Source organism: Muntiacus reevesi, chromosome 3 (genome assembly GCF_963930625.1).
Source record: "Muntiacus reevesi chromosome 3, mMunRee1.1, whole genome shotgun sequence".
Taxonomy (NCBI): domain Eukaryota; kingdom Metazoa; phylum Chordata; class Mammalia; order Artiodactyla; family Cervidae; genus Muntiacus; species Muntiacus reevesi.
The window spans coordinates 217,084,872-217,156,960 of NC_089251.1; positions in this window are offsets into that span (position 1 = coordinate 217,084,872).

A 72,089-nucleotide genomic window follows, 5' to 3' on the forward strand; every position below is an offset into this window, starting at 1 on the left:
GGCACGCTGCACTCTATGGGTTTGCAAAGAGTAGGACACAACTGAGTGAACAGCAACAATAATCGCTCTAGAGTCCAAAGACATTTTGCCTCCTTTAATTGAAACTTTCACAACAAACTTTTTCTTCCTTCATCACTGATTCCATAGTACTCGACTCAAACCTCCCCAAAGATCTTATTGTATTTCACATTAGTACAGTAGCTACCGGATGCTGAGCTTATGGAAGGCAGAGGGTTCTGTCTTAGACTTCACATTAGATATGACAAGGAATTTTTACTGGGAAAAGTCAAATTTTCTATAAAGAATTTTACATTACTTTTGGAAAGAGAGGGGAAAAAGAAAAACCAAAGCAATTCTGGTATTTTTTGTTTTATTATCAGAATGATAAATAGCTTTATTTAGTTAATCACCAAAATAAAGCTAAGCTTTCCCATGCTTAAAATAAAATACTCTGAATAGCAAAGATTATACCATATAAAGCTAAAGCATCCATGAAAACTAAAACTCAAATTTGAGAGAGATTCAATGTTATCCTCCAGAGTCTCTTAAAGACTATACTGAAAATTACACTTTTACAAAAGCTGGCTATACAATTGTAACTTAGCCAAATGCTTTAACAATAGTTTTTTTTAATGATAATTCCTTTAGGAATATAATTATTGTAAGTGTAAGATAAAGTGAAACAGCATTTTAAGTCCTTGCTTAAAAAGAGTACAAAATAATTTGGATTATGCACACTTAGAGAGGAAGGGAAGGTAGATCAGAAAGGGTCAAAACTGGTAGTTTCATTTTGGCAAGGAAATATATCTCCTTCGCAAGATTTGTGGTTGATTGAAAAATAAACCTTATCATACACAATAAAATTATAATTCATTGTCTCATTTATCGATGCTAAGTCCATCCTTAAAAATCTGTCCAGGCCTGTATCAGAAAGTCAGATAGTAATGAAGAGTATCCATATTTCAACAATGATAATGTGGTTTTTAACTAATAATTTTCATTGTCATGTTGAGTCATTACTGATAATTTAAAAATTTAATCTCTCTTGCTAAATACATATTTCCACCCACACATCATGTATATAAGAACATCATGTTCCTATATAAATGTATCATTTTATCATATGACTCAACCTGGAGCTCTGTTATCACTGAAGAGAAGACGCATTAAGAGAGACTAATCAAATTATTGAATAACAGCCCAGTGGTAGACTGAATAAGGTACCCCAAACATGCTCACATCCTAATTTCCAGAACCTCTTAATGTGTCACCTCACTTTGTAAGGTGACAAAGCAAGGTGACATGTGACAGATATGATTAAAGATCTTGAGGTGGGGAGACTGTCCTGAATTATCCAGGTGAACTCAATGTAGCAACAAGAGTACTTATAAGGGGCAAGTCAGGAGAGAGGACGAGACCACAGAAGCAGAAGCTGGAGTGAACTGTGTGTCTGTGCATGCTAAGTCACCTCAGTCGTGTCCGACTCTTTGCTACCCACCCTGTGGGTTGTAGCCCCAGGCTCCTCTGTTCATAGGATTCCCCAGGCAAGAACTAATACTGGAGTGGGTTGCCATGCCCTGAGGGAGCAGTCATGAGCCAAGGAATGTAGGCACCACTACAAGCTGGAAAAAGTAAGGAAGTGTATTCTCACCTAAAGCTTCCAAAGTAACTCAGTCCTTGGACCCTGTGTAGAGCTTTGACTTCAAGAACTGAAAGATAATAAACTTGTGTTGCTGTAAAGCCAGTAAGTTTGTGGCAATCTGTTACAACAGCAAGAGGAAACTAATATCAGACCACAGTTCACCTCACAGTTCAGATATTACTTACGTAAACCTGATGAAATTAGTATGAAACAAACAAACCACCAGCTATTTTACCACTAATTTAAAGGCTGTTTCAGTGGCTCAGATGGTAAAGCATCTCTCTACAATGCGGGAGACCCAGGTTCAATCCCCGGGTTGGGTAGATCTCCTGGAGAAGGAAATGGCAACCCACTCTATTATTCGTGCCTGGAAAATCCCATAGACAGAGGAACCTAGTAAGCTACATACAGTCCATGGGGTGGCAAAGAGTCAGATATGGCTGAGCGACTTCACTTTCACTTTCTTCTAAAATGCTTTCTGTTAGTTTCAACACTGTTTAAATAAAACACATTTTTTTCTTGATGTCGAATGACAGTCAAAATAAATCTGCACAGGACTAAGGCTAGTAATAATGACTAGAAATACATGACAAGATTTTATAAAAATCACTATAAATGCTCACATAAATGATATACCTGATTGGGAAATATATGAACTGGAGAGCGTGGTGTGCATGGGTGTATATATAAGTTTTTATTCTCATTAGACGAGAAAGTACAAAAATATAATATCTTTCTATTATGAGAAAATTGTACTTAATTGTATATTTGTATGCTATCTATTGGCTACTAAATTAGTAATCATTCTATGCCTTATTAAGCACCAAGTGCTTTTGGTGCTGCAAATGGCAATTCATACTTACAAGGACATCTTATATAAAACCAAGACAAAATTGAAAATTTTAAGAAGTACATTATCCCCAGGAAGTAGCTTTGCTCATTTATCATTTCGATCATAATGAACAAATAAGAAGTATCTCTGTAAACATTTCAAATTAAATTTGACATTTAATTTTCAAAGACAAAGTTTTGGTTTTTTTTTTTTTTTTTTTTTTTGATCATTTAATGTTGGTTGCCTCCTCATTTTTTTCAGGCAGTGATCTGGAAATTGTAAAGCACTTCAGTATAGACTCATTTGGAACTGCTTCTTTACCAAGAAACAGCAAAAACTACCCAGAGTAAAAACCTTGTTCTTTATTTAGCAAGAGGCATAGGATATATTTTTCAGTTGAAGAAAACTGGTACAATCAACATGGTTGAGTCAAATTTTTATTATCATTGGCTAACACTTTGCAGTTCAGAATTATTTTCTGAAATTTCAATAGAAATGCTCTATTTCCTTTTTACCTTCCCTTTCTCAAAAGCCCACTGAAATGAATCTGCAGAGTTATTTCATATACTATATTTTTAAGGAGGGAAACAGTTTTGACAGTTCTCCTTCATAAATGCAAAAGAAAAAAAAAAAAACCTAAATTATTGACATTTCCCTGCAAGTTCTATTCTCTGAATCCTGTATGATTCTCATCCAATCTCCCAGGGGGTACCAAAACTCACATTTTTTTTTTTTCTCATCTCTAGGCTTAGTGAGATATGTAGCAGATGGTTAGGCTTTGGCTCTTTCAGGGATGATGCAATATCTCCTATTCCTTATGCTTTTTCTTTTTTCTTTCTTTTTTTTTTTTTTTTTTAACTATTTAGGGCTCTTCAAAGCCTACAATTTTGTTTCTCTCAAAATCCATATTTTGACTTTTACATGTATTTTTCAATAAAAAATTCTTGTTCTATATTTTAAAAGACTTTAAACTTATTGATTTAATGAATGTCCATTTACCAAAAGAGACCTTGAGAACATAACAATGGAGACAACAGTATTTCTACCCACACATTGCTGACAGTGTAGACAAAAATAGATATTTACAATAACGTGTGGTAGGTGCTAATAGAGTTGTAACTAGAATGTTGAAAGAGCAATTCCTGATATGGGCAACTGGGGTTAGGGGCTAAGATGAGGAGTGGGCATGCAGAAGATATTTTTAGCTGCCTACCTGGTAGTTACTTTTCCCATGTGTGAAAATCCCACTTCCTACTATCAAGACAGGGAAGGCCATATGTTTGCATTCCCAGTCATTCTTGTAGCTAGGATATGGACATGGGCCCCGTTGTTGGCTAATGAAACTAAGGCATCAAGTGTGCTTATAGTACTACAAATAGAAGTTTGTAGGAAGAGTTCTCTTACATTGCTTTAGGTTGTGAGCATTTGAAATCTCGAACAGCCATAGCCGTTTTGAAAGCATGAGGATATTTAAGACTGAAGGTCAACATACTGAGAATGGCAAAGTGGAAAGACACACACTACTTGCATTTCCAGTCGTATCATTGGTCTACCCTGAAGTGTGAAGTGAAGTGAAAGCTGCTCTGTAATGTCCGACTCTTTGTGACCCCGTGGACAGTAGCCCTCCAGGCTCTTCTACCCATGGGATTTCCCAAGCAAGAACACTGGGGTGGGTTGCTGTTTTCTTCTCCGGGTCTACCCCGAGGTGCCCCTCGAACCCAGCCTGCTAATCTCTAGATATTTTGTTATGTTACACAATTAATATCATTACTTAGCCATGGAATACTGGACTTCCCTGATATCTCAGGCAGTAAAGAATCTGCTTGCAATGCAGGAGACTGGGGTTCAATCCTTGGGTCAGGAAGATCCCCTGGAGAAGGGAATGGCAATCCACTCCAGTATTCTTGCCAGGAGAATTCCACGGACAGAGGAGCCTGGTGGGTTACAGTCCATGGGGTTGTGAAAGAGTTGGATATGATTGAGCAGCTAACACACACACATACTGGGTAACTTCACTACAATTCAGAAAGAACTGATACAAATATGAGGGAAATTTTCCAGAAAAGGTAATTTTTAATCATTTTAATAAATGAATATGAAATTGCCAAGCTGCCAAGAAGGAGAATGTCACTACAAACAAAAGAAAGATCACATAGGGAAATACTGAATATCAACATAATACCAAGTGACTAACAGAGCTGGAGCTTAGTTTATGTGTCAAAAAATAGGCTGGAAAATAGACTGAATATTTACAGTTTAGTTTAAATATAGTCAATATTTTAATATGCTTTTCACAGCCATTTAGTAAGACTTCTTACTGTGCTAAGTTGCTAGATTTTGAAAACACATTTTTTATGGAAGATAATTAAACAATACTATAACTGATAATAGTTATTGAATGTTCACTCTATGCCACATGCTAAATTAAACACTTTATGCATTTCTCTTAATACTCACCGAAAATCTACTGTTTGCATCTTGCAAATCAGATATGAGGCTATTTGGAAAACTAAATGACTAATATCATCCAACCAGAAAGTGGGCACAGTCAAGACCAAAGACACTCATCTATTGACCCAAAGCCTTCTGTCATAACCACTAGAGGAATTGTTTTTGTTTTTCAATTTAGGGATCACTGGCATTTTGAGAACAATAATTTTTTATTCGGAGTATATTTATCACTATTGATCTCTAGGCATTAAATACTAGCAGTGCCTTTAGACATCTTAACAACTCACCAAGACATCCCACATAAAAATGTGTATTTGATACAGATGTTGGACTAAAGAAACCTACTTGCAAATCATATAAGCAGTTATTTTATTCATATTACTTTAAGTTACTGAGACATTGCTCCAAACTTATACTTCCAAAACAGGTCTCAATGTTTTCTTCTCAAGTCTTTCCCACCTATTGAATGTTAACTAAAAGTCTGTGTGTTTGAGTCTCAGATCTATATAGGTAGCAACTGCCCCTGGAAGAAGTGAAACTTTCCTCATCATTTATTTACAGCATTGTGAATTAAAGACAAAAGGAAGATATTTGTAGAAATGGGAGCAATCATGAAAGTATACTGCTGATGAAAATATTGAATATTAACACAAAGGAGTTTGGAAGCACCATAGGTAAACATCCTTTATGACACTGTGAAGAACTTCCTACCCTGATATTCTCCAGAATCAAAGGCATGGAGTAAATAAATTTTCTAGCTCCTTCAATTTTACCTTCACAATCAAACAAACATTTAAAAAGTATGAAAGTCCTCCAAGTGGAAAAACAAAAAGGATAGTGAGATAGTGGTTTTCATAGAATAGTTATTATTTTGTATATATAAAATCGAAACCCCAAACTATCAAATGAGAAGAGTGTCTTTATTAGTTAATACAAGAGGACAGAGGTCTTAGTTAGGTGGGCTTGTTTATTTAGATAATTGTGAAATATGAATAAAAGTTCAATGGGTGTCATAAACATCACTATAAGTAACAAAGCTAGTTAAGTACTTCTCTACAGAAGACACATGTCATGAGAATTTAAATTAATCCTTGTGAAAGTAATCATTACTATATCAAAGAAAAGGTCTAATGGAACATTTTATGTTAATAAGAATTGGAAAAGGGAGCCATGGAAGCCTAAGTGAATATAAATTAAGCTGCATAATGTTTTTAGGAAGAAATATAAATGCACACATTTTTCTAACATTATACCAGTGCTTGTGATCTTTCTACAATTAAGAAATTTGCAAAATTAAATATCAAAATACATATTAAGTCATGTTAGATTATCTATTAGAGTGTTCTTATTTCAAATAGCTTAAGTTTGGTAATATTTTAACTGCACTTTAATTAAAATGTAAGAAAATGGAGGATAGTAAAAAAGGAAAAAAGAACTGAAATTCGTCACCTTTAGGAAATAACCACTATTGTAAACATTTCTGTAGACTTTTGCATATAGAAAAAATACATATAAATTGTTGGGATTATTTTAAGTACTTAACATATTTCTCTGTGCCTTACCGCTTTTTATTCAAAATATTCTGTGATAAAGCTTCATTTTGGTAATTCTAATTCCATGTAATGAATATAATAAGGACATGACAGACTATATACAAATTTTCCATAGTTTTTTAAGTTTTAGAAATTGGGAACTAGTTTGATGTTCAAAAGTTGTAGGTAAAATTAAAGTTGCAATAAACAACTCTGTAGGTAATCTTTGGTTACCTGTTTTACTTTTAAGATGCAATTTAATGATTAAAAGTGAGATTTTGCAAAACAATTTATTTTTAGAGCTTTTGATGTACTTAAACAAGTTGCCCTCCAATATAATGTCAAAATGTAAACCCCAAACTTCTTTTTATCCCACATCCTAAGCTACACTTGTTAGTATTTTTCATATGTTGACCCAAGAGCTAATATCATTTTAAATACTTGTGTTCCTATTTTCTTCGTATTTTCTGACTAATTTCAGGAACATTTTAGTTAAGGTCACCCAGGGATGACAGGAAGCTTGGAAAAACTTATGAGGCCTGAATATCCTGGTACTCACTACCCAATTAATCCATGTGTTAGAAAATTAGGTTCAGTGTGACCTCATTCTGGCAGTGTATTTTTGATATGCATTTTAAGTATCTTCTGTGAAGGCTACTCCAGAGTAGCCTTGAGGGAGAATTAACTACAACCAGTCATGTCTGACTCTTTCTGACCCCATGGACTGACAGCCCATGGAATTCTCCATGACGGAATACTGGAGTGGGTAGCCTATCCCTTCTCCAGTGGATATTCCCGACCCAGGAATCAAACCAGGGTCTCCTACGTTGCAGGTGGATTCTTCACCAACTGAGCTATGAAGGAAGCCTCTAACTACATACGCAGTAATTAAAGTTCCTTCGTTTAACAATCACTGTGTTGAATAATCTTCCTCTCTTGCCTTTTTGATAACTACAGGGCTGGAATTCAAGAGAGTTGATGTTAATGGAAGACCACCACCTTCAACAGAGGATGGAACATTATATAGCCAATATCTGGTATTGTTTGGGTTTCAATACTGATAGAGAACTAAAGGAGTGTTTCTTTCATTTAATACTTCAAAATTTATACTGCACCAAAATTAATGTGTTTAAATTATAATCTAATTCAAAGAAGGGAAGCACAGCAAATTCTGACATATCCTAAAGCTAGAATCTACTTTAATATTCATCATAGTTTCTTTAAAAATACGCATATTCACCCATTGCTTAAAAATATATTTCTATATATATGATTTATGTATATTTATGTATCTTTGTGATATATTATAAAAGTATGCATAAGTATATTTTTATGTAGAAAAGTAACATGAAAGTTATGTCATCTTATCAGGAGAAAGGCGTTCTACTTTCTTCTTCAGTTACAGACAACTCAGTGTCAAAAAATTTAGCCATTTCAACCTTTTAATTTGTAGGTTTTGGATTTTCAGTCTTCTAATCTGCATGTTTACATTTTTTCTCCTCGGAGTTTGGTAAGGCATGAAAACCATTCCTAAAAATCTTCTTAGGATTAACAAAGATCCATGTTTTATTCCCATTCAGTTCAGTTCAGAGATATGTCAAATCTGGATATCACTTGTGAACTGAAGTATCTTTACTTTTTGAAGAGTAGATAAGTATATTTTAAAAGCCTACTGGCTTGTGATCAAAGATCAATCTGGATCAATAACAGAAATCTGTGTTCTATCAAAAAAAAGGAAAGATAATGAGCCTTCTGAATGGATTCATGAAACAACATCCAAATATGTGATGCCCATAGGTACATCTTTTGAGAAATTAGTAGCAGATGATCGGGGAAGTAAAACTGTAAGCAAACATGAGAGAAAAATAAAATTTTAGGGATTTTGTGTTTTGATTGATATTACTTATGAATAAGTTGTAGTTTCTAAAAATTTACAGTGGCTATCTTTCACTATGATTAAATAACCTCTTTGAAGTACTGTAAATGTTTAAACTACATTAAAATATTGATATTACTTATGAATAAGTTGTAGTTTCTAAAAATTTACAGTGGCTATCTTTCACTATGATTAAATAACCTCTTTGAAGTACTGTAAATGTTTAAACTACATTAAAATATACTTAGAAAAAATATTAGTCATAATAAAAAGTTAACATTTAGATAATAAATGCCCAAGAAAAAAATAAACATGTAACTGCCATTTCCTATTTCTGTTACATCTTTGACATTTCCAATCTACTGTGTTATATTTAAAGAAGACTAATTAGTTTCAATTCTTGCAATTTAAATCTTGGTGTTTTAATACAATATCTCATTATGTTTTAATTATATACCTTACTAATTGTTATTCATTATATACATTTATGCTCTTGTTTCCCAAGGATATTTATCATTTCTTTCATCTGAAACTATAAACATAGTTATGTAAATATCATTATGTATCTTAGACTTTATTCAATAAATGCTTAATTAATTATGAAGAAAGTTTGTTTTAAAAACTTTACTGAGGAAAAACATCTATATCTCAATATTTAAATGGTAGCAGTGCTGTATATCAATTTAAAAATCTGAAAGTTTTAAACATTTAAATAAAAGAAATTTTAATTTCTTCATTATCAGCTAGATTATTTAGTACATACTAGAGAGCGCAACCTAACTGTAAAATTTTACCCAACATAAAAAAAATACCAGAAGAAACTAAGGTGTAGAGAACAAATGTCAGGGAAATGGAGGTATCTCTAAAGATTGGAGGAAAGATTCAGCAACTAGTACTTCCAAGGCATCAATCTCATTGCCTGTGTGCTAAGTCACTTCAGTCGTGTCCAACTATCTGCGACCCTATGGACTGTCGCCTCCAGACTTCTCTGTCCATGGGATTCTCCATGCAAGAATACTGGAGTGAGCTGTGATGCCCTCCTCCAGGGGGTCTTCCCAACCCAGGAATCGAACCTGCATCTCTTAAGTCTCCTGCATTGGTAGGACAGCTCTTTACCACTCGGGCCACCTGGGAGACCCATCAAGTCTCAGTATGCCTGCCAAAATCATGACATCCTTTGAAGAAGTTTCAAATTTCTACCTCTTTCCAAGTGGGCCCTTTATCAAATGATGGTATCTATTTTTACATACTCCTTTTTTTCTACTCATATCTGATTGCACCAGTGTTAAGGACCTAATACCAGACAGCCAATGAAGTGGTCTAATATAAAAATTCTGCCCAATATGGATGACAGTAAATAACGTGAGAAATATAGCATTCTTTCCTGTGGTTAATAAGGATAGATTTGGGATTAAGGGTAAAAGCATGACCCAGTTATTTGTTAACTGTATTACTTTGGTCTAGTCGTTAAACTTCATTCCATTTTATTTCCCTAAAATGGGAATTTGGAAAGTAATAACGAGTGTATAAAATCTATGTGAAAGGCTAAAAGGAATAATGTATATGAAGCACCTAATATTATCACCTGGCAAAAGTAGATAGCAACAATATGTTATCTATTATTATTATTAACACTGATATAGTAGTAGATACAGAATGATGCTTCTGCCCTCCAATTACTTTCTGTTCTCCACCCTGAATAGGCAGTCTAGACATTCGTGTATTCCCATCAAATCTAATTTTACAATTGTTCCTGGATACTTATAAGGCCTAACTTCAAACATGTGATCTTGATTACTCTTCTTTTCATATGTACTTGAGTTAACTTGAGTGAGCAAAACTCTCTCTTGTTCTAAAAAGTGTATAAGACATAATAGGAAAAAGATTTTAAGGATGAGATTTACCAAAAAAAAAATGCACCCCTCCTCCTATTCTGTTTCTACCAGCAGTTTTTGTTCCTTAGCTTCTAACTTAAACATGGAAGTTAATTTGTGGATATTTAAAAGTTTTTCTTGGGCTTTCTATGTGGTGCCAGTGGTAAAGAACCCATCTCCCAAAGCAGGAGACATAAGATATGGAGGTTTGATTCTTGGGCCAGGAAGATCCCCTGGAGGAGGGCACAGCAACACATTCCAGTGTTCTTATCTGGAGAATTCCATGGATAGAGACGGGCAGGCTACAGTCCATAGGGTCACAAAGAGTCAGACACAACTGAAGCGACTTAGCATGCTCACAAATGTTTTCTTAACATGCAGATATTTGAAGTAGATAAATTATAGTGGATTATTGTGTTGAATGTTTTAGTATTGTAACGGATGAATTACAAGTTAGAGATCTGTGGACTATGAAACAATAAGAAATGTAAATTAGTTCCCAAAAGTTCTGAACACCAGGTATTTTCTCTCAGTTGTTTTATGTCATGTGTTCTCTACCTTCCGAAGAGAGATTTGGGTTATATCCATGTTCAGTTCTGGGTCATTCTCTCTTTCACTTAGTTGATCGTATTTTCAACAAACTCTTAAACATTTTGATGAAATTATTTTTGATGCATACATATATCATTTATTATATCTAAAGAAAATACTCAAGAATTCTACTCAATTTGATTTCAAGTACTTTCTATAACTGCAAAGATTTAGCATAAGAGAACAAGGGAAAGAGAATGTATAACTTGAAGAGGTTTGGGGTTAGGGACAAATGTTCGGAAATCTGTTTGAATGGCCTATCATAAACAGAATAAAAGTGATGCTACTTTCCACAGTGGAAGGAAAGTACTGAGCAATCACATGCAAGAAATACTAAAAGTCAAAATTCTAAGCCAAAATCTGCATTTTACTTCATTAATATCTCATCTGTTTAATATTATTTCTTGTTTTTGTTTAGTCACGCAGTCATGGCTGACTCCTTTGCAACCCCACAGAGGTTTTTGCAACTGTGCCAGACCCCTCTTCCGTAGGATTCCCCAGAAAAGACTACTGGAGTGAGCTGCCATTTCCTTCTCCAAGGTGCTTCCTGACCCAGGGATCAAACCCACTCTTCTGCACTGGCCAAGAGATCTTTATCACTGAGCCACCAGGGAAGTGGATTTAACATTATATTGTATGCTTAATTGGTGAACTATAAGTGCTGTTTCTCTGAGGAAAATTTTGCAGCCTTGGAAATTTCCCCATACCTAACCTGAGTACTTATAGAAGAAAACAGAATAAAAATACTGATTTTAATAACAGGAGTCACTTGTAGCAGACATTTAAAGTGCTGGTAGCCTGCATTCATTTCCTTCCCTCATTTCTGCAATTTCTGACCTTACCACCTCCCATCTTTCTTGTTTACTGTCGTGAAAAAATATTTATTATTTCAGAGATTTTAAAGTAAATGAATTGACTAAATATATCTATACCCCAGAACAGACAAAACAACATTTATTTTCTCAGCATATCACCCAACTCAGACCACATGCTAAGATTCTTATAAATGTACACAGTACATAAAGCATTTTATCTTCTCCTTAAAAAAAAAAAAAAAATTGTCTATTTCATCTACTTGCAGTGAAGAATAACACAGCTAGCTGTGTTTCTCTTACCTTACTCCTACCAGTGTCTGAAATAGCTTCTTTAGCGGGACAATCTATAATTTGAGTGTAGATAACACCTGCACAAGTGATTCATTAGTTTAAATAGAGATAAAACATGTGAACTCAGTGGATTTTTACATTGATATAAATTTTAAATCAAGTTGGATACATACCATTCCTCAAAAGTTTGGTGTAACTGAGAAGAAAAAAGGAAAGCTGGGTAACTTAGGGCTTTGGACACAGGGCTCCAGCCTCAGCTTGATGCTTTCTTCATGGCTTTGGTCATGATTTTCCTCTTCTAGAAAGCCAAATATTAGCTAATAGCATCTTTAAAATCATCCTAGTGATCTTATATTTGAATACTGTGTTATGCAGAAATAATACACTGGATAAATGAATAGTAAATCTTTGACTCTTCTCTTTTGAAATTCTTCCTATTGAAAACTTAGCAAATTTGCTTCATTTAAATACACTAACTTCATTACTTAATATCCTTATATTGTTTTTTAGAAATTGACTTCTACCTTTTTTATTTCACAACTTGCTCCAAGTTTTTCTTGCTAATTTCTAAAGATTCATTTGAACATTCAAAGACTGAAAAATAGTCATCATCTTTTATATTCAGAATAATCTGACAAAATAAATTATACCTCATTAAGTGAACTAGTAATAATATGATAAAGGTTCCTAATTAAATTTTAGTATATTTATTGCAGAATATTTTGAGACATTAGTTTTGGAAATAACAAGATGTTATATCCTGCAGTGACTTTCTCAAAGCATCTAATACACATTAAATACACATCTAGTTTGTATATGTGTGTGTGTGTGTGTGTGTGTGTGTGTGTGTGTGTATACACACATGGAATTCTCCAGGCCAGAATACTGGGGTGGGTAGTCTTTCTTTTCTCCAGGGAATATTCCCAACCCAGGGATCAAACCCAGGTCTCCTGCATTGCAGGGAGATTCTTCACTGTATGAGCGACACACACACACACACACACACACACACACACACACACACACACACACACACACACACACACACACACACACACACACAGAGTCATTTGAAGTCCCTTGCGGCTCAGACTCTAAGGAATCTCCCTGGATCAGGGAGATCCCCTGGAGGAGGACATGGAAACCCACTCCAGGATTCTTGCCTGGAGAATCCCCGTGACAGAGGAGCTTGCCGGGGCTATAGTCCATGGGGTTGCAAAGAGTTGGACACAACTGAGTGACTAAGCATATAGTCATTTGCCTGTACCAGATTTCCCCCCTCTTTTAGACCATAACTAAGGTTTCTGAATCTTCTAAGATGAAACCATTCATGATGGCATGTAACAAGTCCATTTATTTTTATATATACACCTTTGTTATATCCCCATGATTATAAACTGCTTTAAAAATGTTTATAGAGACTTCTTCTCAGAGAATATTTTCTAGTCAGCAATCTAAATCTACTTCAGCTCCTCAAAAATGGCAAAGGGAATTTTTTGGGGGGCTGGGGGAAATTTTTGAGAAGAGGCAATACACTGAACCACTTGCATCATGGAAATCCATACTGCCCTAAAAGGAACAATTAACAAAGTTGTTTGGGGGCTCTACATTAGACATACCTGGAATGTGGGTTACACAAAAGCAATTTCTGGTTACAAGTTAGGATCTCTGGAGGGAGGGTGCCCAAATCAGAATTTTATAAAACTCCTCAGACAATCTTTAGGATTATGAAATTTTAAGCACCCAGAGTGTCTGTCTTTGTTTGTCAATTCTGAGTCATATCTTTATGGAAGTCAGGCCTATAATTTGAAGGGTTTCTCATCTTCATTATATACTAAGCAAACTATCACATGTCTTACAGTGAATACTAGATCGTCAATTTGGAACAAGTGTATCTCTTGTTACTGTGAAGTTCCAAATGATCTAATATGCCCAATCATGCTCCTGAATAAACTGTCAGGCTTTCGCCATTGATTCACCTTCCACTTATTAAGAAAATGGGTATTTATTTTAAATGTGAAAGAAATAACAACACCTTACAAATTTTAAAAAGCTGACAATACATAAAAATTAATCCAAAACTAACATGATGTTTTTATTCATTGACTGACATAGCTCTATAATACCTTTCCTTCTACGGTTTTAAGCTACAGATACATGAATCATCTTTTCAATTATAGTTTCTACAGAGAGAATAAAAAGTTAATCCAATCTTTTCTCATGAGTATGTGATCAAATTTTCATTATCATTATTAGCTTAGAAAAGTTTCTTTCAATTTTATTACTTATTGAAAGTGTTGTGGAAATGGATATCAGTTTGGGGGACATCTCTCTATAGCTTTTTCTTATATATGAGCAGCAAGATTTGGAAGAGTTTTCCATAGTCTAATTTCTTGCTTATTGCTCATTACCCACCTACTTCAGATGCCATTAAGCATATTCATATTGTGACAAGACCACTGGTCTTGCGCCTATGGACCATGATGGTGGCTATGCCATCACAGCGAGTAAAAGCCAATCATACATTAGAGTGGCTACAGATAACTGCACATAAAAGTGACTGAATCATATAAATTATCTTACTAAACACAAATTAAGTATATTACATATGCAATTCTCTCAAATCAGACTCCAAAAATGTCTACAGTCATTCCTGTGCTTATTCTCATCTCTAATTTCACCTTTCTCAGTAGTAAGCACCACAATTCACCCATCTGCTCAAATTGTGTTTTCCAAGTATTAACTATATCTATTTGGTTTGATTTTATGAGACAGAACAAGAAAAAACAATTCTTGGTACTATTTTTAGGCACAGACCTGGGGCTATGTTTAAACCTCTGCTCCTCAAACAACTCACCTGTACAATGAGTCATTAAATTATGGTAATTTTATTTCCTATTTAGCCCTAGTATCTTATCCCTTCTTCCATTCCAGTTGGCATGTCCATAGTCTGTCAAGAGCATCTCCTTCCTAGAGCCCCATAGCAGCCTCCTCCTGCATTAAGCTTTGTCCCCCGCTCCAACTCATTCTCGAGACTGTTCTCTTCATTAGAATGTACATTTGGTCATTTAAAATCCCTGCTTAGTTTCTCCAAACACTTAGAATGAAGTTTTTGCCCAACATTAGTAAACACAGTGCAAAAGATCTTCAGAATTGAATCCACAATTTTTCCCTTTCTCCTGTAAACCCAGGGATCTAGCCAGAGCTGAATGACTTTGGTCTTTCACTACAGTGTGTATTTTCCTGCCTCAGTGTCTTGATAGATTCTGAACCATTGCTTAGTCCACTCTTCTCTTTTCACCTGTTTCTTATACTGGGTCTATCTTACATCTCAATTTACAAGTCAGATGTTATAGGAGATATGACTCCTGTACTTTTCACTGGAACTTTGATTTTTCTGTTCTCATGATATTTGTCATATTTTACTCTCACACTTTGTTCAGTTGCCTACCTTTGCCCCTAGATCAGAAGCCTAATTGAAACTAGAAGCAATGCCTTGCTCATTATTTTCTGCCACATATATTAAACCCAATAAGTATTTATTAGAATAAGCAAAGAAACTGAAATAAATAAAAATATTTGGAATCAAACACAGGAGGAATTTTTATGGTATTAGTAAAGTTATTTAAATGGCCCATAAATTTTCCAATGTATAAATCAGGAATGATGATATACACCTCATGGATATGTTGTGAAAATTATTAATATTACATATAAATCATGAACAGTCCATGGCATGTGCACTGGAAGCACTCAAAAATGGAGTATACTATCATTAATTAAGTTTTTATCTCTTCACATTAACTTTGAAGTTTATTTTTTGGCATATTCACTTTGGCTAGCTGAAAATACTATCAATTGTTTCATTGGTAAAACCACTGATCAAGAAATCCTAATTCTTCTCATTTTTTTATCTTGGTTCAATTAATTTCTATGCTGTAAATATTGGTCAATGGACACTCCAATGGGACACTCCAATGAACACACAATAGGAAAGTGTCATTTTACATTACACTGTGATATTCTTTTATCATTCTCATATGCTTTTATGTTCTTGACCAGGGTTTTCCTCTGTATATTATTTTTACAAGAAACAACAGCCTCTGATGAGGGCACTATTAGAATGATTATCTCTCAAAAAATCCTTTTTCTCTGGTTCATTTTTTTTTTCTTAAAGAATGAATCCATTTTCACAATTACATATTTTCCTCTTTTAATAAAATTCTGCCAGCTGAAACTGACACAGAGAATTGACCATTTGGTGGGCAATCACTATTTTCTCTCTCTCTCTGTCTCTCACACACACACACACACAATTAGAGTGAACAAAATGAATCACATAAAAAAATGAGTGAGTAGGCAAATAACAATAGTATATGAATTGAGGTAAGTGGACTGCAACAAAATCATTCACAAAAATACCTATTTTTCTTATCCAAGTTGTCTTTCTGTGAGCTTGAAAAGATTGTGCTGTTCTGGTAAATTGAAATTACTGTGCTGACTATTTTGACAATGCAATCAAATGGTTCAGTCATTCTGTGATCACTAGCTTCTCTGCAGAATCACAGTCACAGGGACATCTAATGCTGTAAAAAATAATTCTCAATATAATTTTCAAAAATCTACTTGTTGTAAATAATAAAAGAGATATAAGTTGTATTTCAAATATGAGAACTTGTTTTCACATGTAGTCTTTATGAAACCTAACCAAATGTATATAGGGAACATGGTATATGTGCACAGCTTCAACTGTTCATTCAAATTAAGTCTTTTTCATTTGTATTATGAAAATGAATTGAACCATATATTTTTAAAGAAAAGTTTACCTTTCATTTCACACTTCGGTGAAAAAATACTACTCTTTTTGCATTATCTCAAAGTTCTCCCACAAATTCTATGCGTTGAACTTTATTATAAATACTATTTTGAAAACAGGCAATATCACTCTCCCTAAAAAGAACCAAGACATTCTGAATAAAAAGCAAGATGCACACACTAAGATACCTAAAATTATAGGTTCACAAATAAAGTTTCTTGATTATTTTTTTCTTATGTAATTATCTCTAAGTCAAACAAAGTTGTGCTACTCAGTAAAATGATAATAATCTAATAAATATGCAATTTCTTTCTCTATATTCAATCCTGCAACAGCACATATATTTTTACTCTTTAAAAGTCTCTAATTTTTTGATAAATTATAAAGTTTATTGTTTTGAACACTGCCCCTACCACTTAAATTTAGGAGAACAAAGTTTGTTTTTGTTACTTAGAGTATGTTATTAGTTTTGTGTCTGCTTTTTATTATAGCACTTTTACCACCAATGTAGGAAATGAAGGTACTATTAATGTATTCTGGGGCCTCAAGAAAAAGTAATTTCAAGGCAATATGAATTTTATAGGAAAAAGTCTCACCCAATATACTTCAGAGTATAATAGTTACAGAGTGAAAAGAATAATATATTTATCAATTAATAAACATGCATATAACTTTTTAGAGTCAAATTCTGTCCTAGTCTCACACAAACATGAAAAACCTTAAGACAACAATAATTTAGCAATAAAATTAATCATAAATGAAAAATAGCAATGCACATTTTGGAGAGCAAGCCATTTGACCAGAAAATGACACTAGCATACCTCTGACACCTAGTACATGACAAGCATTCAATAAATGATCGCTGAAGAAATAGATGGAGTTTTTTAAACAGATGTGTGTGCCAAGGGCTAAGGAGATAGAAAGAGAAGTATCTTTCCCTTTTCTTCAGGACTAGAGAAAAGTGGAATAAAATAAAGAAAGACTCAAAAGAGAAACTCTTTGATCTGGCTTGAAAGGTAGATATGGATTTCCCAGGCATAGAAGGGGATGATGAAAGAGGTAAAGTTTACCACTTGAAGAGTTTTAGGAAGGTAAGGGCATTTCAGGAAGAAGAAATAATTTAAATAAAAGGCATACTATTGAGAATAACATGCTCAACTGTTTTGGACTTCATTGTTAGACATTTCCCTGGTTGTTTTTTGGGGCTTACCTGGTAGCTCAGATGGTAAAGTGTCTATCTGCAATGAGGGAGACCTGGGTTCAATCCCTGGGTCTGGAAGATCCCCTGGAGAAGGAAATGGCAACCCACTCAAGTACTCTTGCCTGGAAAATTCCATGGATGGAGGAGCCTGGTGGGCTACAGTCTATGGAATCACAAAGAGTCGGATACGACTGAGCAACTTCACTGTGTTCATTGTGTGTTAGAGGTTTGCCACTGAGTGGTTTAAAGAATGTTTTAAACATTGTTCTAAAAAGGAAGCATCTTTTTTTGTTTGTTTGTTTTTGTTTTTTTTTTGGTTTGTTTTTTGTTGTTGTTGTTGTTGTGGCTTTTTTTTATTTTTTAGTTGGAGGCTAGTTACTTCACAACATTTCAGTGGGTTTTGTCATACATTGACATGAATCAGCCATAGAGTTACACGTATTCCCCATCCCGATCAGGTCTGCCTACCACAAACAATAAACCTGGCCTTTTGGACTTTGCAAAAAAAAAAAAAAAAAAGAAGAAGCATCTCATTATGTGACAGAAGGAGAACTTTGTCAGCAGTTTGATGAATGACTCAGAGATGGAAAATCTTGAGGAAAGTAGGCAAATTAATTAATGAGATAATACAACACTTTCCACCCCAGAAGACCCAGGTCATTTCCTGGGTCAGGAAGATCACCCGGAGAAGAGAATAGCTACCCTCTCCAGCATTCTTGCCTGGAGAATTCCATAGACAGAGGAGCCTGGCAGGCTACAGTCTGTATGCTTAGCCACTCAGTCATGTTCCACTCTATGATCCCATGGACTGTAGCCCTCCATGATCCTCTGCCCATGGGATTCTCCAGGTAAGACTATTGGAGTGGGTTGCCATGCCCTGCTCAGACTACAGTCTATGGGGTTGCAAAGAGTCTCATACCACTAAGCAATTAACACTTTCAGTTTCACAATGCCTTCTCAGCCATATAGCTAAGAGGGCCTAAACTTGGATAATAAAAAAAGGAAGAAGAGATGGAAGTAAAATTGCCATTTCAGAGGTGAAATGGATGGCATTAAATGGATCAGTGTGAAAACACTGCAGGAAACGATGTTGCACCTGGTTCTCCTGAGTGGATACACCATTCAATGAAGTAGATGGGGGGGGGAGTGGAAATCAGTGGGAAAGATAAGCTCTGTTTCAAGAATATGAGATTGAAGGGGGGAATATGAGATTGAAGGGGATAATGTGAGATTTAGGGTGAAATGTTCAAAAGCTGTTAGAAATGTGATTCTTCGATAAAGGTGGGAAGTTGGAGCCATCATGTTGGTTCATAGTGTCCAATTACATAAGGGTTGGAAGGAGAGGAAACTGCACAGTTAGAAAGAAAGTAACTGGGGAACTTTGAAGTGATTTTGACAAAACAAGAAAAATCTCATTTACAGTAGCCCAAGGAAGTTAAGATGATAAAAAACAATGGTGAACTGACATTTTCCAGAATAAAGGGGAAAACTCCAAGTGAATGAGAAAATAAGAGTTGAAATTGGAGTAGAGGTATAGCTGTTTATTTGTCATATTTGCTGTTTTTCAATGAATATAAACATGGGGAAAACTGTAAACTGAGGAAACAAAGCCAAGGATGTATAAAGATTAGTAGATAGCTTAAGAGGAAGATCATCATGGAGTTAATATGTTTAAAAAAAAATCACAGAGAAAAACATAGAAATCATTGAAAGGATAATTTATGAGATCTTTTTTTCAAAGACAAATGAATATCTAGATAATGTAAAGTATGATTAATAATGATAGAGTAGAAGAAAACTGAAAAAATTCATATTTGATTAATTATTTTCTTTGTAGACTAAAGGTAAATTGGGATGGAGGGTTTGAAAAGAGTGGTAAAAGTTTGACACAGCTCTTGTTCAAAATATCTCTGGAAAATGACAGCCATAAAATGGCATTAAAAATCTTACTTCTTGATTCATTGATAGCATTTGTTCACCCAATTGAATTAATATTTTTCAGACAGAGTTCAGTAAACTCTAACAACTTTACGTTTTGAACTATATCATTGCCCTATTGGGCTGATTTCTAACAAAATATTTATTTCTTCCTCGTTATTTCTTCTTCCTTTTACATGGCTGTGAGAATTATTGATCTTCGCCTATCATAGAACACATTATTATAATAGTAAATATATAATTTTTCATATAATCCCTCAAAGAATGTTGATATTGGTTGACTCTGCTTGGCATGGACAGTAGGCATCAGAAAATCTGTTTAGATTTGGCCCCTACATTTACTTTTTCTGCATCTTTCAGTTACCTTAAATTGTTTGGTCATTTTTAGAAATTGTAGGAATAATATCTAATGAAAGGATCATCTGGGCTAAAGAGTGTAGTTAAACATAAAAGCCAATGCATAAGTCCTACCTATACACACTTGTAGATTTTCTCTTTGCAGATGGTTTTTGGCAATGTGACTTTTGCTGGGACAAAGTTACTACTATACCATCCTGTAGTGTTCACTGAGGCCTCAACCCTTTCCATCTGCTGGAGAGTCTATCATGCCCTGTTCCTTTCTTTTCTGTTCAACACAGAATTAGCTAGATTTGAAGAACTGAGGAAACCAAAATATACCAAAACTGGTTTACTTTAGGAAAGCTACTAGGTGAAGGTGAGAACAGATTGAGAAGCTGAATGAAGGAGGGCAAAAATGAAAAGGTTGGTAGTATGAGAATGGGGAAGAGGAACAGGAAACAGTTTTTAGTAACTGCCACTCTGTGGAAATTGTTAGAAAAAAGATAAGATATTTAATACCATTTGTTCTCTTTTGTGGAATGAATTCCCTTCAACTGCTTTGCAAAGGATTCCAGTACAGATGTAATTTCTTTTTTTAATACTTAAAAAAAATTAGTTTGGCTATTGCTTTGAATGAAACATGAGGAGATCATGTTGTCAGGTTATCACTTTAGTCCAGTAACAAAAATATTCTTTATCTGATGGCCTACATGATAGATCTAACCATGTTCATATTAAATGTGGGCAGTAGAATATCAGGAAATTTAAAACAATATTTATACATAAACTGAGCTGGTGAGAAACACAAGTACTAATTTTCCTAAATTAAATGGTCTCTATGACTCTAAAGCACCATCTTTCTCTATGTTTCTTAATAGACATGTTTGGATAAATCATATAAATTAGTTTAAATTAATTCCTCTATCTGCCTCTTAGCTCCAATCCTAACACCCAAAAAAAAAAGACTTTCTCAAATGTCCATCAATAAAATTCCCATGGATTCTATGAAAAATATTCACCCAAATGAAGACATTTTGAAAGGGAGGGAGAGTGGCATTTAATACATGATTCAAAAAATTATTTTTCTATAAAGCAACTATAATAAAAGATACAAGTCAGTAAATATTTGTCTATAAAGCAACTACCAACAAAAGATACATGAGTAAGTGAAAGAGTATAACAGAGGACTTACTAAATGGAGAAGAAAGTCTCTCCATTCAGTTCCATAAATAACCAGTTCATTTCTTATTATTTACCATCATATTTTATTTAAATAAACAGATTTTAAAAATCAAATTTAGTATAGTATTAAAAGATATTGAAATGCATTAAAAAACAAAAATGTATATTTTTATCATGTTAAAATGTATATTATATGGCTAAAAAATGGTAGGTAGCATTATATATGTGTATAAGGGTACACATTTAAAGCATTTGATAATAATAACATATATTATATATAAACATATGTTCATTCCTTAGTTGAAAAGTTAACATCTAAATGACTCTATTTAGACTAGAAAATTATGTATTGGTGGTTTAGTCACCAAGTTTTGTCCCACTCTTTAGACCCCATGGACTGTAGCCTGCCAGGGTCCTCTGTCCATAGGATTTTCCAGGCAAGAATACTGGAGTGGGTTGCCATTTCTTTCTCCAGAAAGTTATGAATACATTTTAATAACAGATTCAAATGTTGAATACATAATAGATAAATCAAAATAATGGATAACTGGCTTGACATGGTATCCTTCAGGATAAATATAATAAAATAAAATGAATCCTATTTATATGCTGAGACATTTGCATAATGAATATTTGTGTAATTAGGGACAGAACCCACTGTATTAAATTACCTTTTGAGAACCTAGAGGCATCGTGAATTGAGATGATTATAAAGGGTTAAGTTAAAATAGTATAGCAATTATTCTATAAAATTATATTGATGTAATTTACCATTTATTAGGATGATTAAATGTAGTGAGACAGACATAGAGAACACACTTATGGACAAGGGAAGTAAAGGGGGAGGAAAGAGAGGGTGGGATGTATGGAGAGAGAAATATGGAAACTTACATTACTGTTCATAAAATAGATAGCCAATGGGAGTTTGCAGCATGACTCAGGGAACACGGGCTCTGTAACAACCTAGAGGAGTGGGAAGGGGAAGAAGGTGGGAGGGGGATTCAAGAGGGAGGGGACATATGTGTACCTATGGCTGATTTATGTTGATGTTTGGCAGAAACAACACAATTCTCTAGAGCAATTATCCTTCAATTAAAAAAATAAATTAATTAAAAAATTAAAAATATATTTAAAACTATTTGGAAATGCTTATATAGATTCATTGCTAATTTTCATATCTAAAAGTATTTATGTTTTCCACCACATAAACATGAGAAAATGTGAAATGGATATGATACATCTATGATAGATATATTTCTATAAATAAAACTTATTTCCTCTGTTCTATTTTTTCTCCTTTTCCCAATGACCTCACAGTGTTTCATTTTTTGAAATCTTTCCTCTAACCAGGAAAAATCAAACAGCTGCTAGAGATAAAATGAGCATCACCAGCAGATATTAAAACTGTCACCTGATGGAAACTGGGGCTCAACATTAGGCCTTCAAGCAATAACCAGCAGTATAATTTTGTAACTCATATATCAATTAACTTTATATTACTGTCACACATGACACTAACAGCTAACAATATTTCTTCATGCTGCTATCTTAATTGCAAAGTATGGGTGCTGAACGTGAATATCTCAAGATGAAAATGTGTCCTATTAAAAAGTTTCTAAGCTGTTTGGCAAAATTTATTAGAAATCTATAAATCTAACAGTAGGAAGATTTTTATCTTAATTTTTAAATAATCTTCAGAATTAATGCAGACTTTATAGTATATAAAGTGATTTTGTATAATTTGGAAATTTAAAAATATGTTTGCACATAGTGATTTTCTATAAAATCATTGTTACCTATGTAAATTCAACACAATAACGGAATCAAGTAGTGCCTAGGATTTCAACAATTCATTATTTTAGGATGGTAGCAGTGTTTGAGGTCCTAGAGAAATGTGATTTTATTTGAGGTTAATGTTATTCAGACTAGTAGTTATAGAAGGTTGGAAAAGACAACCAACTTTAGAATGTTTGGAGACGATCTTAAGGAAATAGACTGTCAGGGAAAGATAGTAGAGGTGATGTTTGTTTTAAGGGTAATGAGAATGAGGAAAGGGAAACTTTAAAGATGAACTGATAAAAATTTTTATTAAAGGGAAATACATTAAAATTAATAGTGATGGGCTGTGAAAAGACTTTTTCTTTTTTAGATTGCCCCTTTTTATCTTTAAAATAATAAATGTTTTAAACCAAATTAGAAGGTTTTTCTTAATTTTCAACCCCTGGGTAAACGTCTATTTTTCTGTAAATCATATGAAACAATAAAAATAAATTTAATATATGTATACTTGTAATTATGATGAGAATATCATTAGCTTTCATCAGAATCTTACAGGCACTCCTGACCTTAAAAAGGTTAGAAGCACTGGCTGATTTATCTTTGCATTTCCACCACATGTTCTATGATAATGAGGCTTTTGCAAAGATAGACCAAATAAGCTTGGTAGACTGAAAGTTCTTAAAAGAAACTGTTTTTCTTCTGCCCAGGCATCCAGTACCATGTTTTGTACATAATAAGTGGAAGTTACTGAATGCTGTTTGAATGAATAAATGGATGAATGAATAAAAATAAATGACTAGATGGATGACCCAAGAACTTTTTGTCTAGTTAGTATTAGAATATTAATCTTTATCAACACATTAAACCTGAATGTTCCCCAGTAAAAATTCAGCTAAGAAGTTAATTTTCTCACATCAAACTCCCAGAGAAGTCTTTGCAATGTTTATATAATAAATGTGATTAAAAATATATGACAGGCAGTTGTGGATAGTCAAGGAAAGCTGAAACAAGGAGCCCAAGGGAGCAAATAGCAGTATTTGTTGACCCAATTAGGTTCACATGGGTTTAGGAAAACAAAAAATTGTCACCCCACAATAAACAGTCTCATATTACATTGCATCAATTAATTAAACATATTTATTGGGCATTGCATATATAGCAAATCTTAGGCTAGAAGTGAGGTATATAAAAATGTAAAATCAGTGTAATCTACAATCTAAGCTATCTCATAGTCTGGTGGATACAAAGACAGGACAACCAACACATCAAATAACTACTATTGGAGGCATAAACAAATTGATTCTTCCTACTAAAGTATGATAAACCTGGATTTCTTTAAGCCTTTGGAAAGACAAAATTAAGGAATAGGTGATAAGCACACCATTAAATATATTTCTCCTTTGTACTCAGCATATTTGGACATTTGACTTCTCACACACATACTCATTGATCCTCCTGTAAAGGACATTTCTCTGTATTTTGGCTGTATGTTTCAGCATGCCTCAATGATATGATAATTGGGTACTAATACACAAATTGTAACTTTTTAGAATGAAATTTACTTATTTGTTTTTTTACTGGAGGAACTATTTCTCAAGGCAGGCTGAATTTATTCAGCATAGAAATCCATTCCTTTCTAGGATACAAAATGTTTCACAGTGGAGTTGGATCACAAACCCTTCTAACGCAATAGAGAACAGGATATTCAAATAGTGTGGGTGAAAAAACTGATTGTGAGACTTGAAATTCAGACTAGCATTTGTGCTTTCCAATCTCTGTTAGGAATATCACGATGCGGCTTCAAAACAGTGGAAGCTGAGTAATTATAGCAGCAGTGTATTTCCAGGGGACTATTGAGCCAGAAGATCTCAGATTTCTGAGTTTGGACGGACAAAGAATATTGACTTGTTCTTGTTTGCTTTTACTTTTTATAATGTTTACATTGATAGGCACAACCTGAATTATAATGCACCAAAGATGGTTCATCTTGGGAAAAAACAAAACAAAACTTCATGCTATTCTTACTGGATTTAAGAAAAGAAAAAGAAAGTGAAGTCAATCAGTTATGTCTGACCCTTTGCGACCACATGGGCTGTAGACTACCAGGCACCTAGGTCCATGGGATTTTCCAGGCAAGAGTACTGGAGTGGGTTGCCATTTCCTCCTCTAGGGGCTCTTCCCGACCCTGGGATCAAACCCCAGTCTCCTGCATTGCAGGCATACACTTTACTGTCTGAGCCTCCAGGGAAGCACTTATCTGAGAGAAGATACTGTAAGGAAAATAAATGTTGTGGCACTACAGCTACACATGTATCTTTTCAAAATGGGATCACCAGTCAATAGGGAAAATATATAAAGTTTATATCAAGCCAAAATTACAGTTTCTACAACACATGTAACTTCTTTTTCATATGTGTACAATCATACATGTAGCACTGAGCATTCTTAAAAGTTTTAAATGCAGTCCAAATGCTGAGACAAGAGAATTAATGCCACAGGAGATTCCAAATTCATTTAGATCATAAACAAAAAACACTTCTCAAATTGAGACTTTCATGGAAATCTTCTTTTGCTCTGGCCATCAAAAAAAAAAAAAAAAAAAAAAAAAAAGAGAGAAAGAGAAAGGAAGAAAGAAAACAAAACCACTAAACAAAGCCATACATTGACCTACTCCATCAATTCTGTCCATAACAGTCTTAAGCAGGGACTGATTATCCTGACTTTTTTTAGACACCTGAAGTACCAAAGATTGTATTTCAATTTTGGCAAGGACAAGGCAAATTGGAAGTGGTCAAACAGGAGATGGCAAGAGTGAACATGAACATTCTAGGAATCAGCGAACTAAGATGGACTGGAATGGGTGATTTTAACTCAGTTGACCATTATATCTACTACTGTCAGCGGGAATCCCTTAGAAGAAATGGAGTGGCCATCAGAGTCAACAAAAGAGTCTGCAATGCAGTACTTGGTTGCAATCTCAAAAATCACAGAATGATCTCTTTTTAACAAGGAGAGAAAAGAAAGCCTTCCTCAGTGATTAGTGCAAAGAAATAGAGGAAAACAATAGAATAGGAAGGACTAGAGATCTCTTCAAGAAAATTAGAGATACCAAGGGAACATTTTATGCAAAAATGGGCTCAATAAATGACAGAAATGGTATGGACCTAACAGAAGTAGAAGATATTAAGAAGAGGTGCAAGAATACACAGAAGAACTATAAAAAAAAGATCTTCATGACCCAGATAATTATGATGGTATAATCACTCACCTAGAACCAGACATCCTGGAATGTGAAGTCAAGTGGGTCTTAGGAAGTATCACTGTGAACAAAGCTAGTGGAGGTGATGGAATTCCAGTTGAGCTATTTCAAATCCTAATAGACGATGCTGTGAAAGTGCTCCACTCAATATGCCAGCAAATTTGGAAAACTCAGCAGTGGCCACAGGACTGGAAGTCAGTTTTCATTCCAATCCCAAAGAAAGGCAATCACAAAGAGTGCTGAAATAATCACACAACTGCAATCATCTCACACGCTAGTAAAGTAATGCTCAAAATTCTCCAAGCCAAACTTCAGCAATATGTGAACTGTGAACTTCCAGATGTTCAAGCTGGCTTTAGAAAAGGCAGAGGAACCAGAGATCAAATTCCCAACATTCGCTGGATCATTGAAAAAGCAAGAGAGTTCCAGAAAAAAATATCTATTTCTGCTTTATTGACTATGCCAAAGCCTTTGACTGTGTGGATCACAATAAACTGTGGAATATTCTGAAAGATATGGGAAAACCAGACCACTGGACCTGTCTCTTGAGAAACCTGTATGCAGTCAGGAAGCAACAGTTAGAACTGCACATGGAACAACAGACTGGTTCCAAAAAGGAAAAGGAGTACGTCAAGGCTGTATATTGTCACCCTGCTTCTGTAACTTATATGCAGAGTACATCATGTGAAACGCTGGACTGGAGGGAAGGCAAGCTGGAATCAAGATTTCCAGGAGAAATATCAATAACCTCAGATATGCAGATGACACCACGCTTATGGCAGAAAGTGTAGAAGAACTAAAGAGCCTCTTGATGAAAGTGAAAGAGGAGAGTGAAAAACTTGGCTTAAAGCTCAACATTCAGAAAACTAATACCATGGCATCTGGTCCCATCACTTCCTGCCCAATCCATGGGGAAACAGTGTCAGACTTTATTTTTGGGGGGCTCCAAAATCACTGCAGATGGTGACTGCAGCCATGAAATTAAAAGACACTTACTCCTTGGAAGGAATGTTACGACCAACCTAGACAGCCTATTAAAGAGCAGAGACATTACTTTGTCAACAAAAGTTCATCTAGTCAAGGCTATGGTTTTTCCAGTAGTCATGTATGGATGTGAGAGTTAGACTATAAAGAAACCTGAGCACAGAAGTATTGATGCTTTTGAACTGTGGTGTTGGAGAAGACTCTTGAGAGTCCCTTGGACTGCAAGGAGATCCAACCAGTCCATCCTAAAGGAGATCAGTCCTGGGTGTTCACTGGAAGGACTGATGTTGAAGCTGAAACTCCAATACTCTGGCCACTTGACTTGAAGAACTGACTCATTGGAAAAGACCCTGATGCTGGGAAAGATTGAAGGCAGGAGGAGAAGGGGATGACAGAGGATGAGATGGTTAGATGGCATCACCGACTCAATGGACATGAGTTTGGGTAGGCTCTGGGAGCTGGTGATGGAAAGGGAGGCATGCTGTGGTTCATGGGGTTATACTGATAGTTTTTATTATCTGAGAAGCGTTTGGTTCATGGGGTCACAAAGAGTCGGACACGACTGAGGGACTGAACTGAACTGAGCTGATGAAAACAAAGATAACCTATTTTACATTCTGCTAGAAGGGAAATAAACTTGAAAGAGACCCTATATTTATTAACTTAGGAAAAAATAATTACACTGCTTAATCTGATTTGAATATTAGAAGTCAAAATAGATTTGCTGTGGTTTGGTTGCTAAGTTTTGTCTGACTCTCTTGTAATGCCATGGAGGCTACATGGTAGCCTATAGGCTACATGGAGGGAGCCTACCAGGCTCCTCTGTCCATGGGATTTTCCAGGCAAGAATACTGGAATGAGTTGCCATTTCCTTCTTCAGGGTATCTTCCTGCTCCAGGGACAAACCCACATCTCCTGCAGTGGCAGGCAGATTCTCTACCGCAGATTTTTCAGGAAAGTCCCCACCATAGATTGATGCTAACAAAAAGCACAGATCAATTGTTTATTCACCATCATAAACTAATGAGATGTATCCGAATGAAAGACATTTTAATTCACTATTATAATTATCCTCATACGTGAATCTTCTCAGCACTGGTTGTATAAAAAAAATTAATAGTACTGAAATGAGTATTTGTGCCTTCCAGAAAGAACTCCTCATTCTTGGAGTGCACCCATGTTTTAGTTTAGTCATCTCAGAAAAAAGTGATAGATTTGAATTTAATTAATACTTTTCATTAAAATTCATTTTAAGTAATGAATTTTAAAATAAATATTTTTATGCTCATTAATTAATCATATAAAATAAGAATTAACTACTAAAGTGAATTTTAAAATTGAATCAAGTGTATATACTGACATTATATCGGGGGAAAAAAAAACTTTAGGTTATCTTTATTAAAACAAATTTTATCCTCCAAATATTTATTGAGCATCTGCTTCAAGTCCAGTATGTTTCAGCTACTTGAAAATTGATTAAAAAATAAAATGTCAGATATCCCATGTCTCACAGGAGACAAAAAATATGAATTAACATTAGTAAAGTCAATAAACATATTTGATGGTTACAAGTTTTAGATTTTCCAGATAAAACACAGGACTATCAAACTTATAAAAGTAAAAAGTAAATATGTTTTTAAGATAAATGAGAAATAACTTTTGTGTATATGTATGTCCTTTATTTCATGTTTTGTGGGACATACATACACTAAAAATATATTTGATGTTTATCTGAAATTCAATTTAATGAGGCACACCATATGTTTTATTTGCTAAATTTAGCAACCTTATGGTAGATGCTGTAGAAAAAAAGAAGTGTAAGAATAAAAATGGGGTGCAGGGCTTCCTGGGATTATGTGGGGGGGGAAGTGCGGAAGTAAAAAAAATTAATACAAACTTGAAGGAGATGACTTACTCAGTCAAAGGGTTATTTGGAAAAAGAATGTTCTAACCAGATGGATTGATAGAAAAAAGTTACCAAAGCAAAACTGTGTCTGACTTGATTGAGAAATAGTTTAATCCGTGGCTTCAAATGAAAGATTACTAATGACTTAATGGATGTGTACCCCCTCAACAGAGTTAAGAAATTTCTCAAAATGATTGTTGTACATGGTCACTATTACAATTCAGGTATGGGCTATCTCTACAAAATCACATTTCTTAATGACAATTCCTTATTTTTTAAAAAAGACTGATCCTAATGCTTCTGGCGAGGATGGGGGGAAGTTTTTGTTTTGTTTTGTTTTTTCTCTTCCAGAGGTAAATTTGTTTTCCAGCCACAAGTGAAATATTTATACCAGTTATGTAGTATATTGCCTTAGAATTAATATATCTCTAGAACAAAGTAGCTAGTTGTCTTTCAGTAGATTCCAAGTTAACATAGTTTTGTTTCAAACGAGCATTCTCTTAAAGAAGGTTTTGGCAATCGTCCTACACTGTTGATGGGAATGCAAATTAGTATAGTAACAAAGAAAAATAGTAAGGAGTTTCCTTTTAAAACTAAAAATAGAGCTACCATATGACCCAGCAACCCCACTCCTAGGCAAATACCCAGAGAAAACCAAAATTTGAAAAGATAGATGCATCCCAGTGTTCGATTGCAACACTGTTTGCAATAGCTAGGGCATGGAAGCAACCTAAATGTCCATTAACACAGGAATAGACAGAGTGTGGTACATATATACAATGGAATATCACTCAGCCATCAAAAGAACAAGGTAATGTCAATTGTAGCACTCAAGTGGGTGAAGATTCTGCCTGCAATGTAGGAAATGCAGGTCAATCCCTGGTTCAGGAAGATCCCCTGGAGGAGGGCACAACAACTCGCTCCAGTATTCTTGCTTGGAGAATCCCGTGGACAGAGGAGCGTGATGGACTAGAGTCCACAGGGTCGCAAAGAGTTGGACTTGACTCAAGTGACTGTGCACACACATCTGCAGCAACATGGATGGGCCTAGAGACCGTCATACTGAGTGGAGCAAGTCAGACCCAGAAAGACAAACATATCATATCACCTATATGTGGAATCGGTAAAAATGGTACAAAAGAAATTATTGATGAAACTGAATAGAGTCACAGATGTGGAAAACAAGCTTATAGTTACCAGGGGATAAAGTAGGCAAGGGATAAATTGGGAGACTGAGATTGAGAACACACACTACTATATATAAAACAGACAGGTACTAAAGACCTATTGCATAGCACAAGGAATTCTACTCAATACTCTGTAACCGTCTTTGTGGCAAAATGATCTGAAAGAAGAGTGGATATATGTATAACTGATTCACTTTGCTGAACACATGAAACTAGCATAACATTTTAAGTCAACTATATTCCAATAATGTTTTTAAAGAAGCCTTAAAATAGTTCTAAAAAAAAGTAGTTCAAGTTGGACAAATGGTAAGCAATGATGCAATTAATTAAAAATTAGATAAGTATTGAATGATATTCCTATGAGTATAAAATGACTTAAATTTCAATTATGAAATGATTATAATCCTTGGATATAAAAAATTACTGCCTTATTTTAAAATGATATAAATTTCTAAATGATATAAAAATAAATCAAATATCAGCAGCTGCCCACTTGTTGTAACAGAAATATATATCTATATTTGCAAAATTGAGTGTTAAGTTGGAAAAAAATACAAAACTATATTTTCCTTATGTATGTATATTGGAAGAGTTCTTTGTCTGACCTTTCTGGGTAAATGCCCCCTTCCCAGTCTTTTATCTTCTGTATTTAATCACAGCTTCACTGCTATTAATGCCTTCCCAGATAATGCTGCTTTTTTTATTATTATATTTTTGCTTGAAAATAGGATGAATGACATGATGTAGTAATAGTTAAACAACAACCAGGACTTCATGAGCCATACATGGAAGACAGTGAACTGATTTAGTGAACTGATTTACTAAATCAGTAAAACTGATTTAGCTAGTTGAAAAAATCTGTAAGTAATCATGCCCTTGGAGAACAAGATGGATTTTTGCCATATTTAATTTCCTCATGTAATAGAAGCAAGAGTGTTACCTGTTGAAATTATTAAGCATATAATAATTAAAATGTATTATATTATGGCATGAAGCACAATAATAAATATACATCTTTCTGCAATAACCAATCTAAGTATAAATAATGATTTGAGTTTGAATATTAACATATATTAATTTTTGCTGTGTATATGCATTATTCTTTTTAATTAATTAATTTTAATTGGAAGATAATGACTTTACAATATTGTGATGGTTTTCCATACATCAACATGCAAAGGCCACAGATATACATTATACATCAATATTAATATATATTCATTTTTGAAAGACCAGAGCAGTCCCAATCATTTTGGCACCAGGGACTCATTTCATGGAAGATAATTTTTCCTAAGACTCGGGTGGGGGACGGATTCAGGATGATTCATGCACATTACATTTACGGCGCACTTTATTTCTAGCCTAATGTTGCTGTTGATCTCACAGGAGGTACTGGTCTGTGGCCTGGAGGCTGGCAACCCATGAGCTAGAGCAAGTATCAAAAAGTAAAAGCCATGGGGAAAAAACCTAAAACTAAGGAACGTGTTTCTCTTAAAGAAGAGATCTACAGATTGTATAGGCTTCCATTAGGTTCTATCCAGTATCTAAGAGTTGGTTGCTAACTGGATGACTCATTTTTTTAAAGGGAGAAAACTGCTGTTGCAAGAGGCTATACTCTGAAAGTCACCACTGACTGCTTCTATACCCTGCCTAAAACCCTACAACTGGCTGATAAAAGGTTTATCACTGTGAACTGTAATTATCTACTCATGTGTTTGTACCCCTTACTATATTAATTCAAAAGTTCATGATGTATTATAATTTATGCAAAACATGAGGGATTTCTCCTTCATAGAGAAAGAAGAGCTTAACTATTAAAAGCATTCTAGCCTAGAGTTTTGCTAAATATGAATTTTACCATTTTTGTGTTAGGTAAACATTGCCAAAATATTTCATGTCTCTTTTAGTACTGCTATCCTTACCCATGGAGTGATTAATGATAGTTTTTGCCTTATATGGTAGTTTTTGGATTGGATGCTTTATTGCAAATAAAATGTTTTGATGTGTTCTTGATTAAATAGGTATTCAATTAATGTAAGATATTATTATTAGCTATTTTATTTATATCATAATATAATGTGTGTCACAAAGTCAGTGGTTAATTAATATTTTGGAATTAGTAACTGGATGGATTAAAATAATCTGAAAGAGTACTACTATTTGTTGAAGTTCAAATATTTTACCAAGAAATGTTGCTCATTTAATTCAGTAAATGTCTTATTTTGATGATTACCAGATACATTTCAAAAAGTTGTTGTTTAGTTGCTAAGTTGTGTTCAACTCTGTTGCAACTTCATCAACTGTAGCCCACCTGTCTCCTTTGTCCATGGGATTTCTGTGCACAACTAATTTTGATCAGATGCCATGATCTTAGTTTTCTGAATGTTGAAAGTTTTAAGCCAACTTTTTCACTCTCCTCTTTCACTTTCATCAAGAGGCTCTTTAGTTCTTCTTCGCTTCTGCCATAAGGGTGGTGCATATCTGAGGTTATTAATATTTCTTCCAGCAACCTTGATTCCAGCTTGTTCTTCATCCAGTCCAGCATTTCTCATCATGATGTACTTCACATATAAGTTAAACAAGCAGGGTGACAACATACAGCCTTGTATATACTTTCCCGATCTGGAATCAGTCTGTTTTTCCATGTCCAGTTCTAACTGCTACTTCTTGATCTGTATACAGATTTCTCAGGAGGCAGGTCAGGTAGTCTGGTATTCTCATCTCTTGAAGAATTTTCCCCAGTTTTTTGTGATCCACCCAGTAAAAGGCTTTGGCATAGTCAATGAAGCAGACATAGATGTTTTTTCTGAAACTCTCTTGCTTTATCTAAAATCATGGCATCTGAACCCATCACTTAATGGCAAATAGATGTGGAAACAGTGGCAGAATTTATTTTTGGACAGCTCCAAAATAAGAGATGGTGACTACAGCCATGAATTAAAAGACACTTGCTCCTTGGAAGAGAAGGTATGATTAACCTAGACAGCATATTAAAAAGTAGAGACATTACTTTACCAACAAAGGTCTGCCTTGTCAAAGCTATGGGTTTTCCAGTAGTCATGAATGAGTGTGAAAGTTGGACTATAAAGAAAGCTGAGCACTGAAGAATTGATGCTTTTGAACTGTGGTGTTGGAGAGAGTTCCTTGAACAGCAAGGAGATCCAACCAATTCATCCTAAAAGAAACTAGTCCTGAATGTTCATTGGAAGGACTGATGCTGAAGCTGAAACTCCAAATCTTTGGGCACCTGATGTGAAGAACTGACTCATTTGAAAAGACCCCGATGCTGGGAAAGATTGAAGGTGGGAGGAGAAGGGGCCGACAGAGGATGAGATGGTTGGATGGCATCACCAGCTCAATTGCCATGAGTTTGAATAAGCTTCAGAAGTCGGTGATGGACAGAGAAACTTGGCGTGCTGCAGTCCATGGGGCTGCAAAGAGTTGGACATGACTGAGGACTGAACTGAACAGAATTATGATCAATTATATAAACCTCATTTTATTAGTAGGTTACAATAAATTCTTCAAGTAAAATCCCAGAAATATTTCATATCAAAGTTAAATCATTTGAAAAGTAACACCATAGCTTAATAGGAATAAATATTAAAAATATGTAGCAACAACTATCAAAATATTTAATCATCATTAAAATAAGACTAATTAGACATAAAACTCAATGGTTTTGGCCTATCTGAATATATACTAGAAATTAAAAAGCTTAGCTTCTTATTATATTCAGATGGTTTCTTCTATTCTTCTTTGCTTTAATGACTATTTCACACATGATATTTAGGCTATATTTAGGAAGGTGCTTGAAATATTTTTGACACTGTCCTTTATGGCAAAGCTTTTGCAATACTATTCAGTTAGTACAATACTCCAGAATGAAGCACTTAAATACATTGGTAAAATAGGATTTGGTTATATATAATTCATCTTTGTTATAGAATGGGGCTGTCTTGAATTCCATTCATTTAAAGAGGTCACCCTGTAATTCCAATGAACCTTTTAGAAATTGTTTAACCATATTGTACACAAGATAATGCCAAGGCTAATGACTGTATTTTAATTAAATGCATGATCACAAACTAAGTTGTGCCCTGAATAAGAATCTAGCATCATGATGGTACAGCTCATCTATGTTCTACTTTATTATAAAACTTTTGTTTGAGGGACAAAAAATAATCTACAGATTAAAAACCTATGTCCTCTCAATAATACAATGGAAAAATATTTTCTCTGTAGCTTAACCACCCTTTCGTAACTAATAAATTAGAATTATCACAGAGAGAATTTGAAGGCAACCTAATAGCAGATATTATTCTCCAGTTTAAACAAGAGTTTAACAAGACAAGGTATATTACATCAAGCTGCATACTACTGGACTGAGGCTTCCCAGGATTCAGTTCAACTCAGGTGCTCAGTCATATCTGACTCTTTGAAACACTGTGGACTGCAGCATACCAAGCTTCCCTGTTTATCACCAACTCCCAGAGTTTACTCAAACTCATGTCCATTGAGTCAGTGATGCCATCCAACCATCTCATCCTCTGTCGGCCCCTTCTCCTCCTGCCTTCAATCTTTACCAGCATCGGGGTCTTTTCCAATGAGTCAGTTCTTCACATCAGGTGCCCTAAGTATTGGAGTTTCAGCTTCAGCATCAGTCCTTCCAATGAACACTCAGGACTGATCTCTTTTAGGATGGACTGGTTGTATCTCCTCACAGTCCAAGGGACTCTCAAGAGTCGTCTCCAACACCACCGTTCAAAAGCATCAATTCTTCAGCACTCAGCTTTCTTTACAGTCCAACTCTCACATCCATACATGACTACTGGAAAAACCATAGCTTTGACTAGACAGACCTTTGTTAGCAAAGCAATGTCTCTGCTTTTTAATATGCTATCTAGGTTGATCACAGCTTTCTTTCCAAGGAGCAAGCATTGTTTAATTTCATGGCTGCAGTCACCATCTGCAGTGATTTTGGAACCCAAAAGAATAAAGTTTTTCACTGTTTCCGTTGTTTCCCCATCCATTGGACATGAAGTGATGGGACTGGATGCCATGATCTTAGTTTTCTGAATGTTGAGTTTTAAGCCATTTTTATTATTGTCCTCTTTCACTTTCATCAAGAGGCTCGTTAGTTCTTTTTGCTTTCTGCCATAAGGGTGGTGTCATCTGCATATCTGAGGTTATTTATATTTCTCCCGACAATCTTGATTCCAGCATGTGCTTCATTCAGCCTGGCATTTCACATAATGTACTCTGCATGTAAGTTAAATAAGCAGGGTGACAATATGCAGCCTTGATATACTCCCTTCCTGATTTGGAATGAGTCTGTTGTTCTAAGTCCAGTTCTAATTGTCCAGTTCTTAACCTGCAGTTGGAGGCAGAAAATTTCCATATCCTTTTAACCACTGGCCTCCTTGCTGAGGCAGTCAGCCTGAGTGCCTAGGCCACAGGCAACATTGTATGTTCCTCACCTCATTTACTCAGCAAAGGCTTTATTCAGGGAACAATAACACTAGCCAGAGGGGATGACAATTAAACCTACCAATACAAATGGGAATCCTAAGGACTTTACTCATTCCTTCATTGCAGATTGCCTTAGATCCTATTTAGACACATTCCTCCCTTCCCATTCCCTTAGCAGCAATGAAAATGAACCAGGAAGAAAAGCTAATAGTAACCATTACATTTTGACCTCACCCTTTTAATTCATTAGGGGTATGGATTAGGAGACTGAAAATTCTCTTTCCCCCTGCTCCCTACCTTAATTCCTGGCTAGCTCTCACTCATGTCTCAGGTCCAGCTTTAAATTTCACTCAGAGAAGCATAATTTCCTGCTCAGCGATAGTTTATTTCTTCCAACTTCAATTCGCTTTTAAGATTCTAAGCCCTTCCATTTCTGCTACTATTAAAACTGAAATTAAATAACCCCATTTTTAATTAATCATTGAACTACTATCTCTCTTACCAACCTACAAGCCCCATGAAGCAGTGATAGCTTCAGTTGTGTCACTGACAATAACCCAGCACTTAATAACAGTGATATGTGTATGGTAGGTGTTCAATGAAAATGTTTCAGATAAATAAGTGAGTGAGCAAATTTATGTCTAATTTAAAAGCAGTATTGATTTTATCTACCAAATTACAATATATATGATAAAAATATCGAAGAAAAATGCCAAAACCTCTTTGTCTTAGAACAATTTTTTTTCCAGTGTCATCAGTTATACTTTACTTGTGAGGCTGCCAGGGTTAATACCATGACAGGCAGCCTGGAGCTAAGTTTTAGCTTCCCCCGAAATGGTAAGATTCCCTACCCCCATCAGGTAATCTGGAGCCAGCCAATCAATATGCGCCCAGTAAGAAACAAAGGGAAAGCTGAAAAGCCCGCGAACGCCCAGGTTTGAAAAAGCCCGCGAAAGTCTGTACCAATAGAATTGCTTTGCAAACATGTAACCAATCCGCTTAAGCCAGCTACTAATTGCTTATGCATATCTTATAAATTTGCTAACAGCTTGGGCTCAGGGCTTTTTTCTGACCCTGCACCACTGTGATGGGTGAGGCAGAAGGCCCTGGCTCGAGTCAGTAATAAACTTCCCTTTTTTGCGAGTTGCATTGTCTTGGAAGCCTTTTCTCTTCCCGCTCGGGGATTCGGACATCGGGCATAAGATACTGGAGAAAAGTCTCATTGTGTTACACTGCTATAAAGTTATATAATTAAGATGTACCTTAACAGTAATTGGAAATGGCGTGGTTTTGTTAGGTGCTAAATGATTATTAGAATTTAATGATATGCTTGTTATACCACTTTAATCATTCACCAAAGATATCATATTCTAAAAATATTTGGATTCTATGATGATATACAAGACTGGACTCTGATTCCAATGAATTTGGAATTTCCAGAATTTATTCATGTTTGCCCTACAACTAGTTGGCATTCTCAACATCTTGAACTTTTCTCTTCTCAAGAACTTACTCTCTCTTACTCCATTTAAATATCTTTTCTTTCATCAGCATCACAACTAGATAATCTTAATTAATCTACGGCAAAAATTTCCTGTAAATGATTTATCACTATTACGGTCACCATTTCTAGGAAAACATGATAAAACTACCTAATAGTATTTTAGTAATCTTCCATGTTCAGAGTTTTGTGTTTTGCTTTTTCAAGGAAGTCATGACTGAATTTACCAATATAACATGGTGTTCTCTTTTTTCTTATAAATCCTCTCAAAAATTTCTGACAAGCCAATTATATTATCTTAAAAACTAAAGACAAATAAGATTAGGATTAAAGTAAAATACAAAACCCCATGGAGGTAAGATAGAGAGAATTTGTTAAAAAAAAAAGAAAGAAAGAAAGAAATATGATGGCCATTGGAAAAGTAACAAAACCATTGCATTTCCAATTAGTGTTACATACATCTTATACCTTACAACAGTTTAACACAATGAGACTTTTCTCCTTTGAGGACTTCCCTGGTGGCTCAGGTAGTAAAGAATCTGCCCAAAATGCAGGAGACCTGGGTTTGATCCCTGGGTCGGGAAGTACCCCTGGAGAAGGAAAGGTTAAACCACTCCAGTACTCTTGCCTGGGAAATTCCACAGATAGAAGAACCTGGCAGGCTACAGTCCTGCTAAGGGTCACAAAGAATCTGACACGGCAGAGCGAGTAACACTTGGAAAAGTCAGAGAAGCTTCCAGGTTAGTAAAACAAATGCATTACATTGTATATTTTTCTATAAGATAGAAATTATTTTTGTCTTCAGGTGGACTGAAAGTGTGAGTGCTAAGTGGCTTCAGTCATATCCCCCTCTTTGCGGCCCTATGCACCGTAGCCTACGAGGCTCCTCTGTCCATGGGATACTCCAGGCAAGAATGCTGGAGTGGGTTGTCATGCCTTCCTCCAGGGGATACTCCCATCCCAAAGATTGAACTCACCTCTCTTAAGGTTCTTTACCATTGGTGCCACCTGGGAAGCCCTCAGGTGGATTAGTATCTATTAAAATACTAGTACGAAATTGTGGAGCCAATTAGGGAGATGGTAATAGAGAGTGTTTTAGGCCAGATTGTCACACTGGACTGTAAATTCCTTCTTATTGACTCTTACCTAAAACCATATGGAGAAGACAAAACCAAAGACCCTAGTATTTTTTGCCTCATTGAAGGTGGATTTTTCTAGCCAAGGCTAAGATTCAACAAGCAAACATAGGCAATATCAGAGAAATGCAAATATCATTAAAGAAAGACAACATATATAATAACATATCAAAAGCAAAATGAAGGCAGGAAAAATAACAAGAATCTAAAATATTAGAAATATATTAAGAAAGATCAGGAGAGTTGGACAACATAAAACAAAAGCAAGCTATTATTTTTTAAGGAGAAATAGTATAATTATAATTAATAGAGAATTTAATTTATAAATTGAACAGCAGGGAAGATTAACCTGAAGGAAAAAATAGTGAATTGAATCAACTGGTCATGGATTTTTCCTGATACCAAGAGATTAAAAATAAGAGTGAAAATCATTAATAAGGGAAAGAATGGGGGGAAAGGTAAAATTTAATTAAATAAATAGCAAAACTTAAAAGAAATAATCAAAAAACCACAACTTTGCAAAGACAAAATTATGGCAAATCTGAACTAAAAAAGTGAGATTAGTAGGCCAAAAAACACAGAAAGAAAAATAGGAAATAGCTGTAGATATTGCAAAAATTTTATTTTATAAAATAATAAAGTATACACTATTACATTTAAAAGTCTAGCTAAAACTGATGATTTTGTAGGAAAATATGATAAATTACAAAAGGAGAAACATGAAATGCAAATAAACCATTAAGTATAAAATAATTTGAAATAACAATCAAAATTCAACCTGAAATTGCTCATAAAGTCTCCACAATTTTACAGATATATTTTATAAGTATTTTTGAAACATGTTATCCTTAGATTAAATATTTTACTGAAAAAAAGAATGGAGGCTGTTTTTCCTCATATTCAAACCACATGGAGATAGTATGAGAAAAAGTATAGCTATATATGAACATTTATATAGCTCTTAAATATAACAATAATAATTAAATTAATCTAATAGTATTTGAAAATATAAGTATTTAAGTATGAATAAGCAGAATCTACTTCAAGAGTTACTTAATGTCAGAAAAACATAAATAAAATTATCTATACTAATAATAAACTAAATTATGACACAATTATACTATCACCTGCAGTAATACATTAATGTAGATAAAATGTAAAATAACTGTTATTAACAAAAATTTAAAAATAAAACAAAATAGCATTTTTCTTAACTAGAAAAAATGCTACCTATAAAATTATATAGTAAATTGTTTACTTAGAAAATAATTTTTTTATATATTTCTTTGAAATTCTGTGAATGAGACTGCTTTTGATGATATGTTATCCAAGATTCTAGGTAACTGAACAAGACAAGAGAAAGAAAAAGAGGCATAAACACGAAGTTGAAAGAGGTTTTATCCTTTTGTTCTGTTTCACTTTTGCAAATTATGTGACCACTTATACAGAAAATATAAGAGAGTGTATTTTTAAAACTACTAGCATTAATAAGAATTAATTAATTAATAAGAATTCAACAAGCTTGTGATATTATAAAATAAAATCACAACCAAATGAAGTTTCACCAGCTAACTAAAAAGATTTCATTTACTGTAACAACATAATATAGAATATCTAAGAATTAATCTAACAATAAATGCACAAGGTCATCAAAAATAAACTCTTAAATAGTGCTGAATAAGTGGAGAGATATACATATTCATGTATGATATGACTGCTATGAAAACATAAATTCTCATCAAAGCAATTTGTAAGACCAATTCAACTTCATTCAAAATACCAGCAGTGTTTTGTAACTTAACAATTGATTTAACCAAAATAAAATTATGGAAGCAAATAGGTCAAGAGAAGGCTAAAACCAATTTGCAAAGTGAAACAAACTGGTGATATTTTTTCCTATCAAATATTATATGACTCATATGGTAAAGAATCTGCCTGCAATGCAGGAAACCCTGGTTAGATTCCTGGGTCGGGAAGATGCCCTGAAGAAGGGCTAGGTTCCCCACTCCAGTATTCTTGGGCTTCCCTGCTGGCTCAGCAGATAAAGAATCCTCCTGCAACACAGGAGACCTGGGTCTGATCCCTGGGTTGGGAAGATCCCATGGAGGAGGGCATGCAACCCACTCCAGTATTCTTGCCTGGAGAATCCCCATCGACAGAGGGGCCTGATGGGCTACCGTCCATGGGGTTGCAAAGAGTGATTAAGCACATAAAGCATTATATTTAAAAGAGGTAGGATAACCTTAGAAAATTATGTAATGCAATGGAACTGAAGAGAAAGCTCTGAAACAGACTAGTATGCACAAGGCAACTTGATACAATCAAAAACCTAAATGGGTTATTTTGTAAATGTTACATTAATTAAAGATATAGGGTAAAAAAATGACTCTGACTCACTACATGGAAGAAATTATTTAACATCATGTACAAGAAGAAGCTTCAGTCCTACCTAATGTGAAGGTAATGAAGTTCAAAATATGAGAATGCCTTTGGGACTCTCAGGGGATATAACTGATGATATATAACTGATGATATATCTGATATATCTCAGGGGATATAACTGATGATATGAGCACAATTATGGATTTTAATGTGATGATACCATGGACAAAATGTGAAAGCTATTTACACCATTTAATTTCTTTATTTATGATTAATTATTACTGGTGTATAAGTTACTTTACAATGTCGTGTTAGTTTCTCTTGTACAGGAAAGTGAATGTGTTAGTAGCCCAGTCGTGTCTGACTCTTTGTGACCCCAAGCTAGCCCACCAGGCTCCATGGGATTTCCCAGGCAAGAATACTGGAGTGGGTTGCCATTCCCTTCCCCAGGAGATCTTTCCAACCCAAGGATCGAACCCAGGTCTCCTGCATTGCAAGCAGATCCTTTACCACTGAGCCCTAGGGATCAGTACATATATGTGTGTATATATATATATATTCTTATTTTCCTTCTCATTTAAGGTCACCACAGAGCACTGAGTAGAGTTTCTTGTGTTATATCATAGGTTGTCATTAGTTATGTATTTTATACACAGTAGTAGATATATGTCAATCCAATCTCTCAATTTATTCTACCCTGCTATCCCCCCAATATCCATACGTCTGTTCTCTATGTCTGTACCTCTATTTCTGCTTTGTAAATAATCTTATCTGTAACATTTTTCTAGATTCCACATATAAGTGATATTATATGATATTTGCTTTCCTCTTTCTAACTTCACTCTGTATGACAGTCTCGAGGTCCACCCACATCTCTGCAAAGTGCATAATTTACAGCATTTAAAATCAAACAAAGATGGTTTATATAAGATTAAGGAATCTTTCAAATTAAAAAACAAAGATTTTATGTCAATATGGAAGGAGCAAAGTATGAATAAGCAATCTATGAAAAGAAGAGCTAAAATGCATTTAAAGAATATAGAGGCATAATTGACATCACTAGTAAGAATAATGTGACATAATATTGATGAAATATTTCTGACTATCAAGATGTAAATGACAAATAAATATCAATTGTGAGGATTGGGATAACATAAAGTCAAGAAAAACTGGATGGACTATAAACTGGTAAAGCTATTCATTCTGAAGAATAATAGTTATGTATATACTCAATATTAAACAATTCCAACATTGAGTATACATCCCAGAGAAGTCTCTCGTGGAGAGACATTGGAAGAGAGTAAAAAGAGAAGATTAAATATTCTAGGATACAGACATAGACCAGGTATGTCTTAGGCAAACCAAATAAACCATCTAGGCATATCATACACAGAAGGATAGTTGTGATAACAGTATTTACATTAGAAATTTGTTTTCAACTTAGATGTCCATCACTACGAGCACCTATGGAAAAATAATATGATATTTACATAGCCATACAGTGAGATACTAAAGAGGGCATGGCAATCCACTCCAGTATTATTGCCTGGAAAATCTCATGGACAGAGGTGTCTGCAGGCTTCAATCCATGGGGTCACAAAGACTTGGACACTACTGAGCTACTAACACACACACACACACACACACACACACACACACACACAATGGGGCATCATGCAGGAGAAATACAGCTGAATGCACAGATCTTAAAAATAAAATGCAGAATTAAAAACATGTAAGAAAGAGCATGAAATTTATAATGAACCAATTGGGTGCATTAAAAATAAACATACCCATCAGAGCACTATGCATAATTTCAAGAATATGCATACAGATATATTAACAGCTTGTGGAATGAAAATATCAATTGTATAGAAATTAGAATGGTTACCCATCCTGGGAGGGTAAAGTAACCGAGATAGGAACACAAAAGAAAAGATATAACACATTCAAACATCAGAAGGACTTTGTAGGAACAGATGGCAAAATCTACACAGGTATTGTCTTTTGCCAATCATTTTACTGACTTCATCTAGATGCTTATAGGAGTGCCTGGCACATAGTAGGTACTCAATAAATGTAACTGCATGAAGATTATGATAAAATAAATTTTGTATAGCAAAGGTCCTATGAGAAGATGATTAATTTTTTTTAAATTTTCATCATTTTACTTGTATTCAGTTTTAATTCACGGTAATGAAACTTTAACTCACTAAGGCATTATTTGGGGAGGTAATCTGATCTGACTGTCCATTTTCTTGTTGATATCAATTGTTTTAGTTATTCAGGCTTCCATAATTTGTATGCAATGCTTAGCTAAATTTTCTCATTAATTCTAAATGTTTTTCAGTGGACTCTCTTGGGGTTTTTGGTGTATAATCACATTGTCTACAAATAATGAAAAATTTGTCTCAATCTATCATGTTGTGTTGCTTTACTGAAATATGAATTATTTTTTTCTGTTGTTTGCAAGGCATGTGTGGGATCTTAGTTTCCTGATCAAGGATTGAAACTGAACCCCCTGCAATAGAAGGTGAAGTCTTAACCACTGGACCACCACTTAAGTCCCCTGAAGCACGAATTATGATTGCAGGGATTTTTGGTTGTTCATGATCAAATTAATCACATTATCATCAGTTTTTTACATCTTAATTGTACTGTTTGCCTTGACTTAACATAGATCTTAAAAACATGTCAAAAAAATATTTGATTCTCAAATTCTGAGGAATATTTCTTTAATTATAAACTAGCTTTGTTTGTTTTTTTTAATTCCACCCCTATTGCCTCATAGTACCTTTTTAAGGAAATCTGTGTTGATACTCCAAAATATCTCATAATAATCAATGTGGAACATGTTTATCACCTGAAAAAAAGGGAATGAGGATTTTACATAGAAAAATCAATAAATTTCCTGGACTAAACTTGTGGCTTATACTAACTATGATCTTTAAGCAATTCAAGCGAAAGACATTAAACTAAGGAAAAGTCTAAACTAAGAATTCATAGCCACATCAAAAGTTCATAGTTAGACCTTAGTATTTCAAAATTCTATATAGGAAACACATGCAAACCATAAGACTTCACTTTAAATCTCTGATTCTAGAAATCACAGCCAAACGATGGCCAAGAATCTAGCTGTTGATGAAGTAAAGTTGATTTGAGTGAAGGCTTAAAATGCTGTTTAGAAGAAAACATTTGCTAACATCTTCCCTGATGCTGAATCAGGCACAACATGTATTTTCAATAAAAAAAAAAAAATCAACAGAATAATTAATTACTATATGCTTGGCTTCTGAGTTTACTTTATGCCAAACCTGGATGATTCATTCAATTTAGCTAAAAGGTCAGTCAAATTAGTTAACTGGATAATTTTTCACTATTAAACCAATGCTGTCTTTTGCACGGATTAATTATCAGTTCAACTCCCCCTTGATGGTAGAGGTCATTTTATGCTTCTTTTCATGGTTCTTAGAAAAATAATTTAAAAAGCAAAACAAACTTAGCAGATCCTGGTCAACTTAAAACCTGTCACAGAGTAAAGAACACATTCCAAAGTTCTTGTTTGGTCTTGCGCTTTGTGACATGAGTAGTATTCTGGAGAGATTTTATTTTTAATAAAATAAATATGGAAATATCCATATAAATATAGAAATATCCATCATGTATAATATTAAACATTTTGGACTTTCCTCAATTTGGCTTTTTAACTAAAACTCTTATTTCATTTTTATCAATAATACATGATCAGTTTTCAGATAATACTGTAACATATAGTATCCTATACTTTAATAGCATATATGAAAGTGAAAGTGAAGTCGCTCAGTTGTGTCCGACTCTTTGCGACCCCATGGACAGTAGCCCACCAGGCTTCTCCGTCCATGGGATTTTCCAGGCAAGAATACTGGAGTGGACTGACATTTCCTTTTCGAGGGGATCTTCCCAATCCAGGGATTGAATCCGGGTCTCCTGCATTACAGACAGACGCTTTACCGTCTGAGCCACCAGGGAAGGGAATATATATCACGTTATATTATATGTGTATAATAATAATATATATACATATTGTATAATAGTATATATTGCCTGTGAATCCCATGGACAGAGGAGCCTGGTGGGCTATAGTCCACGGGGACAAAAAGTCAGACACAACTGAGTGACTAATACACACACATATATGATACACATACACACACATACACATATGGATACGTGTGTGTTTTGCTCTAGTACAAAATATTTTATCTGTAGGTGTACAAAACTAGTTCTCAAAATTCTCATTCCAGGAAGAGTTTAAAAAGTACAGAAAAAATATGTTAACCAGAAAACCACTAAGAGGCATCCTTTGGCATATCTGTCTCTCTGGTCCCCAAGCACTCACCCAGGGTAATAAGCATTTCCTGAAGCATGCTCAGTTACCCTTATTTGACAAGTCTGGAATTTTTTATTTTTTTTCTCCTTAAAAATCAAAAGAATTCTAGAGATGCTGACATTAAATATACTGATGGGAATTATGATCATATGTCAGAAAAATATATAACTCCTTTGGGCTCTGTAAGAAGTTGACAGCATTCCCATTAAATATTAACTACTCACAATAAAATTTCTTCACAAAGAGTGAGAGGTTAGTAGAAAGAATCTGGAAGCCCTCAACAATGAATTTTGATTAACCAGTTGACTTTAACTTCTTCTTTCTAGCGAACTTTAGCTTCTTATTTCTAGCTTTTGTTAGGCTTCACAGAGGTGAATAAAACAGCATGAAAGTCACTAGCATATATTTATTTGGCAAATGTTTGAAAGAGAAAAAGTGTGAAAGCCTTCCTCTCAAATGAATATATGAATAATAAGTTGGTAATATTACATTTGGCAGGAGGTGGAGCAGTAACTGTTCCACTAATTCCTGACAAAGTCAACAGTTTGACCACCCTGATGATCACATTTCCTCTAGGTGTGTATACAACACCCCCCACTCCTTTACCCAAACATAATTTGTGGATCTTTCACAAATGCTGTTTCCTATTCTGCTATATCCTGAAATTGGGTGGGCTCAGGAATATGCTTATTCAGCTTTATTCTATAGTTTTTCCTCTAAATAAGAAATTTACAGAGCTGTGTGAAAATTTGCCAGTTTCAGAAATCAAAACACAGCTTGAAATGCAATGCATTAGCAATGCACAAATAAAATTAGATCTCCCAGGAAATGTGCATATCAAATGAAGCAGTGAAAACATCAGATGGATATATGAGTACCTAAGACATCTTGAAAGGCAGTAAATCAGTTCCAGATTGGAGAGGAGTGTGTTATTGTTTTAGTTTTTCTATGAAGTCCCAAAGAATAGCCATTAAGAATTTGTATTCATCTAAGAACTTTTCACCACATCTCAGTCAGTTCAGCTACTACAAGATAGACATGTGCATGCTAAGTCACTTCAGTTGTGTTCAACTGTTCGTGAATCCCTGGACTGTAGACTGTCAGGTTCCTCCGTCTATGGGGATTCTCCAGGCAAGAATACTAGGGTAGGTTGCCATGCCCTTCCCCAGGGGATTTTCCTGACCCAGGGATCAAACCCACGTCTCTTAATTCTCTTGCAATGGTAAGTGGGTTCTTTATCACTAGCACCACCTGCGAAGCCCAATATGGAAAAGCACATGTTCCTGTAAATGAATTCTATAATATGCTAAATTTTCTTGATTAACAATTTCCTTCAAGAGAGTGGAATTTTTATCTTGGGTAGATTTTTCTAAATTTGATAAATCATACAAACTTCCAGTTTCCAGTTTTTAAAGTTGCAGCCCTAAAACTCATTTTGTTCCCAAACCTGACATACTTGAAAGATTAGCTACAATTCTATCAAGTAAAGTTGAGATCCCCTCAATATACTCTTTTACCTTCCACCAACCAAACAAGAACCAATAAATGAATCTTTTAAAACAGGGTACCCATGAAAGTAGTTAGGATAAACAAAAAGACCAACAGTGAACTAAGATGAACTCATTGACAAGGCTCCTATGCCCATGGAATTCAACAGGCAAGAGTACTGGAGTGGATTGCCACTCCCTTCTCCAAGGGATCTTCCCGACCCAGGGATTGAACCCAAGTATCCTGCATTGCAGGCAGATTCTTTACTATCTAAGCAACCAGGGAAGCACTCATTTAAACTGAATTCAAAATTTAATAAAGAAGAATAATTTTTATTAAATGGATTCTTATCACAGTTCATATTTAATGATAAAATACCTATTGTTACATCTTGAGGCTTGGGTAGTTATTGACTTAGTATTCTTTGAAATGAATATTCTTTGAATGTATATTCAACATGTATTTGGTAGTTAAGAGGACTTTTAAATTGATTTTTAATAGTAAAAATAGATATATGTATATAATAAATTTTTAAATGGGCTGATAAAGGTCAAACAAACAGTTAAGATAACTGTACAATACAAATAGAAACATAGTACCTAACAGTATACATTATTAAAACATAAGAGATAACAATTATCATAAAATACTAAAAAGCAATAACTGTTTTAGTGAAAAAAGAGACATATAGGTCAAAGGAAAAGAATAGAAGTGGGAAGAGGCTCAAATACATATATGGAAATTTAGTTTATAATGCAAGGAATATTTTAGGTCATTTGAGAAAATAAAGATTATTCCATAGTGTACTGGTTCAGGTAGCTAGCTAGTCCTTAATTAAAAAAAAAAAAAAAAAAGCTGAACTGTACAAAAAAGCTATACATGGGTCAAATATTTGAATAAAACATTAAAGTTGAAAATAGTAATAGAAAACTGAAACAAATACATATATATTAATTTTATAGGTGAGCAGGGCACTTTAGGTATTATTTAGAAATTAAAACTTGAGTGCAGATTAAATGATAAATGCATCATTGCCACAGAGTTGAAGCTCAAAATATATTTGCTTAATAACTGGATAGATCTATTATTTTAATTCCAATTTAGGTAGTATAGAGGAATTCTATATGGAATATATAAATAATGAAAATATTAAAAAAAGATATAGTATGCTTCCTGTAGAAATAATATGCATTAAAATATACTTTTTTATTATGTCATTGTTAATATGTCTGGAAATCGGCAGTACTTCTCTAAATAATTAACAGTATGAAAAAATAAACGCATAGTCCTAAAATATATATATATTGTACCAAGCTTAAAATATATAGATTCTTCAATCTTGGTATTAAGGATTTCACTTAATCCTTGAGGGTGGAGCATTCCTTCCAATACTTGGGATACCTGGATTATAAATATCTTAAACAGTATTTTCTTGACATTTTGACTGCCATCATCCGACTGACTGACTAAAATATCAAGATATTATATTATGAAGGATTATGCAATGGCATGTACCTTAATTTTTTAATAATGAATTTCAATTGTCCCTGTTCTGTTTATGCTACTGTTTTGTCAATTTGAACAGATGAATGTTTTCTATATTTTCAATTACACTACAAAGTACTTCTTTCTTTGCTATTAATCAAAAATTTAAAGTGTAGATACATGTTGCAGAGTTTTCGTATAGTTACAAAAGCCATATATACATGGCTTAATTATAGTCATATATATATCTTAAAGTTAAACATCAAGTCAAATTATATGTATTCACCATTAGTTGTGTGTTTGTGGGCTTCAGGTTTAGGCTGAAGTTTCTTCTCCTTATTTGAAAAATCAATGTACAATTATGCCCTTGTCAAATGAACAGATAAAAATTAATGAGGAAGCTAGTATAAAATGGCATCTCTACTTATGTAGGTAAACAAATTTCATAGTGAACACAAGTAGAAGAAAACACTATCTAACAGATACAAAGTATGCTTTTTTGAGAAAACATGTTGAATATATGCATACACATACAAGTAAATGCATATACATTATATCTGGTATGGCTTGAGACAGGCATATATTCCAATTCTAAAAGGCACTGAGCCGTAAATGTTTGCCAGATTTAAGACAGCTAATATGATTATCCTAATTAAAAAAACTTCCAGGTTATTTATAGGATAATACAAGGAAATGAAATTCATTATCCTGAAAAGTATGCAACAAACCATTAAACATCACAGTAAAATCAATTGGCACAAAACGAAATGTAATTATGTTACATTCATGTAAGCCCTTCCATGAACTAATTTCTAAATATCAATCATAACTGATATTCATCATATAAACATTGAAGAAGCACTTCTATTTTTTAAATGAATCAACAAGTTCACAAAGACATAAGACATCATCATAATTGTGGCTGGTAATCTCTAGTCATCTAAATCTCAGAGCTCAATTGTGTATAACCAAAGAAAAGAAAGAAAAAGCAATTGCCATTTCATCAGAAAAGGGTATTTTACCACGTCTTTAAAATGTGATGATTTATTCCTAATTAACAACAGATTAGGCGGCATTTTAAAATATTTCTAACACCAAACATGACTAACTCATAGGCAATCAAAGCATTAGATAAATTAAAAGCAGGCATATCAGAAAGTGTTGATGATCTACACCTGCTTTACACATCTGCTGAAGTTCAATTTGTGGGAAAGATAAGCTAACCCATTGTCAATCATTTTAGAACATTAAATGAAATGTTATCTTTTCCCTTAGTTTTAAAAATATAGATGCCACAGTATATAGTAGGAAAATTGAGAAAAAAGTCCTCAAAGTGGAAAAATATGAGAAAAAAATGGATTGTATGTATCAATAAATAAAATTACATAAACAGTGCTAATAACATGGACTTATTTTCCACAGTTTTAAATATATTATCTATGCTCATTATCTTCTCTCTACAGCTTGTGTAAGTTTTTGGTTTTGTTTTTTTAACCAATAAAGACAAAAAAGAGCTAAAAAACTGGGGCCCATTGTTTGCAATTTCTGTAGTAAGACAGACTCCTCAAGAAGGATATATATGTATATATATAGATTTATATAAACATAAGCAATGTGATTATACAATAGATTAAGAATAAATTCAAACTTTGTAGAAGAATAAGTTACCTAAGCTTTTGTTTTCCTTATTGCAGAGGCAAGAGTGGGTGAAAGTACTAGGGATAAAGTGGGAGCAGAGCGAATCCTCAATCTCTTTGGCATGTTTTTGTGAAAATAGTCGATTGCTTCCAAGTATTAAACAGCTATTCAAAGCTTCCAATGGCCACTCAAGCAAAGATATTCATTAAGAATTTGAATTTTGATATAAAGAGGTATAAGGTTTTCTTTGATTTCTACTGTTTATAAACAAACTTGCCTTCTAAAAAGAGTGAAACTTTATTGTCAAGCACCTTAATGGAAAAAGATTTCCAAATTTGGAAAATGAAATTGAAGATTGATGACCTGCTTTCATAACAGAATTAGCAGAGCTGAGCACACTTAAGTATAATCTTGGGGTGGAATTCTTACACAGTCTAGAGAAAAAAGGGCCAAGGGCACAGAACAATGTGATCCAAAAATGACCAATAAATATCTTTAAACTAATGAATGATTTGTGTAAGTGATGTTCAATGTTGAAAAAACTTAAAGGAGATTGACTTCATATCAGAAATCTTCTGATGTAGATCTGAAGAAACATTACAAGAACAAACCTATGCCATCACCACCTCCTAAACGTGGGACTGGGAGGCATTGTTAAAGGTTCGGGATCTATCCTGGCCATAGTATAGAGGGGTTTAAGGTAAAAGTAGATTCATGGTAAAAATAGATACAGAGTACCTGAAGAACTATGGACAGAGGTTCATGACATTGTACAGGAGGCAATGATCAAAACCATCCCCAAGGAAAAGAATGCAAAAAAGTAAAATGGTTGTCTGAGGAGGTTTTACCAATAGCTGAGAAAAGAAGAGAAGTGAAGGCAAAGGAAAAAAACGAAAGATATATCCATCTGAATGCAGAATTTCAAAGAATAGCAAGGAAAGATAAGAAAGCCTTCCTAAGTGATCAATACAAAGAAATAAAGGAAAACAATAAAATGGGAAAGACGAGATCTCTTCAAGAAAATTAGAAATACCAAGGGAATACTTCATGCAAAAATGGGCATAATTAAGGGCAGGAGTGGTATGGACCTAACAGAAGCAGAAGATATTAAGAAGATGTGGCAAGAATACACAGAAGAACTATACAAAAAAGGTCTTCATGACCCAGGTAACCATGATGGTGTGATCACTCACCTAGAGTCAGACATCCTGGAGTGTGAGGTCAAGTGGGCCTTAGGAAACATCACTATGAACAAAGTTATTGGAGATGATGAATTTCAGCTGAGCTATGTCAAATCATAAAAGATGATGCTGTTAAAGTGCTACACTCAATAAGCCAGCAAATCTGGAAAACTTATCAATGGTCACAGGACTGGAGAAAGGTCAGTTTTCATTTAAATCCCAAAGAAAAACAATGCCAAAGAATATTCAAACTACTGCACAATTGTACTCATCTCACACAATAGCAAAGTAATTCTCAAAATTTTCCAAGTGAGACTTCAACAACATGTGAATCAAGAACTTCCAGATGTTCAAGCTAGATTTAGAAAAGGAACCAGAGATTAAATTCCCAACATCTGTTGGATCATAGAAAACATGAGAGAATTTCAGAACATCTGCTTTATTGACTATGCTGAATCCTTTGTGTGGATTACAACAAACTGTGGACAATTCTTAAGAGAGATGAGAATATCAGATCACCTTTTCTGCCTCCTGAGAAATCTATATGCAGGTCAAGAAGCAAGAGTTAGAAGTGGACCTACAACAGATTACTTTCAAATTGGGAAAGGAGTACTTCAAAGCTCTATATTGCCAGCCTGCTATATGCAGAGTACATTATGTGAAATTCCAGGCTGGATGAAGCACAAGCTGGAATTAGATTGCTGGGACAAATATCAATAACCTCAGTTATGCAGATATGCAGATGACACCATGCTTATGGCAGAAAGAGAACAAGAAGAGCTTCTTGATGAAAGAGAAAGAGGAAAGTGAAAAAGCTGGCTTAAAACTCAACATTCAGAAAACTAAGATCGTGGTATCTGGACCCATCACTTCATGGCAAATAGCTGGGGAAACAATGGAAACAGTGAGACTTTACTTTCTTGGGCTCCAAAATCACTGCAGATGGTGACTGTAGCCATGAAATTAAAAGATGCTTGCTCCTTGGAAGAAAAGCTATGACCAACCTAGACAGCATATTAAAAAGCAGAGACATTATTTGGCCAGCAAAGTTCTGTCTAGTCAAAGCTATGTTTTTTCCAGTAGTCATGTATGGATGTGTGTGTTGGTCCATAAAGAAAGCTGAGCATTGAACAATTGATGTTTTTGAACTGTGGTGTTGGAGAAAACTCTGGAGAGTCCCTGGAACTGCAAGGAGATCTAACCAGTCCATTCTAAAGGAAATCAGTCCTGAATATTCACTGGAAGGACTGATGCTAAAGCTGAAACTCCAATCCTTTGGCTACCTGATGTGAAGAACTGACTCACTGGAAAATACTCTGATGCTGGGAAGAATTGAAGGCAGGATTAGAAAGGGATGACAGAGGATGAGATGGTTGGTTGGCATCACCAACTCAATGGTCCTGAGCTTAAGTAAGTTCCAGGAGTTGGACAGGGAAGCCTGACATGCCATAGCCCATTGCATTGCAAATAGTCAGACACAACTGAGTGAATGAACTGAACCGAATTGAATATAAAAATCACATAGATAACAAGTGGACAATTCCTCCATTCCCCCTGCCCCAAAACAATTGATGTTGATTTAAAAACTATGTGTATTTATAATATCAGTTCTTGGCATAGAATGAGTACTTCAGAAGTACTTGGTTGAGCCAATAACTAAATAAAAACCAGAATTTCCATTCATAAGAACTGATAGGATAAAAGTTAATTTTATTAGTAAATTTATATTGAAAGTAAAAATTATTGCTAATAGTTATAGTTTATCACATAAATTAAAGCAGTTTAAGCAAGACACCTATAGCAATAACTGAAATACTCAGGTATCTTAAGTGAAGGTGCTATGTAAATATAAAGACAATTACCTTAGGTGCCCTACTTCTCATCCAAAAAGAATTTATTTAAACTATGTAAAAGAAAATACTATATATGAAAAATGTCTTCTAGTGATAAATGTTTTTCATTTTATGCAACCTTCTTGAATTACACTTTGGTATGTTTACAAATATGTACCAGTTTCTCAGATATTGGCAAAAGAAAAGCATAGCCAGTCCAAAAATCTTCCATTTATATAAAATGCAAATCTTGCTGCTGAGAAATGAAATAATTTTATTCTAGCAATTTTATAAGCTAAGAGTTTCAAACTATAGCTGTAAGGGACCTCAAAGGGATATATCATCCAGCCTTGAAGCAAGAGTTAAACTATTCTAGTCAGTAGGAACCCCATTTATTCTTGTGTCTGTGTACTTCCTCAGACATTGAGAACCACTTCTTAACACAGTTCACCAAGCAACCATCAAAGTGTTTGAAAGCAATACATAGATCATTCCCCCACCACAACTTCTTAAAGTTGTACACAAAAAGTGAAAGTCGCTCAGTCGTGTCAGACTCTTTGCAACCCCATGGACTTCACAGTCCATGGAATTCTCCAGGCCAGAATACTGGAGTGGTAGCCTTTCCCTTCTCCAGGGGATCTTCACAACCCAGGGATCGAACCCAGGTCTCCTGCATTGCAGGTGGATTCTTTACCAGCTGAGCCACAAGGGAAGCCCTGAACACAAAACTTCAGCCCTTTTCTCACAGAACCAAGTTATTCAGTCTTTATTTTTGTTACACTTCTCTGGAGAATTGACATTTTTCACAGTTTTTTTTAAGATGGAAACCCAAAGTACAAAAACATGGCAAAAAGGGCATGGTGACACACATTAGAATAGAGAGTTCACATTATTACTAAATGAATTTCACTTCTTCCACGATAGCAACCAAAATGCAGAATTGGGCAATCTTGAGGTTCATAATGAAAATCAGATCTTGCTCCCTCATTTCAAACACCCTTCTTAGTTCCTGCCAGGCCTGGCATTTTGTTCAAATTTATGATTATTTGTTTCCTTGTTTATAGTGTTTAAATTTACTTACTGTGGTATAATATCAGAGGAATCTGAAGCCAGTGGCTGGGGTTTGAATCCCTATTAGTTGTATGGCCTGGACTTCAATTTCTGCAGTTGTGAGTTGTGAAAATGATCATCTATATTTCTAGGTTATTTGTGGGGCTGTCTTCCAAGATATACATGAATCACTTGCCACAGGGCCTGTTACATAAGAGTAATTCAACCAGAGTTATTTTTCTGCTTTTAATTGCTTCTTCTAGCAATAGTTGTTGCTTGATCTCTTATTACAAACAGAAAAGTCTACCTTCACTATTGCTTCTTTCTCAGCTTCCACTTCCAGTTATTTTTTTCTCTTTCATGCCCAGTGTTAGCGTAAGCCTTCTCTATCACACAATTGGAATATTGCAAGTGACTACTCCCTAGATTCCTTTCCTCCATTCTCTTCTCTTCCCATTTTAGAAAATGCATATCACTTGTGGGCTTTAAAATCAAACTACAACAAAAAACCCTTGAAAATAGGTCTTATTTTCTACCAAGTTAAGTTCAAGTTCCTTGATACATGTAAAGTCTTCGCAAACTTGCTAGCCCCTGCCCACTTCTCTAGACATACTTGACATTATTCCCCTCTGGAACCTTGCACAGAAGAATGCCCTTCGCTTACTAAGATGTAGATTCAAAGTCTCCTTAACCCTATCCCCTGCCCCAGAGGAAAATAAACCACTTCCCAACTGCATTATCTGTACTATTACATGTAAAACTAGATTATTATCTGTACATAGATCTTCCATATTATATTTAAGATCCTTGAATACACAATATTTGGTCCACAGAAATAATTGAAAAAAATGGATATTGGTTGAATTTTAGCTCAAGGCATCGTTTTTACATCTAATTTTGAAATTTATTTAGAAATGACTTAAGTAGGTAGCCTAATTCAAACCCTTCTTCCAATTTTGACTTGCCTTTATTATGTCACAGTATCTTATATTTAGAATAATCAGGGAAAAAAAAATGTGTGCTATATTTTGACTGTCGTTTTAGTAACTCAGATCATTTGGGCAGATTTTCCTAACTGCCCTTTAATCTCACTTTCATGCAGAATGGATCATTTTATTTGTTTCAATTTTTGTATCTGTACTTAATTGTACTGTACTTAATTTTGTATCTGTACTTAATTTCTATGGATTTTCATCTTATAAACTTCCATAATTAATAGCATATATTTATTTATTTATATATTTCTTCATTGTATATTAGTAATACCATAATATTACAAGCCATTTCTCAATTGTATCTTCAATATTTAGTACCTTGCCTGACACAAGTGATTAAATATGTGCTTTTGAATGAATGAATTCATGCTGATACCAGTTCAGATACATAAAGATATATCCAAATATAGGTATGGAGTCAAATGCGAATATAGAAGCAGATACAGCCATGCACACAAATTTAAGGATAAATTATGAAACTCCTTTTCTTTCTCAGGAAGCTTACTTTTTGGGAACATTGTTATTATTTTCAATTTGGGTGTTGGCTTGGTGCATTGTACAATAATAGCACTAACAATAATAAATGCATACCAATTTCCCAATACATAATAAACCATGTACCAGTAAATGCATCAGGTGTTAAACTATGTATTTTGTATACTGTTACCAATAGACTATGCTAGATTTTGTCATCAACCTTTATGAATGAGGAATCTGGCACTGTAAGACATTAAGAAATATCCTCAAGATGACAAAACTTATAAGAAACGTATACAATTATTATTATCAAAGCAACAAGACAGAGACAAAGAAGAGAAAACCAAAGAACCATGATCAGAGGCAGGCCGGAGAGTAGGCAGAAAAGGAGGAGGCAGAGGGAGAGAGAATATCAGAAATAGCACCCAGAATAATTTGTAGCAGAAGAGTCAGTCATTCAAGATTACCTTCTTCGAGGGGGCTTCCCAGGTGGTGCTAGTGGTAAAGAACCTGCCTGCCAATGCAGGAAATATAATGAGATATAGATTCAATCCCTGGGGTGGGAAGATCCCTTCATGGAGCACATGGCAACCCACTCCAGCATTCTTGCCTGGAGACTACCCAGGACAGAGGAGCCTGGTGGGCTGCAATACATAGGGTTGCAAAGGATTGGACACAACAAAGCCCAGGAGTTGGTGATGGACAGGGAGGCCTGGCGTGCTGCCGTCCATGGGGTCGCGAAGAGTTGGACATGACAGCTGAGCTGAATTGAAGTGATTTAGAACACACATAGGGGTAACTTAATCCATCTTCCTGTGAAGTCAACCTTCCTTTTTCTGCTTTTTGAACTTTTCCATAACTTTGAGCTAACTCAAAAAAGATACACACACACACACAAATACTAATAAAATCTTCCTGAAATATTTTTTCCTCCAATAATTGTTTTCCCTTGAGATATTCCTAATGTTTATCAAGCTACATTTTCTTTCTTTCTTTCTTTTTTTTTTTTTTTTTGTTGTTGTTGCTGTTGTTCACTCTGATCCTTGAGCTATGTTGCACTATTTCCTGGAGTCAGATGTGAAATGGTAACCTCAGTATCACTTTTTCTTCTCATATCTCTACCTCCTGAAAACATTCTAGGAGCTGTTTGAAGATATTGTGTTCATCTCAGCAACCTTAGGTCACAAAAAGTCAATAAATTCATATTTAAGATAAAGGTTACAGGAAATAGAATTATTTTCTGGTTTCTTCTTAAATATGACAGATATTAGTAACTTAGGAATGGAAATACAAATTTTCTTCCTCAAATTGTTCGCCAAGTTAGTGCATAAACTGTACGGTGAAGGGAGCAGTAGCATAAGATTTTAAGAGTATTTTCAGTATGGGTATTACTGTAAAACATGACATTGGAAAGGGAAGTTGGCAGGTGTTTTGTGTGAGATTCGTGTTTTCTACATTTCTCTCCCAATGTGCAGTACTTAAGCATCCTTTTCATTTTAGCATAAGAACATAATGCTTCAAAATCTTAGAATTTATAATTAAGTGCCAAGTAAGCCTGTGTTTCTTATTTATATGTTTGTTTTCTTTAAAACAAACAAAACTCTTTCATTCATATATCACACATGTTTTAAAATCAACACTCTGACTGCAATAATGTTGTCTTCCCATATTTTAGTTCATCATTCCATTGATCCAATGTATTGATGCCTGCTAAACCTTAAAAACAAATTTAGATGATCTTTCAAAAATAAGATACCTGCTCTTGTGGGACTTCCCTGGTGGTCCAGTGGTTAAGAATTCACTTTTCACTGCAGGGGACGTGGGTTTGATCCCTAGCTTGGGAGCTAAGATCCCACATACCTCACAGACAAAAAAGCAAAACATAAGCAGAAGGAATATTGTAACAAATTCAATAAAATACTTAAAATAAACAGTCTTCATAAAAACAAATCTTTAAAAAAAAATACATATTCTAGTAATTGTGTGCCACTGTCCCAAGAGTTAGCTATTTCTCCAATAAGGCTGTATGCACTATATTTGATGTTTTGTATTCAGTACATGTCAAATTCTTATATAATTCTACCATACTGATGGAATTATTCATCTTAACTGTAAAACTCAATGTGACTAAATTACTTAATTCTTTAAGCTTCCTAAATAGTTTGAATTTTTTTTTAAGATGGCAAGGAGAAGCAATTTACCTTTACTGTTCTTCCTTCTACCACTTACAAATCATCTATATTTCAAACCTGAGACATTTTTCTAGTTAATGAAGTTAATGGCTTCATCATGCTGTGTAATTCACAATGTGCAATCTATATAATAAAAGCAGAAGATGATATAGAATATTCTTGATGTTCATGAATATTAAATATTGAAAAATAATTAAATGGTAAAAATAGAAATATAAATAAAAGTAATGAAACACTAAGGTAAATGTTTGCAAGGCAGTATATCAATTTTAAGAAGCTTGCTCAGGGAAAATTCTAGCAAATATTTCTACAGTAATGACTTTTTTCCAGAGCATTTTGCTATGTATCATCACATGTGATCTTCACAGAAACCTGACAAGATAAATATTATTTATATTCAACAGGAAAAAGTCTTCATACTAAAAGCTGACCTACAATCAGGCTCTCTGGTACCTAGGTCCTTGATATAGTCTCTGTTTCTCTTTATCTTACATTCATCCCTTCCCATGTCAAATGCCACTTCCCATCCCACACAAGTTGGCTCCTTGCTTTCCTCTCGGTAAACAGATTTTATATTGTACTCTGTTCAAATAACGTTGTATATGTTAACTTTTATTTTTTTTCCATTTATTTTTATTAGTTGGAGGCTAATTACTTTACAATATTGTAGTGGTTTTTGCCATACAGTGACATGAATCAGCCATGGATTTACATGTATTCCCCATCCTGATCCCCTCTCCCGCCTCCCTCCCCACCCTATCCCTCTGGGTCTTCCCAGTCACCAGCCCTGAGCACTTGTCTCATGCATCGAACCCGGGTTGGTGATCTGTTTCACCCTTGAGAGTATACTTGTTTCAATGCTGTTCTCTCAGAACATCCCACCCTTGCCTTCTCCCACAGAATCTAAAAGTCTGTTCTGTACTTCTGTGTCTCTTTTTCTGTTTTGCATATAGGATTATCATTACCATCTTTTTAAATTCCATATATATGTGTTAGTATACTATGTTGGTCTTTATCTTTCTGGCTTACTTCACTCTGTATAATGGGCTCCAGTTTCATCCATCTCATTAGAACTGATTCAAATGTATTCTTTTTAACAGCTGAGTAATATTCCATGGTGTATTTATACCACAGCTCCCTTATCCATTCATCTGCTGATGGGCATCTAGGTTGCTTCCATGTCCTGGCTATTATAAACAGTGCTGCGATGAACATTGGGGTGCACGTATCTCTTTCAGATCTGGTTTCCTCAGTGTGTATGCCCAGAAGTGGCAGTTCTATTTCCAGTTTTTTAAGAAATCTCCAAACTGTTCTCCATAGTGGCTGCACTAGTTTGCATTCCCACCAGCAGTGTAAGAGGGTTCCCTTTCCTCCACACCCTCTCCAGCATTTATTGCTTGTAGACTTTTGGATAGCAGCCATTCTGACTGGCGTGTAATGGTACCTCATTGAGGTTTTGATTTGCATTTCTCTGATAATGAGTGATGTTGAGCATCTTTTCATGTGTTTGTTAGCCATCTGTATGTCTTTGGAGAAATGTCTGTTTAGTTCTTTGGCCCTATGTTAACTTTTAAAATAAAATGTAAAAATTCCTAAAGTGGATAAAAATTCTGAATAAGAAGTGTCTTATAGTTTATTTTAGCTTTTTGTCATTCACATCCCTGAATGTAGTTTTCATCATAGGAACTGATAACCTTAGTCCCACTTTTTGACAAGTTCATCTACTGTCATGAGCTCAACTGTCTTTTCTCACAAATGCCCCTGAAGCTTCTCTTCTTAAATCCTAATTGTTCTTTCTTGAATCTTAGTTTTACAGGACTCTATCTGGAAGTCTATTAGAGCCTCATCCTCAGCATGCATGGGCTTCCCTGGTGGTATGGTGGTAAAGAATCCACCTTCCAAGGCAGGAGATGCCAGAGACACAGGTTCAATTCCTGGGTCAGGAAGATTCCCTGGAGGAGTAAATGGCTACCTACTCCAATATTCCTACTAGGAAAGTTCAATGGACAGAGGAACCTGGCGGGTGACGGTCCATGGAGTCTCAAAGAGTTGGACACAACTGAGTATGCACAACCTCACTGTCAACACGCACCAAACAGAACTAATTAGTTTAACTCCCCCAACATAGTATTTCCATATTTTGGCAGGTGACTTGACCATTTCCAAGCCCCCAGAGCTGGGAGCCACTCCAGGCTTATTAACTAAGGCTTCTCCATGTCTGGCTAACTCTTTCCCACATTTCCTTTCCTACTGCCACTAATAGTTTTTGCCATCAACATGTAGATACTCAGAAATTACAGGGGCAAAATAAAATTGTCTACTATTATTTCTCAAATGTTGAAAACATATTAAACTTTTATAATGGAAAAAGAAAACTATAGACTCAGAGTTGAACTAAATTATGTTTTCATATTGGAATTTAAACAGGTACAAATCTAGATATAAATGCCTGTGTTGATAGCTATATGGTCACAATCCAAAACAAATTTGCAAATGAACATAAAGTGCAAGATAAAACATTTTAAATGATATGAAAATTATGTTAATATAAAACTTCTCATGGAGATGAGAATATGAATTAGCTATATCATGTAAGTTCTCTTGTATTTGTATGAGTACCTCAGCTCTAATTTCTCTATCAAACTTATTTGAAACTTCATTTGGCTAATATACATTATTGATACATTAACCCCACTGCTATAGTTGCCTCATTGACTTCAAACATTAATTTGGTGATCATGTTATCATAACGGCAAATAAAATTTCAACCACCAAAATCATGTGGAAATACTTGGTTATAATATGACCACACCAATAACTTGGAATAAATTTATGTTGATTTTGAGATTACAACACAGATGAAAACACACTATTGACACATTCCCCTAGAGACTGGGTTCACAACTCCCTTCATTGTCTGCAGAGCAAAGATGGAGAAATATAAGCCTATCCTCCTGCGGCAGCACCCTGATGGAGCCCTGCATCACTATAATAAAACTCTAATAGATGATTAACACACTGATGGTTAAACCGCAACTGTATCAACAATCGTGCTTCCCTGGTGGCTAAGATGGTAAAGATTCTGCCTGAGCAAGACCTGGGGTTGATCCCTGGGTTGGGAAGATCCCCTGGAGGAGGTCATGGCAGCCCACTCCAGTATTCTTACCTGGAGAATCCCCATGGACAGAGGAGCCTGGCAGGCTACAGTCCATAAGGTCACAAAAAGTTGGACATGACTGAGCAACTAAACACATATCAACTATGGAAAAGTGTTTGGGGTAAGCAATCAAGTGCAAGAAAAATGTGTCTGACCAGTCCCAAGTATAAATGATGAGTCATGTAATTATTATGAATGATTAAAGAGTTTAGCAGGACTATTTGTGCTAAAGAACCAAATTGCATTTTAATTCATTTAAAATAGGCTTTTGAGATTAAAACTGATAATTAAATCCCCAAGTTCATAGAACAATAGAAACTACTTTTCATTTCCTAGGATTAGAAATGTGTATCTTGTGTATTCATTCTTCTACCCAGTCTCATTCGTTCCATGTTAAAATCATGAGAAAACAACAACAACAACAACAACAAAAACAAAAAAGTTATCAAAGGGGAAGAATGTGGCAGTATACCATTAATATAGCATACGTCAAAAGAGTTTATTTCTATTTGCAGTATTTATAGGTCACCTTCTTTTTGCTAATAAGAATCTGGATCATTAAAATAATACAGACATCTTTATTTTACCGGCAAAACATTACTGTTTCTACAGACTAAAGCAGCCTAGGGAAAGAGGCATTATCTTTCTATATCAAGATCTTTTTGCCTCTTGTGTTTTTTTTTTTTTTTTTTTTTCCTTTCTCTGCATTGTCATTTTGTGCCCCCTTCTTCATTGCTCTCTTTTTGAGTAATTACAAAGAGAATTTTGTCTTCCAAGGAATTTATGAAAGGACTCATCAGGACTTAGTAAGATTGTAACACAAGTAGAAATATAACCCAAAAAGGAGGGGAAGAGAGTGATGGGGATGACATTGCTGAAAGCTTAGTAAGTGCTGTGCTAAGGGTTTTACAAATGAATTCCCCTATTTAAACTCAAACTTAATCCTATAAGACAGATACTGTTTTCATTTCTGTTGGTATCCTGACACTGAGAGAGGTTAAATGAGTTAATCCAAGTCCATACAGGAAAGATGGGAGAACTGGGATGTGAACTCAGATTTTCGTTTTTCCTCTACACAAAGTGTCTCGCAATGAAATGTGTTGTGTTCTATGGATTAAACTAAACTCAAACCTTCTGGCACAGTGGATGTAAATTTTAAGCTTTTTTATTTTCTGAAAATGACAATGATTATTTAATCCCATTGAACAGGGTTGAAGAGCAAGGACGGGTACACAGTCCTATCCTTGAGGATTTTAGTGACCAACCTGGAGGTGGGCCCTGGGTCATATTTCTACCCACAGAGACAGCTCTGTCAGGGATTTCAAAATATGTTTATTTTGATGTAGGAACAGAAATCCCTTCTCTCAACAATTATGTAGAATGTTGACCCTCATCCCTTAAGTTTCTGCAAAGTCTAAAACTGAGAAAAGAAAAAAAAAATGCCTTCCCCACCTCTTCATTGCTAGTGTACCCCCCAGAATCTATAATTTTCAGATTATTTTCCAAGTAATATGGTTAAATAGAGAAAATAACATTTAATCTATTTGTGAAGAACAATAAACTATAGCAGTAAAAATAACTGATAAATTTCATAGATTCTAAAATACATCTGTTAAAAGCAATGTGAAGAGGTCACAGTCTTCATATTAATTTACATACAGTAAAACTGATATTGGATTGGCCAGAATGTTCGTTTTGGTTTTAAAATGATATTATGAAAAGCCTGAACAAACTCTCTGGCCAAGACAATATATATAAAGGATATATCATTTATTCAGTAAAGTTAAAATGACAAAGCAGTAATTTAAGTGCCTGAGTTTTAAAATATGAAAGTAACCTAAGTGTCCACTAATGGATGAATAAATAAAGAAGATGTGATATATGTTTGTGTGGTATCACTGATACCTGCAATCCAAAAGAAAAGTCACAGAAACGAGGCTAGAAAAGTGGTTGCTTGGGACTGGGAGGGTTGGGGAAAACCAGGAGAGATTTGTCAAAGGATACGAGATTTCAGCTACAAGATCCACATGATGTGAGAATAAACATAAAACATAATGACTATAGTTGATAAGACTATATTGTATAAGTGAAATTTGCTAACAGAATATAATTTAAATGTTCTCATCAAACAATAAAAGGTAACTATGTGAGGTGGTGGGTGGTTAATTTAACTGGATGGGGTAATTCTTTCATAATGTATGCATGAATCAAATAACATGATGTACCCTTTATGTATCTTACAATTTCATATGTCACCTGTACTTTAGTAAAGTTTAAAAAATAAAATATAATAAAATAATTAACTGAATAAGTTAATGTAAAATTCTACAATATTAATACAATTTGATATACAGTCATTTTGCCAGTAAAACATCTAGGAGACTGTCAGTTCCATAGGAATGGATAACATGTTTTGACTTCCTCATATTTTAGGCCCAAACACAGTACTGTTTGGTATTTAACAGATGGGAAAAGGGTAAATGAGAGGAAAATGAAAGAAGGAGAGGAAATTATAAAGAAATGAAAAGAAAGGTGAGAGAAGAGGAGGGGAGAGGAGGGAAGCAAAGGGAAGAGGTGGGAAGGGATAAAGGAAGGACCTAAAGCCAAAATTCTTGCCTGGGGTATCTGTGGAGTGGATGGATATGGAGGGAAGTTTTTTGTGGATCCCTAATTCCATTAGGTCTTCTAGGATCCCGAAGGTCAACATAAATAGCCATAACATGTTGACTAGTCATTGAGAAGGAATGCTACATAATTCTTAAAGAAATGGATGATTAGTATAAGAAATAATTTAAAAATGTTTCAGATACAGAAGAAATGAAATTTAATAGAAAGCATTTGGCAAAGATAAAGTTTGGGGATCCAGTCCTAATGATACTGATCTCTAATTTCATTAATAAATTGTATAACTCACTAAGCTTCTTTGAATCTTGGCTTTCTGTTTTGAAATGACAAGTATATATAGGATGCCCTCCAAGGTCACTTTTAGTTTTAAAGAAATCTACCTTTGACTTCATTGGCACAAAATTAATTTTACTAGACATATATTCTTCTATGGAAAAAAAAGATAGTATTCATAGAAATGACTACTTCTGCTACAGTGTATGTTTGCAAAGAAATAAATTATTAACTTATGTAAAGTTTAAGATTCCTTAATCTGGCAAAATCATTTACTTTTTGAGAGGAAACTAGAGGGAAATGCCATATACCATTCAGTTTTAAAGTGTCAGCATTTACACTTTTATAGGCATTATGCTTACAATGAAATTTGTAATACCCAGCTTCTAAGTCATATTATCATATGACTAACATAACAGTATCAGAAAACTAAGCCTGTTTCTAGGTGCAGCACTCTTCTTACGATTCAGACAGGCATGAGCAGCACTGTGTGATACTCCATTTATTTCAATTCCAGAACATAACTTGTCTCTCTCTGTGTAAATTCAGTTAAATGATTTAAAGAGGAGAAAAACAAGTCTCACAAATTGAGGTTTAATTCTCTGTGAGAAGGATAAGAAAATATGGCTCATTTGGATATCCCAGGCTTTGCCAATAAAACAAATAGCAGCTAATTTAGGAAACAGTTGAAACATTAAGCCCTTATTAACAGATGTTTCTTTACCATCACCCCCAAGTTGGCAATCATTTAACATGGTCCTTCTCAGTGGTGTGAACCATTTTCTGCCAACATCTACTCTGACTGTCATATCCTTAAGGAGTACTACAGACATACTTTGGAGATACTTGACAGTTTGGTTATAGACTCCAGTGATAAACATGAATTTTACAACAAAGTGAGTCACTTTAATTTTTTGGTTTTCAAGTGCATATCAAAGTTATGTTTCCACTGTATTGTGGTCTTAAGTGTGCGATAATATTGCGTCTAAAAATGTGCATACCTTTAATAAAAATACTTCATTGTTAAAAGGCCCTAAATACTATATGAGCCTTCAGTCAGTGATGTTTTCTGCAACAACAATATAAGTGATCACTGATCACAGATTCCCATAAAAAATATAATGACAAAGTTTGAAATATTGCAATAATAAACAAAATATGGCCCAGAGATAGGACACTAGAAAATGCTGTTGGAAAAATGGTGCCAGTAGACCTGTTCAACACACGGTTGCCACAGACTTTCAATTTGCAAAAGCAATGTAATAGCTGCAAAATTCAATCAATCAAAATGTAATAAAACAAAGTATGCCTATATAGAAATGTCTTTATTCAAATACGAGAAGTTAAACACTGATTTCCTTCTTTATTTTATGACTAGAAGAAGTTTTGGTAACTATGATGTAAGAGTTGTTCAGCAAATCTTTGAATATTATTAAAATACTAAATCTCCAGTGCTAATCACTCTAGTATGTACTAGAGAGCTACTGAGGTTAGAAGCAGTCCAATCAACAATCTCACTTCTGTAATTTCAACCATCTGTACCTGTGACTTTTGATTTGAATTTCAAATTTGAAACTACTATTGTTTCCTCTGTGCAAAGCATCAAAATTCATACGGCATGACTCTTCAAATTTAGTATTCACATGAGTCTCTTGTTCCTCCTCCAGTTCCAGCTGTTTCAAATTTGGTAAAATCCACCCTGTCATTTTTGTACTATGCAATAATAGACAACAAAAACTTAATGATTTATTCACAACACTAAGGACTAAGGATAAGGCTCTTGATATTATTAATAAACAGACTAGTAGTGGGGAAGAAATACTGATCTGATCTGTTTCTGTTATTGAATAAAAGACATGGGAAATATGATCTCAGTAAATTAAAACTGGATTTGTCAAGTCAAGCAAACTAAGGACTTATGCCATGTAATTTTTCTCATTTCTAAAAGTAATCGGTGAGGATTATGATAATGCTCAAGGGCTAAATGTATAAAAATTGGTGAAATTAGCAGCCACGTTTAAGTAAGTATAAGAAGCAAAATTTTTGCTGTTTAGTCACTAAGTACTCTCTTACTCTTTTGCAATCCCATAGACTGTAGCCCTCTGGGCTCCAAGAACTTTCAGATGTATAAGTTGGATTCTGAAGAGGTAGGGGAACCAGAGGTAAAATTTGCCAACATTCATTGGATCACAGAGAAAGCACGGAATTCTGGAAAAACAGCTACTTCTGCTTCATTGAATACCCTAAAGCCTTCAACTGTGTGGATCACAACAAACTGTGGAAAATTTTTAAAGAGATGAGAATATCAGACCACCTTAACTGCCTCCTGAGAAACCTGTATGCAGGTCAAGAAGCAACAGTTATAATCTTACATGGAACAGCTAACTGGGAAAGGAGTATGAAAAGGCTGTATTTTGTCACCCTGCTTATTTAACCTATAAGCAGAATATATCATGTGAAATGCCAAGTTGGATGAATCACAAGCTGCAATCAAGACTGCAGAGAGAAATATCAAAAACCTTGGATATGCAGATGATACCACTCTAACAGAAGAAAGTGGAAAGGTACTTAAGAACCTTTTGATGAGTGTGGAAGAGGAGAGTGAACAAGCTGACTTAAAACTCAACATAAAAAAAAAACAAAAAAAACGAGATCATGGCATCCAGCTCTATCACTTCATGACAAACAGAAGAGGAAAAAGTGGAAGCACTGACAGATTTTATTTTCTTGGCTTCAAAATCACTGAAGATGGTGACTGCAGCCATAAAATTAAACGATACTTGCTTCTTGTAAGGAAAGTTATGACAAACCTAGACAGCACAGTTAAAAAACAGAGACATCACTTTGCTGACAAAGGTCCACACAGTCAAAGCTATGTTTTTTTCAGTAGTCATACACAGATGTGAGAGTTGGACCATAAAGAAAACTGAACACCAAAGAATTGATGCTTTCATATTGTGGTGCTAAAGAAGATTCTTGAGAGTCTTTTGTACTTCAAGGAGATCAAACCAGTAAACACTAAAGGAAATCAATCCTAAATATTCATTGGAAGGTGTTTTGCCTAAGCTGAAGCTCTAATACTTGAGCCACCTGATGCTAAGAGCCGATTCATTCGAAAAGGCTGTAATGTTGGGAAAGTTTGAAGGCAAAAAAAGAGAAGAGTACAGCAGAGGATGAGATGGTTGGATAGCATCACTGACTCAATGGATGTGAATTTGAGCAAACTCGGAGATAGTGGAGGACAGAGGAGTCTGCCATGCTATATTCCATGGAGTCAAAAAGAGTCAGACAGGACTCAGTGATTGAACACCAACAATGACAAAGGAGCAAAATATCAACAGTAGTAACACCTTTTGCTAGCTAATAGCATGAGGTCCATCTTTCAAAGTAATCACTGATGGATAGAAACCCTTTATGTAGAAATTGCAAAAACTCTCTAAAAACTTTAAATGAGAAAGCTACATATTAAGCATACAATGAAAGCTTAATTAACAGGAAACATCAATTTGATTTTGTTATACTCTTCTTCAAGGATGCAAGAAAATAGGAAATTAAGTCTGATTGTAGATTTTATTGAACATTGATGAAACAAAAATCATTCAGTGTCTGGAACACAGCTGGTATTCATCCTATTTTCTATAGTAGCACTGCTCAATAGAAGTTTTTGCAATAATGGAAATGGTCTACATCTACACTATTGGCTACAGCAGGCACTAGTCAAGTATAGCTATTGAACAGCCAAATGTGGCTAGTGAAACTGAGAAACTTTATTTTTCCCCCAGGTTTGCTGAAATACAATTGACAAATAATTCTTTCTGTATGATTTAGTCTGATTGTTGAACCCCTCTATTGAATTTTTCAACTCAATTAGTGTGTTATTCTGCTGTATGATGTCTGTTTGGTACTCTCAACTATTTTCTATCTCTGTTGTGAATTGTCTTTGTTTTTATGCTGTCCTTGTGATCTTTCAGGCAACTTTATGACCACTATCTTGAATTCTCTGTTGGGTAAATCGCCTGTCACCATTTCATTGTGTTGACTTGTGGAGTTCTGTTTTGTTTGCCACATATTCTCCTGGTTATTTATCTTACTTGAGTTTTTGTGTTGGTGTCTATGAATTAGATAAAAGAGCCAATCTCTCAGCTTGAACAGAATGGCCTTATATAGCAGATTAACCTTGTTAATCAGCGTAGCCCAAGATTCTAGGTACCGCTCAAACTTCTGTTCATTTTTCAAACAGTTGTCTTTGCATTTGCTCCTTCGGGACCACTAACCGCCTGTCCTGTCGGTTCTGACCGCAGACTAGTGAAAGCTCAAACCTGGGGCAGTGGACGGAAAGTCAGCATATGGTATATGCATCCTATCCTTCACCAGGTAATAATGGGAGATGGGTGTTTTTGCCTACGTACTCCTTGCTGAGCCAGAGTAAAGGGCTGCTGGAAGCGCCTGTGTCCCGGAGGAATGCAAAAGCTGAGTAGCCAGCACCCTGAGCTAAGTTTTTAAGGAGCTAACCTCTTGAGTGGTAACCACTGCAGTTGGGGCACTAGATGTGTGGACAAACTCCTTTCAGGGAGAGGCTGGAGACTTGGTTTTATCATTGAGGCAGCCTAGGAAAAGAAGGCACAGGAAATCCAGCATGCCCACTCAAACTCCTAAGGACAATAAATGATGTGGTCTGATGGTGACCAGACACAGGCTGATTAGAAGTCTGACCCCTGGACAGTAGTTGGAAAAGTACGCAGTTCAGCTCCTCCAGAGAGACACGGAGCCTTATTATTTTGCCTGGTTCCTCTGAGCTGCGCTCAGGGAGAAAGCTGTGGGAAGGTCCACATACGCATATCAAAATCACTTTCTTGTTTAATGCAGTTCTGTCGGACTGACGGATGTTGACGTTCGTCAACATTCTGACATGGCTGACAAAGTCCTGTTGGCTTTCTAAGCTGGCCCCTCGGGCAGTAGTCATAACACTAAGGGTTCTAGGCACACGGACAATCTTTTCCAGAGAGAAGTTGGAAACTTGGTTTTGTCATTGGAGCAAGCTGGGAAGCGGAGGCTGAGGAAATTCCCATAAGCCTTTGCAGGCTCCTGAGGGGATGCAGTCAGCTCTCACAGGCAGGAAGGGTAAAGGTCGGTTCCCCAGGAAGTTACTGTGAAAATATGCAAATACCTTCCAGGGAGAAACTGGGAGCTTTGAGGGTCTTCCTATTCCTTCTGTGCTGAGCTGAGCTAGAGGAACAGTCTAGGAAGTGCTCATGCGCCTGTTTAAAAAATTCCTTTGTGTTGACTGTGGTCGTGGTGGACTCGTGAAAGCCCAGCCCCATTGGCTCTCTGAGTTAGGTCACAGGAGCCAGTCACTTAGGCAGCAGTCATAAAAGTTAGGTATAAGACATGTGGTGCAAACCATCCACTCCCCAGGGAGAAACTGGAAGTGAGGGGTTCCCTCATAATTGTCAGCCACTATAATGGAGGGAGGGCTTTGTGGCACAAGTGTGTATCAGCTTTTCCTATCCGTTTTGATGTGGGTTATTTCCTCAGCTGTGTGAGGGATAGGAGTCATTCAATAGTTTCTGTATTTTTCTCACAGAGAATTGACCCCTGTGGAGCTATATGTACATGTGTGCGTATGTATGTGTTTGTGTATGTATTATACATAGAGGTTTCCCTGTTGGCTCAGACAGTAAAAAATCTTCCCTGAAATGCAGGAGACCTGGGCTCCATCTCTGGGTTGGGAAGATCCCCTGGAGGAGATTATGGCAATCCACTTGAGTATTCTTGCCTGAAGAATCGTGAAGGACAGAGGAGCCTGGCAGGCTATAGTCCATGGGGTCACAAAGAGCTGGACACGACTGAGTGACTAAGCATACACCCCCACACACACATATATATGTATGTATGTATACATGTGTGTGTATATGTATGTGTGTGTTTGTATAAATTTCCACCGTCATGGGAGGAGAAAAAAATCAGGAGCCTCCTCCTGTGATCATCTTCATCTTGCTATCTACAATACTGAATTTTTAATTCTAATTATTTTAAATTTAAAAAATGACATGCAGCTGATGGCTACCATACTGGACAGTGAGGTTCTTTACCATCTATACCTGGTGCTATATACAATACTTTAGCAAGTTCAGAAGAATTCTAATATATTCTAAAAGTTCAAAGGAAAAAAGTATATTTAACTAAAATTGTATTAACAATTCAATATCCAGACTTATGCAGATTTAGACATTTTAAAAATATTTTCAAATGCATACATTCAAACAAGGAAAGCTGTCAAGCTGATTTGCAGTATGTGCCTTACTGTAAAACCTAGTCTACTAGAAAATATATGGACCTGTAGGATCAGTTCTATATTCTGATCCTTACCAGCACTCTAACTATGTGCCTTTGAGCAAGCTGCCCATTATGCTAGAGTTTATTTTCACTAGGAAATAGTTGAAATAATTTAACATTAAAACAATGCTATCAGAGTTATATGAAAAAATGTGGGCACACAAAATGACTGGCAGAATGCCAAACACCAAATAGGTATTAAATTTCTCAATTCTCAAATTCCTGAAGTATATTGGTTATATGAGGTTTTATCACATACACAAAAATTTCCTCTTTTCCTCCCCTAAAAAGAAAGTTCAAATGCATTCTAATTAAAGAGATGAACTGAAGTTTAGTATAATATCATTTTTTTCTTTTATTAACTGTAACTATATAATAGCAACTGTAAATTATTAAATGAGAAAGCAAGGATTTTTCTCTGATTTTTTAGTTATAAAATTCCAGTGCTTACAACAGTGACTGCTATATACTATTCAATAACATTTCTTGAATAGAGAAGGCATTTATGCAGTCATACAAGTTAAATGCTTTAGATTTTGTAATTTCAAAGTCATAATAATAATTTGGAGTTCAGAATACAGCTCTAAATTATCCTTTCCCCTTGTTCATTTTCAGTCTCCCTTTTTTTTTTTTTTTTGGTCAATTTTCTTTCAAAATGTCTTTCACTTTCATTCTTCCTTTCCACTATTAATGCTGTTTCTCTATAGTGACTACCCATTTGAATGAACACATTAACCTCTAACTGCCATCTCAATTCTCAAGTTTCACTCTTGACACTATTCTCTACATCAACAAACCACACTCTGGGGGTTGCCATAAATTCAACAGAAAAGAGTTACTAATCATCATTAATAGTAAAGGGGACTAATGTTTCTAAGTATGTTAACAATAAAGCCACATACACATATTATTATGAAAAGTGTTTGTTTCTGAAGGCAAGTACCTTTACTCTTTAAAATATAAATTTATAGTTTTATGAATGGAGTAGAAACATCACTCTTGCCTGCCTGTTTCACACTTTCTCTCAAGACAAGAAGAAACAGGAAATAAGGTGCTGCCAGAATATCAGGAATTAAGCACAAATCCAACCTTTCTCATCTCTGCTCTAGGAGATGTAGGTGGGGATGTGTCTCCTCTGGAAAAACTATGTCATGTATGTCATGGTGGAAAAAATATTAGAAAGTTACTGCTGTAAAATACTTTCAGTCTTTTCTTCTTAATGATCTGCTTTCATCATAGCATTCTCCAGACTAAAAGCTAAATCTTTTCTATTTCTTACTGTATTAACTTTATCTTGTCTTTGTCATCAAAATTGTCAAATTCTACTCTGACCTTTACCGTTTTACTTTGTGACATCTTCACAAAACTCATCATTCTTACTAGGAAAACCTATCCCTCAATGACTAACAACCACTAATTATTTGGGATTTTGAAACTTGAAAAAAATAGTTGTAATCATCTAATTTTTATTCTTCTACTGAACAGAAAGCCTACCAAAAAAGTCCTACTACTACCACAAAAATCAACATTGAGCCCTTCTTCCATTTGACCTTCTCTGAAGTTTACTGAACACTCCATTAGAATCTTTCACTATTAACTCCTGCTTCATATGTTTCCATTTTGCCACAAATTAACATAGAGGACGTTTGACTTCCAGAACCTTAGATTGTATTTTTCATGAACTGCTCCTTTTCTTTTAGGTTTTCACACTGTAAAGTGAAGTGAAGTGTGAAAGTTGCTCAGTCATGCTCGACTTTTTGGGACTCCATGGACTGTCCATGGAATTCTCCAGGCCAGAATTCTGGAGTGGGTAGCCTTTCTCTTTTCCAGGGGACCTTCCCAACCCAGGGATCAAACCCAGGTCTCCCACATTGCAGGCGGATTCTTTACCAGCTGAGCCACAAGGGAAGCCCAAGAATACTGGAGTTGGTAGCCTATCCCTTCTTCAGGGGATCTTCCCAACCCAGGAATCGAACCGAGGTCCCCCACATTGCAGGCAGATTCT